At 49.7% G+C, this 64855-nt stretch overlaps 7 protein-coding genes across 8 annotated transcripts in view; 4 read left to right on the top strand and 3 right to left on the bottom strand.

Annotated features, from left to right (window-relative positions):
- Positions 1-871, bottom strand: part of LOC124465860 (tetratricopeptide repeat protein 39B) — an 11509-nt gene extending 10638 nt beyond the window's left edge. The window contains exon 1 of the mRNA XM_047017489.1: positions 511-871. Coding sequence (XP_046873445.1) covers positions 511-549 — 39 coding nt within the window. The 5' untranslated portion in view covers positions 550-871. The remainder of the gene's footprint in view (positions 1-510) is intronic.
- A 3376-nt stretch (positions 872-4247) lies between these two features.
- On the bottom strand, positions 4248-8676 carry LOC124465841 (PC4 and SFRS1-interacting protein-like; the record flags this gene model as incomplete). The annotated part of the gene is made up of 11 exons (XM_047017469.1): positions 8567-8676; positions 7922-8015; positions 7771-7835; positions 7528-7663; positions 7408-7452; positions 7234-7320; positions 6996-7114; positions 4936-6048; positions 4752-4854; positions 4564-4665; positions 4248-4433 (listed from the first exon to the last, which is right to left on the bottom strand). Coding segments are annotated over exons 2-11 (2040 nt in total), but the record flags the coding sequence as incomplete, so codon positions are not given.
- A 246-nt stretch (positions 8677-8922) lies between these two features.
- On the top strand, positions 8923-22019 carry LOC124465840 (coiled-coil domain-containing protein 171-like). The gene is made up of 26 exons (XM_047017468.1): positions 8923-9010; positions 9438-9651; positions 9785-9902; positions 10255-10438; positions 10562-10752; positions 11240-11410; positions 11516-11608; positions 11680-11798; positions 12297-12465; positions 12671-12875; positions 13114-13217; positions 13314-13382; positions 13465-13728; positions 14245-14412; positions 15895-16071; positions 17551-17699; positions 17805-17880; positions 17915-18035; positions 18168-18349; positions 18442-18594; positions 19296-19391; positions 19666-19790; positions 20007-20061; positions 20819-20950; positions 21071-21217; positions 21812-22019. Exons 2-26 carry the CDS (start codon positions 9491-9493, stop codon positions 21953-21955), a joined length of 3573 nt encoding a protein of 1190 aa, XP_046873424.1. The 5' UTR covers positions 8923-9010; positions 9438-9490; the 3' UTR covers positions 21956-22019.
- Positions 22020-26706: 4687 nt separating this feature from the next.
- LOC124465875 (zinc finger protein basonuclin-2) lies at positions 26707-34168 on the top strand. The gene is made up of 6 exons (XM_047017511.1): positions 26707-26831; positions 26969-27025; positions 27934-28030; positions 28263-28495; positions 30374-31061; positions 33371-34168. The coding sequence occupies exons 1-6, from the start codon at positions 26781-26783 to the stop codon at positions 33394-33396; spliced, it is 1152 nt and encodes a 383-aa protein (XP_046873467.1). The 5' UTR covers positions 26707-26780; the 3' UTR covers positions 33397-34168.
- A 2209-nt stretch (positions 34169-36377) lies between these two features.
- Positions 36378-38466, bottom strand: LOC124465839 (butyrophilin subfamily 1 member A1-like). The gene is made up of 3 exons (XM_047017467.1): positions 38094-38466; positions 37702-38018; positions 36378-36431 (listed from the first exon to the last, which is right to left on the bottom strand). The coding sequence occupies exons 1-3, from the start codon at positions 38464-38466 to the stop codon at positions 36378-36380; spliced, it is 744 nt and encodes a 247-aa protein (XP_046873423.1).
- Positions 38467-48117: 9651 nt separating this feature from the next.
- Positions 48118-52998, top strand: LOC124465935 (arfaptin-1-like). 2 transcript variants are annotated; one of them, XM_047017605.1, is made up of 8 exons: positions 48118-48258; positions 48754-48879; positions 50335-50416; positions 50598-50710; positions 51000-51221; positions 51314-51471; positions 51721-51895; positions 52668-52998. In XM_047017605.1, exons 2-8 carry the CDS (start codon positions 48778-48780, stop codon positions 52809-52811), a joined length of 996 nt encoding a protein of 331 aa, XP_046873561.1. In that variant the 5' UTR covers positions 48118-48258; positions 48754-48777; the 3' UTR covers positions 52812-52998. The 2 variants fall into 2 exon arrangements, with proteins under 2 accessions (XP_046873561.1, XP_046873562.1); XM_047017606.1 differs by having other exon boundaries at positions 48726-48879.
- A 1305-nt stretch (positions 52999-54303) lies between these two features.
- The window catches only part of LOC124465838 (FH2 domain-containing protein 1-like), a 12110-nt gene continuing 1558 nt past the window's right edge, over positions 54304-64855 (top strand). Inside the window, exons 1-14 of the mRNA XM_047017466.1 lie at positions 54304-54885; positions 58630-59040; positions 59156-59323; positions 59451-59512; positions 60188-60290; positions 60390-60475; positions 60559-60659; positions 61237-61307; positions 61401-61508; positions 61590-61660; positions 61883-62000; positions 62465-62629; positions 62911-64152; positions 64579-64855. The exon at positions 64579-64855 is cut by the window's right edge and continues 1558 nt beyond it. Coding sequence (XP_046873422.1) covers positions 58789-59040; positions 59156-59323; positions 59451-59512; positions 60188-60290; positions 60390-60475; positions 60559-60659; positions 61237-61307; positions 61401-61508; positions 61590-61660; positions 61883-62000; positions 62465-62629; positions 62911-64152; positions 64579-64855 — 2824 coding nt within the window. The 5' untranslated portion in view covers positions 54304-54885; positions 58630-58788. The remainder of the gene's footprint in view (positions 54886-58629; positions 59041-59155; positions 59324-59450; positions 59513-60187; positions 60291-60389; positions 60476-60558; positions 60660-61236; positions 61308-61400; positions 61509-61589; positions 61661-61882; positions 62001-62464; positions 62630-62910; positions 64153-64578) is intronic.

Genomic DNA, 64855 nt, shown 5'->3' with positions numbered 1-64855 from the left:
AGCTACATAATGCTGCCTGTCTCCCTGTCTGCCTGCTTGTCTATCTGTCTGCCTGCCTGTCTATCTGCCTATAGCTGAAACTCTGTCAGCCCAGCGCCACGTCACAGAGGGTCTGGAGATCCAAGAGGCTCGAGCTGCTAGACCTCCTTCCTCTGACTCTCTCGGAAGTCGTGACCTATTAACACCACCGGCTGAGCGCGTTCACAAAGTGACTGTCTGTCTGGCACACCCGGAAACAGACGTGGGAACGGTAGAAATGAAACGATGGGTTTTATCTCCCTTGATACGCTGATATTATCCCACATATGTTGTCCACGCGACCGTACAGAAGGCTACTCCTGGGAGTACTATGTCCGTCATAAGACACCACAATCTTGGCTTCACACCTCGATTCACACGGTCTCACTTCACGCTCACCCGGTCTGCGATAACGATCCCCATCTGCGTCTACCTTCATCATAGAACCTCCATTCATCGTCCCCATGCCCTTCCCCGGTAACGACGACTCACCTCATCTTCGTTACCGGCTCCGTTACCGACGTGTGCCATGTCTGTCTGTCTCCTCAGCAGAGTGGACACTCGGACAATTGAGATAAAAATACAAACGTTTTTTTACAGTAAGAAGAGACGGCTACTCCATGTCGCGAGCGTCAAAAATGCAGTGGCCAGGTAGCGCGCTTGTGCGTGCTAAACTGTATAGTCTCAGTCACGTAGAGCCCTTAATTCTTCTCAGTTGTTGCTCAGACGGGTGTTGCGAGCTGCAGCTGTGAATTTGGTGACTTTCCCTGGTCGATGAACGCACCTCCGGAAAGCACAAACCGTGGAGCAGGGGCAGGGCCACCCCCGGTAACGACGCCACACCCACATTTCCACTCTTGCTCACGGAAGTTGAGAGAGAGAGACATAGAGAGAAAGAGAGAGATAGAAAGAGAGAGAAGGCGGGCGGGGCGGTGTAGGTTGGTGACACGTCACTGTCGCATAACCGAGCGAGACACGGAGTCTTAATAATCGCTTTATGATCTCGTGCGCTTTCAGCTTTCCATCTGTTCGTATTTGAGATTTGTAATCCAGATCATTGTTTTCATTCACGGCTCTGTGCGTGCCCACCACGTCCCCCACCCCCGTTTGTGACACAGATGTGTAGGTTTATCGATCAGTAGCAGAGAGAGTGTTTACAGTTGTAGGTTACAGACCAAGCGCATGTGGCTACCTAGTAATTTATAGCAAGAGTAAGAGCAACAAACCCACTGGAACGATCCTGGCCCCAGGCCGATGTAAACCGCGGACGAGAGGCGGGTTTTATCCATGGGCGGAAATCCCGGGGGGGACAGGGGGGACACGAACCCCCCAATCCTGGGAAGAATATGATTGGTCCCCCCCAATAAATCACTGCAAACATAACTATGTAATTTCAATAACATGAATAATGTGCAATGAAAGCGCTTTGCTGATTATGGACACAATGGCGCTTTTTAAAGTTTAAAATGATTGCGAACTGCCCTTGGTCCCACAATGGTTTGATCCACAGCCCCAGCACTCAGCAGTGATGCAGGTGCGCGTGTGAAAATCGGACAGTATCTGTTTGTGTAGTTGGTGGCTGGTGTCCAGTAAGTAGTTGTAAGAAAGGATTGGTTTGACAATTTATTTCTAGCACTCGATACAATAAAACATTCATATCTGTCACAATTGTCCCTGCATCGATCACTATGTTAGCTAGCCAGCTAAGTAACATCACCAGCTTTTTGAATTAAAGTCAGTGACCGACAGAAGCTAGCAATGCAGTGGCACAGTACTGTCTAGTCACCTCAGTGTTGGCACAGAACCATATCAGCCACACCCACAATGTATAGAACCGCAGACTCTTGCCAACGAAGTGTTGACACTTCTAGAGAAATGGTTTCGCAATTTTCCCCGACTTTATGGTTTCATTTAGATTATTTTAGATGAGACTGCACCACGCCCATTGTACTTACATATACTGCACCCATACAGTGTAGAGTACATACTGGCCTTTCTTGGTATCGCTGGTTGTAAATACTGTACACCTGCATTCATACTTGAAACTGGTGACTGAACCAACCTTAGTTAATAAGGGTTGTATCAACTTGTTCAAATGTAGTTATAAGTAGTGTTTCTTATCAGTCAAGTATGAATGCAGGTGTACAGTATTTACAACCAGCGATACAAAGAAAGGCCAGTATGTACTGTACACTGTATGGGTGCAGTATATGTAAGTACAATGGGCGCGGTGCAGTCTCACATAAAATAATCTAAATGGAACCATCATAAAGTCGGGGAAAATTGCGAAACCATTTCTCTAGAAGTGTCAACACTTCGTTGGCAAGAGTCTGCGGTTCTATACATTGTGGGTGTGGCTGATATGGTTCTGTGGAACCACTGAGGTGACTAGACAGTACTGTGCCACTGCATTGCTAGCTTCTCTCGGTCACTGACTTTAATTCAAAAAGCTGGTGATGTTACTTAGCTGGCTAGCTAACATAGTGATCAATGCAGGGACAATTGTGACAGATATGAATGTTTTATTGTATTGAGTGCTACAAATAAATTGTCAAACCAATCCTTTCTTACAACTACTTACTGGACACCAGCCACCAACTACACAAACAGATACTGTCCGATTTTCACATATGCACCTGCATCACTGCTGAGGGCTGGGGCTGTGGATCAAACCATTGTGGGACCAAGGGCGGGGTTCGCAATCATTTTAAACTTTAAAAAGCGCCATTGTGTCCATAATCAGCAAAGAGGTTTCATTGCATATTATTAATGTCATTGAAATTACATGGTTATGTTTGCAGTGATTTATTGGGGGGGACAAGTCATATTCTTCCCAGGATTGGGGGGTCTGTGTCCCCCCTGGGATGTCCTCCCATGGTTTACTGTGACGTGTCCCTGCGTTAGAGAATAGGTACGTACGTTCGACTTCATGTAGCGCCGGCGTTGCCGGCAGCCACCTGCAGCCCGGCTGACGTGAAGCAGCCGATGGCATTCTCAGCTTCAAGGCAGCCGGCTGTCGGCGCCATAGATATATACCTATGGTCGGCGCCGCCGGTGCTGCATGAAGTTGAATCTACCTAATGATCGGGATATTCATTGTGACGGTGGTCTTTGCAGGATGAAAAAGTTCTGGTGTTGGGTCTCATCACATCTCTGTCCATCCTGTCACAGTATGGACCGTGTCCTCTCTCCCACCCTGCACTTCTGGAAAAGCCCTGTAGGGGGCGGTCACCAGCCCACACACATCATACACCACACACACAAAATACCACAAAACATACCAAACGTGAGGCACCAGGCTGCTGTCTGTCCACAGGTCTTGTTTATTCCACAGCAGCTGCATCAGTACATAGTTTACACTAACACACTACTCTCAATATAAAAACACCACAAGTATAAAAAATATTTAAATGATATCTGCTTGCTTGTCCAAAGAAGATACACTACGTAAAAACCAAAGTATATCACAGTAACTCTGTGTGTGTGTGTGTAACAGAAACATAACTCTCCAGTCTAGACAACAGCTAAAAGCAATTATGGCAACATGAATGCTAACCGTAGCATTTAGCTAGCTGAGACATCAACATGAATGCTAACCGTAGCATTTAGCTAGCTGAGACATCAACATGAATGCTAACTGTAGTTTAGCTAGTAATTATAGCAACATTAATGTTAACTGTAACCCTAAGCTAACAGTAATTATCGTAAACATTAATGCTAACTGTATCTTTTAACTTGCTTTACCTATAGCAACATTAACGCTAACTGTAGTTTAGCTAGCTGTAACAATAGCAACCTTAATGTTAACAGTAGAGCCAGACCTTAGGCCTGTTCCATAAAGAGAGTTGACCAAATTCTGAATAATGGAAAAGGCCCCAGGCCTCCCACAGCAACAGTAACACTGATCACGCCAGAAACCACACGGGTTAAAACAATAACAGAAAGGTTTCCACTAGGGAGCTAGCTATGGAGCTAGCTATATCTCCCAGGTTGCTATACACAGAAGCACCCATCTGGGTTACCCCCCCCTCCTCTCCACCCTCCTCCCCCTTGCGTCTCTCTTACTGCTCCTCTTCTCCCCCTGCCTTCTCCCCCTCTCCTCTGTTCTCCCCCTCTCCTCTTTTCCTTTCCTCCACCTGACTCATCCTCCTTCGAACCTCCTGCAACAGCTCCCCTCTCCTTCTCTCCCTCTCCTCCCCTTTCTCCTTTCCCTCCTCCCCCATCTCCTTTCCCTCCTCCCCTTTCTCTTTCCTCTCCTCTCTCTCCCTCTCTCTCTCCCTCTCCAGCCGCAGGGAGGACAGAAGGGCTGTGGGCAGAGGTTCGTCTTTCTCCCCCAGCAGGAACTCGTTTTTGAAGCGATGGTAGAGCATCGACGACTTGTCCATCACGGCCTGGCTGCCACGGAAACGACGCATCTGACACACAGACACACACACACAGTGAGTGTTAGATGACCAGTGTGAGAGAAGAGCACCTTACTGTGAATGGGATAGTTAATTGTGGGTGCTTAAAGACGTGTTAGGTGATTGAGCGTGTGGGTGCTACCTTGCGTAGCGTGGAGATGAGTTCACTGTGTCTCTGGACGTGCTGGGAGGTGACGTACAGCATGCTGAGCTGGTTCAGAGCCAGAACACACCTCCTGATGTCCTGGGGGAGGACACATCAGGCCTTTACACATGGGTGTGTGTAAGTGTGTGTGCAAGTGTGTGTGTAAGTGTGTGTGTGAGACCAACAGGGTTGTCTGTCTTCAGAGAGATCCTGATGTCTCCATGCAGTCGGTGCAGAGTGGAGTCTACAGCTGTCAGTCTGGGTGGAGCCTGCACACACACACTGGGCCTGACACACACACACACGTTAAAACACATCACGGGTAGGGTCATTATGGACATGTGCACCCTCACACACACACACACTCACCGAGGTGACTGTGAGTCCTTGATTGCCCTCTTCTCGGACAGCCTTTCCTCCTCTCTCCTCCTCCCCTCTTCTGCCTGGTTGGGTTCTCTCTCTTCCATCTTGTCTGCTCTCCCATCCTCCAACCTCTCCTCCTCTATGGGTTTACCGGTTGTTTTCTTACTGGCTGCTGAAGTCTCCTTACTATCCGTTTTCTTACTGGCTGCTGCAGTCTCCTTGCTATCCGTTTTCTTACTGGCTGCTGCAGTCTCCTTGTTATCCTTTTTCTTACTGGCTGCTGCAGTCTCCTTGCTATCTGTTTTCTTACTGGCTGCTGCAGTCTCCTTGTTATCCGTTTTCTTAGTGGCTGCTGCAGTCTCCTTGTTATCCGTTTTATTACTGGCTGCTGAAGTCTCCTTGCTATCCGATTTCTTATTGGCTGCTGCAGTCTCCTCATTATCCGTTTTCTTACTGGCTACTGAAGTCTCCTTGCTATCTGTTTTCTTACTTTCTGCTGCAGTCTCTTTGCTATCTGTTTTCTTACTGGCTGCTGCAGCATCCTTATTATCCGTTTTCTTACTGGCTACTGCAGTCTCCTTGCTATCTGTTTTCTTACTGTCTGCTGCAGTCTCCTTGCTATCTGTTTTCTTACTGGCTGCTGCAGTCTCCTTGTTATCTGTTTTCTTACTGGCTGATGCAGTCTCCTTATTATCCGTTTTCTTACTGGCTGCTGCAGTCTCCTTGTTATCCGTTTTCTTAGTGGCTGCTGCAGTCTCCTTGTTATCCGTTTTCTTACTGGCTGCTGCAGTCTCCTTGCTATCCGTTTTCTTACTGGCTGCTGCAGTCTCCTTGATATCTGTTTTCTTATTGGCTGCTGCAGTGTCCTTGCCTTTCACCTCCTTTCTGCCTGCTTTTAGAATAGTTTTTTTACTGTCCATTTCTGTTTTCTTGCTGACTGTTTCAGTCTTAGCATTTGTTTTCTTACTGACAGCTTTTTTCAAATCAATTTTTTTGTCAACTGGTTTCTTAACATTCAGCTTCCTGCTGTCTGTTTTCTTGCTGTCTGGTTCCTGAACAGCAAGCTTTTTTCTGCCTGGTTTGTTGACTGTTGCGTTCCTCCCAGCTGGGCTGTTCCTCCTGGAAGAGAAACAGATTTCAGCTGTATTCTTACTACTCAGTGAGTACTCACACACATAGACTGAGAGCTGGTCTTCAGGGCTGTGTGTGTGCGTGTGAGCGAGTGTGTGTGTGTATACGTGTGTGTGTGTACTCACTGAGAGCTGTTCTGGACTGTGTGTGTGTGTGTACTCACTGAGAGCTGGTCTGGACTGTGTGTGTATGTGTGTGTGTGTACTCACTGAGAGCTGGTCTGGACTGTGTGTGTGTGTGTGTGTACTCACTGAGAGCTGGTCTGGACTGTGTGTGTGTGTGTGTACTCACTGAGAGCTGGTCTGGACTGTGTGTGTGTGTGTGTACTCACTGAGAGCTGGTCTGGACTGTGTGTGTGTGTGTGTACTCACTGAGAGCTGGTCTGGACTGTGTGTGTGTGTGTGTACTCACTGAGAGCTGGTCTGGACTGTGTGTGTATGTGTGTGTGTGTACTCACTGAGAGCTGGTCTGGACTGTGTGTGTGTGTGTGTGTACTCACTGAGAGCTGGTCTGGACTGTGTGTGTGTGTGTGTGTACTCACTGAGAGCTGGTCTGGACTGTGTGTGTGTGTGTGTACTCACTGAGAGCTGGTCTGGACTGTGTGTGTGTGTGTGTGTGTACTCACTGAGAGCTGGTCTGGACTGTGTGTGTGTGTGTGTACTCACTGAGAGCTGTTCTGGACTGTGTGTGTGCGTGTACTCACTGAGAGCTGGTCTGGACTGTGTGTGTGCGTGTACTCACTGAGAGCTGGTCTGGACTGTGTGTGTGTACTCACTGAGAGCTGGTCTGGACTGTGTGTGTGTGTGTGTGTGTACTCACTGAGAGCTGGTCTGGACTGTGTGTGTGTGTGTGTACTCACTGAGAGCTGGTCTGGACTGTGTGTGTGTGTGTACTCACTGAGAGCTGGTCTGGACTGTGTGTGTGTGTGTACTCACTGAGAGCTGGTCTGGACTTTGTGTGTTCTAGAGTCCCTCCTGGAGGTCTTGCCAGCAGTCAGGAGACCCTGAAGAGATCTCAACACACTCTTCCTCCTCTCTGCTAGACGCTGCTTCCTCTACACACACACACACATCCCCCACACACACACCACACACACACGCACCACAGGCACCGTTAATGCTGTAGAAAGGAAGGAAGGAGAGAGGAAGAGGGAAGGAGAGATGGTGTCCTAACCTCCTCATCCACCAAGCTGCTCCTCCTCTTCTCTTCCTCTCCTCCTCCCTTCTCCAATGAGCAGGCCTGTTTCTCTCCTGTCCTCCCCTCCTCCAATGAGCAGGCCTGTTTCTCTCCTGTCCTCCCCTCCTCCGGGTCACGCTGCTCTTCCTTCTTCTTCTTCTTCTTGTCCTTCTCCTCCTCCCCTCTCTTCCTCTTCACCCCTCCGGCTGCTGGACCCTAAAGGAACATCTTACAGTTACACATTGTGTGTGTGTGAGAGTGTGTATGTGCGGGCGTGTGTGTGTGTTGTACCTTGGTCTTGCTGCCTACTCCAGGCTTGTGCTCGATCTCCCACATGCCCTCAGTGAAGCCCCGGATCCTGCCCCCCTGGCCCAGCCTGGCCTTGTTGCCCTGGTAGGGCACGATGTTGACCAGGGGCAGGGCGGCACTGGGACACACACACAGGATACCAGATAAAACCTCGGCAGTTCAAACTACATGGGTCATGTTTTGCTTTGGTGTTTGGTGTATAGGGTCAGGGGTCAGGATGCTCACGTCTGGTGGGTTCCAAAGAAAAACACAGGAATCTTCTTTTTGGGCCCTTCTTGAGCCTTGCATATCTGAGGCACACACATGAACACATTACAGTTCACAAACAGTTCTGTTCTGTGTGTGTGTGTGTGTGTGTGTGTGTGTGTGCACTCACCCTGGCTGGCCAGTAAGGGAAGCCTCTCATCTTGGCGAAGACAAGATCTCCAGGCTTGAACGGGTCAGCAGCTTTAGCAGGCATCCTGCTCAGACTGGTGGAGGGGGTGGAGATGAGGGGAGAGGAGGGGAGAGGGTGGAGATGAGGAGAGGGTGGAGATGAGGGGAGAGGAGAGATGAGGGGAGATGAGGGGGTGGAGATGAGGAGAGGGGAGGAGAGAGAGAAGAGATGAGGAGATGAGGGGAGAGGAAAGGGTGGAGATGAGGAGAGGGGAGGAAAGAGAGGAGAGATGAGGGGGAGATGAGAGATGGGGGTGGAGAGGAGAGGGGAGGAGGGGCGTGGGGGTTGAGTGAACGGAGGCATCAAGCTGAAGGATTGCAGCTTGCGTTTTGCAATATAACTATAATGCAAATATTCACGACAAAGCTTCATGGCATATCGTACTATCATAAAAAAGACTTGAGCTTTATAGCTGGCTGGGCACCACTGATACGACCACGGTGCACTGTGGCCAGGCAACGTTAACTTGGCTAACGTTAGCGCGCTGACATTTAAAGCAAGACCGCACAGAAACAAAACTATTAATGTTGCATGTTTTTTTTATATCGTAAAGCCAGTACGCTAGGCTGCATATGAGTCGCTTACCTGAAAGACAGTTAGTAAATAACGAGACAGATGTTGCGAGGAATCTAAGTACGGGCAGTTTTTACTAAAAACCTTGTTTCTTGTTGCCTGACAGCAATTCGTGCACATAGGGTTGCCAGTTTCTAGGATTTTATCCCCCTAATGAGATAATCCTGGCAACCCAGGATGCATCAACCGGTCAGCTAAAACACAAACATTAGCTGGGCTAAATCCACTGAACCCTAATGTCATTTTCCAACTAAAACATTATTTTTGGCAAATGAGACAAATTATAAAAAGGAAAACATTAATAAATATACGAGCTTGAGTTTGTCAGTTTACCAAACTGACTAGATGTTCGACCAACCCCAAGCCTCCGCTAGGAAAGAGGAAATGCGTAGACAAACAGTCACTAGGAAGCTTAACATGGCGTCAGATTTAAACGGTTCAAGAAGTATTTAGCAAGTAAGTACAATTTCAATGTTTATAAATTGAAGTTATTGGTATTTAAACACTTGATCGCTTTCGGGTTTTAGACATTTAACACATATTGGACAGCTTGTTCATTTTAACTGCGTTTTTATTGTTTAAAAATCCGTTGTTGACATTTGCCCGGCTTTAGCCAGACGACTGTACAGTAGAGAGTTGGCTGGCAAAGCAACGTAGCAGCCAAGCAACATAAGATCCCAAGGCGTCTTTCTCTCTCGTTTGTGAAAACGGGATAATTTAATCCCAGAGGAGTTAAAACGAGGAAAATAGAATAAATTCGGTAGATCACGAGCGTCATTAACACACACAGACCGAAATACAACATATTTAACGTCTAAAGTTAGTCTAAATCACCAAGCGGCTTGGTTTCCAAGGTAACCTGGGGTATATAACCCGAATTCAGTTTGCCGCTTGCAGGGGCAGAATCAGACAGCCTGATACAGTTAAATATCAACTATGCCGACTGAGGAACCCGTCAGTTCTGATCGTCGCCGAACACACAACCGGGACCAGCCTAGGCGCAAGCACAGCGGACGGCCCAAGTCTCCGTCGCTGCGGGCGACACATCCGCGAGCCGTGGTGAGCTCCGCCACGACCGCGGATGACGAGATCAACAGGTACGATTAGTTAGCAGCGAGAGACACCGGCGTTTAACGTCACTATCATAGCTAACGGTCACATCAACCACCGTAGATACCCGCTACCGTGAAGACCGATGTTTGATGCGGGGGCACGCGCTGTCATTCCCAGGGTGAAGGAGGTGGTGCCTCCGTGCGAGGAATGCGAGGCGGGTACGGAGGCGCTGAGATGGCGGGTGGCGAAGCTGGAGCTGGAGAAGCTGGATATGGTCTCCACACACAACCAGGAGGTACCCTCACTGTTCTAACACACAACCACGAGGTACCTCACTGTTCTAACACACAACCAGGAGGTACCCTCACTGTTCTAACACACAACCAGGAGGTACCTCACTGCTCTACTAGACCCTGCTGCTGTCTGGGCTTTGTCTACTGAGATGGACTTTCCTATCGTGTATTCTACTACACTGTAGTCTACTGAACTCCACCAAACCATTTAATTCTACTACACTCTAGTTAATTCTTCTGAACTCTTCTGAACTCTAGTTAATTCTTCTGAACTCTACTGAACTATAGTTAATTCTTCTGAACGGTACTGCACTAAACGCTACTGTCCTGTACCATGCTGTCCTGTGGGGGCAGGTGTCGGGGCTGCAGGCGGGGCAGGCCAGGCTGAGGGCGGAGCTGGAGCGAGGGGAGGAACAGCTGCAGGAGCTGCAGTACCAGCTGACCCTCACCAGGAGAGAAGCTGCATCATCACACCACCACACCTCCACCCTCACTGCCACCCTCACCTCCCTCACCACCCAGAAGCAGCTGCTGCAGGGTGAGGAGGGGGGGGGGGGAGGAGGAGGAGGATGGAGATGTGCTTGTTGTGAAGAATAGCTTTAATTGTGTGTGTGTGTGTGTGTGTGTGTGTGTGTGTGTGTGTGTGTGTGTGTGTGTGCAGAGCGTGCTGCGGAGCTGCAGCAGAGTGTGTGTAACCTGCAGAAGGCTCTGGAGATCTCCCGCCAGGCGCGGCAGGAGGACCAGCATGCCTTGCAGCAGGACCTGGAGGAGAGGGACCAGCTGGTGCTGAACGCCAGCGCAGAGAACACACACCTCACCGCCGAGAACACACGCCTACACACACTGCTGCAGGTGACACACACACACCTGCACACACACCTGCACACACCTGCACAGTGCTGCAGGTGACACACACACACCTGCACACTGCTGCAGGTGACAAACACACACCTGCACACACACACCTGCACACTGCTGCAGGTGATACACACACACCATACACACACACCTGCACACTGCTGCAGGTGATACACACACACCATACACACACACCTGCACACTGCTGCAGGTGATACACACACACCATACACACACACCTGCACACTGCTGCAGGTGATACACACACACCATACACACACACCTGCACACTGCTGCAGGTGATACACACACACCATACACACACACCTGCACACTGCTGCAGGTGATACACACACACCATACACACACACCTGCACACTGCTGCAGGTGATACACACACACCATACACACACACCTGCACACTGCTGCAGGTGATACACACACACCATACACACAGATGTAACTTTCAGTTCCCCTCTAGGAGCAGGAGGCTGTGCTCGGAGAACTGAAGAAGAGGCTGGAGGAGGGAGAGAGGGAGAGAGAGAGAGAGAGGGAGAGGGAGAAAGAGAGGGAGAGGGAGAGAGCTCGGAGGATAAGCAGTGATCTGGAGCTGATCACCGCCCGCGAGGAGAAGATCAGGAGAGACCTGGAGGTGAGGAGAGCCTCTCTCTCTCTCACACAAACACACACACCCACCATAAACACACACACACACACCATACACCCAGTCCCCTGTAAGCAGCTGTGTGTGTTGCAGGGGGCCCAGCAGAGAGTGAGGAGTCTGGAGGACAGCATAGAGACAGAGAGAGCTGCTCACCTGGAGACCAAGTTCAACTCTGAGATCATCCAGGTACACACACACACACACACATTTGTCTGGCACGTGTAGTTTTCAAACTTGACACTGGTGTGTGTGTGTAGCTGCGTCTCAGGGACCTGGAAGCAGCAGTGCAGGCGGAGCGTGTCGGCCAGCAGGAGGCGCTGTCCAGCTTACAGCAGCTCAGAGACACACATACACCCCTCACCCTGGAGAGAGACAGGTATACACAAGCCCGACTGAATTATCGGCAGGCCGATATTATCGGTCGATATTAGGCTTCTTCCAAACTATCGGTATCGGCATTTAAATGTAGGATAAATGAATATAAAAATTTAAAAAACAAACAGACGGACAAAACGCCCTTCAACCATGTTATGAGTGTTGGCGTTGCACAGTTTGTCCACCAGAGGGCACTCTACAACGTCCCTGTTGGCAACACTTGTTTTTAGAACACCATAAACCCTACAACCATCTGATCCAGCCAGATTTCAACAGAGTCTTAGGGAAATCTGTTTATGTTTTGTTATGCGTTTCTGGATAATAAAAAATAATTAAAATAATATATATCGGCCGATATATCTGAATTTGTATCGATATCGGCCTTAAAAATCCATTATCTGTCGGGCTCTAGTACACACACGCATCCCGCACTCTGGAGGGAGACAGACTGGCCCGTTACAACTCACACAACTGTGTGTGTGTGTGCGTGTGTGTGCAGGCTGCAGAAGGAGCTCCACAGCTCCCAGGCTGAGCTGCTGGAGGAGCAGAGACTACACACACAGCTCCTGGGTTCAGTGGAGAAGGAGAGGAGAGACGCAGCACAGCTGAGAGACCAGATCCTGGAGGAGCAGAGACTACACACACACACACGCACACAGCTGGACATGGTAACACACACACACGCACACAGTTGGACATGGTAACACACACACACACACACAGCTGGACATGGTAACACACACACACCTACACAGCTGGACATGGTAACACACACACGCACACAGCTGGACATGGTAACACACACACACAGGATGGTAACACACATTGTATAGCAAGTGTAAGTAATTGCAGTTGTGTGTGTGTGTGTGTCAGGTAGCCCGGAGGCAGCAGGAGGTGCAAGAGCTGTATGAGAGCAGCATCAGAGACACACAGCTGCTGCTGCAACAGCACACCTCAGACCAGCACACCTCACACCAGCACAACTCAGACCAGCACAACTCAGACCAGCACAACTCAGACCAGCACAACTCAGACCAGCACAACTCAGACCAGCACAACTCAGCATCACTCTCCTCAGGTCTGGCTGCCTGCCTGCCTTCCTGCTTGCGTGCCTGTCTGTCTGTCTGTGTGTCTGTCTGCCTGTCTGTCTGTGTGTCTGTCTGCCTGTCTGCCTGTCTGTCTGTCTGTCTGTCTGCCTGTCTGTTTGGCCGCTGCTCATACAGATGTAGAGGTGTGTGTGTGTGTGCCTGCTCTGCCTATGTGTATGAGTTACAGGTGTGTGTGTGTAACAGGTGTGCATGTTGTGTGTGTAACAGGTGTGTCATCCGTAGAGACAGGAGGAAAGCCATCTGAACTGATGGACCTGCTGAAGACCACTCTGACTACCTACCAGCACACCCTGCAGCAGACTAGAGCACAGGTTCACACACACACACACACACACACACACTCACACACACTCACGCACACATATTCTGTATTAGATGATTGAAATTAAATGTGTGTGTGTGTGTAGGTCCAGGATCTGCTCCAGCAGAAGGAGTATAGCCAGCAGCTGATCTCAGAACACCACAGGAGGATAGAGGTACTGTCACACACACACACACACACACACACTGCACCTACCAACAGACTGCTCCACTGACCTTTCCCTCCCTCCCTCTCAGGACTGTGGAACGATGCTGACTGGCTGTCAAGAAGAGGTGGGACGTTTGGAATCTGAGTGTTCTGATTGGATGAGCCAGAGCCAGAAGGCCCAATCAGAACTCCAGGTGGCCCTGCAGACCCTGGAGGAGGAGAGAGAGAGGAGAAGGGAGAAAGAGAGGGAGGAGAGGGAGAGAGAGGAGGAGAGAAAGAGGGAGAAAGAGAGTGCTGCAGGCGCACTGACCGAAGTTCAGAACATCACAGAACTCTACGAGAAAGACTCCCAGGTACACACAGACACACACACACGCTGGGAGTGTCCTGTGTGTATCATTTCATTAAGAAGGAGTGATTTAATGATCTCATCTGCTCTCACTGTGATCACATCTCCAGTACAATCACAGGTAACACAAGTTTGTTTGTGTGTGTGGTATGATGTGTGTATGGTATGGTGTGTGTGTGGTATGGTGTGTGTGTGGTATGGTGTGTGTGTGGTATGCTGTGTGTGTGGTATGGTGTGTGTGTGGTATGCTGTGTGTGTGGTATGGTGTGTGTGTGGTATGCTGTGTGTGTGGTATGGTGTGTGTGTGGTATGCTGTGTGTGTGGTATGGTGTGTGTGTGGTATGGTGTGTGTGTGGTATGCTGTGTGTGTGGTATGGTGTGTGTGTGGTATGCTGTGTGTGTGGTATGGTGTGTGTGTGGTATGGTGTGTGTGTGGTATGGTGTTTGTGTGGTATGGTGTGTGTGTGGTATGCTGTGTGTGTGGTATGGTGTGTGTGTGGTATGGTGTGTGTGTGAGCAGGGGAAGCTGGCCTTCCTCCTCTCTCTCTACCAGCGTCTCCTGGCCGGCTGTGTTCTCCTTCCTCACACGCACAGCATGCTGGGAAGCTTCTCCTGGGCGGAGCTCTGTGATGTCATACAGGAACATGTCGACACCCTGACCTCCGACCTCTCCCACGCCCACGACAGGGTCAGTGCGTGTGTGTGTATGGTTTAGAGCAGGGGTGTCAAACTCATTTCGCATCGTGGGCCACATACGGCCTAGGGAGATGTCAAGTGGGCCGGACCATTAAAATTATACCATACTCTGCTATAAATAACCAAAATATCATGTCTTTCTTCTGTGTTATCTAGTTTAATTGATATAAAGACCATATCGTATAAAGTCCGTCCAACCGCTTTAACAAGTAATGATCTCTTCGGTGGTGTAGTTGGTTAAAGCGTTGTACGACTACATATTGTTAATGCGAATCTGGGATCCCAAGTTCGCGCCCCAGTCCAGTGAATCTCGTACGATATTCTTTAACTTTTACTGTGAGAAAATGACATAATTCTAAAGGCCTACGGATGTATCACAACATTTTAATGTGTGAGCACTAATATCAGATCAAAATGAACACATGTAGCCTTAATTAAATATTGAATAACGTAGGGTAGTCTACCGTCGGAGACAACCACTACACCTCATTCAGCCAGTTTAAACGGCTGCTAGATGACGCTGTTCATTTTCAAAGCGCCGATAGTTCGGCTCTTTGGGCCGGCACAATCCGGAAGAAACCACCAAAGCTTTACAAGGCATCGTTCGCCCATCCCTAGTAGAGACCAAGGTATTAATTGATACCGTCTGCTGTTTTCAGTCTGTCTCAGTGATGCGGCTTGTCTTCTACTCTGATGGAAAGAGTGCGCCCCTTAGCGGATAATCCATGAATTGCAGCGAATTAAAAATATTAATTCCATGTCTTTTATGCATTTTTTCCACTTTCAAATTATCCTGCGGGCCTGATCGAACCTCCTTGGGGGCCGGTTCCGGCCCGCGGGCCGTATGTTTGACACCCCTGGTTTAGAGCTTGACCGATAAAGGATTTTTAAGGTCGATACCAATGCGAATATTTGGTGATCAGAAAAATCCAATATTCCGATATATAGGCCGATATATAATTAGTATTTATTTATTTTATCCAGAAACGCGTAACAAAACAAACTGATTTCCCTATAATTAGTTATTTGTAGTTTAAATTTAGTAAGGCAAGTAGGGTGAAGTGACTTGCACAAGGACACACAGACGGGAATCGAACCGGCACCCTTCTGATTAATAGCCCGATTTCCTAACCGCTCAGACATCTGACTCCTGTTATAATATACGAGTCATCACTAAAATAATATGATAATGCAGTTTAAAAATAAACTTGTTTGTTTTATTGTACAGAATAGAGGAACATCAAACATCATTAAAGTTCTGATTAATAAAATGTATAAAAATACAAACTTAAGATATGAAACTTCAAGTCTTGAACACAAACACAATTAAAAAAAAAATCATTTTGTCCATTATAAATGCAGATACCGATAGTTTGGAAAATGCCTAATATCGGCCAATAATATCGGGCTCTAGTATGGTTATTCTTTATATTCACAATATAAACAATCAGACATCTCTCTCCCTCTCCCCCAGGTCAGTCTGCTGGAGGGGGTGTGTGACAGGAGGAGTGAGTGTGTGCGTGAGTTGGAGCAGAGACACAGGAGTGTGTTGGAGACCATGAAACAGAGAGAGGACACCTGGAACACACACACACACCTGCTGGAACAGAAACACCTCACACACACCGCCCAGATGCAGGACAAGATCCAGGTAACACACACACACACCACCCAGATGCAGAACACTATCTAGGTAACACACACACACCACCCAGATGCAGGACAAGATCCAGGTAACACACACACCACCCAGATGTAGAACACTATCTAGGTAACACACACACACACCACCCAGATGCAGAACACTATCTAGGTAACACACACACACACCACCCAGATGCAGAACACTATCTAGGTAACACACACACCACCCAGATGTAGAACACTATCTAGGTAACACACACACCACCCAGATGTAGAACACTATCTAGGTAACACACACACACACACCACCCAGATGCAGAACACTATCTAGGTAACACACACACACACACCACCCAGATGCAGAACACTATCTAGGTAACACACACACACCACCCAGATGCAGGACAAGATCCAGGTAACACACACACCACCCAGATGTAGAACACTATCTAGGTAACACACACACACACCACCCAGATGCAGAACACTATCTAGGTAACACACACACACACACCACCCAGATGCAGGACAAGATCCAGGTAACACACACACCACCCAGATGCAGAACACTATCTAGGTAACACACACACACACACCACCCAGATGCAGGACAAGATCCAGGTAACACACACACCACCCAGATGCAGAACACTATCTAGGTAACACACACACACCACCCAGATGCAGAACACTATCTAGGTAACACACACACACCACCCAGATGCAGAACACTATCTAGGTAACACACACACACACCACCCAGATGCAGAACACTATCTAGGTAACACACACACACACACCACCCAGATGCAGGACAAGATCCAGGTAACACACACACCACCCAGATGCAGAACACTATCTAGGTAACACACACACACACCACCCAGATGCAGGACAAGATCCAGGTAACACACACACCACCCAGATGCAGAACACTATCTAGGTAACACACACACACCACCCAGATGCAGAACACTATCTAGGTAACACACACACACACCACCCAGATGTAGAACACTATCTAGGTAACACACACACACACCACCCAGATGCAGAACACTATCTAGGTAACACACACACCACCCAGATGCAGGACAAGATCCAGGTAACACACACACCACCCAGATGCAGAACACTATCTAGGTAACACACACACACACACCACCCAGATGCAGGACAAGATCCAGGTAACACACACACCACCCAGATGCAGAACACTATCTAGGTAACACACACACACACCACCCAGATGCAGGACAAGATCCAGGTAACACACACACCACCCAGATGCAGAACACTATCTAGGTAACACACACACACACACACACCACCCAGATGCAGAACACTATCTAGGTAACACACACACACACCACCCAGATGCAGAACACTATCTAGGTAACACACACACACACCACCCAGATGTAGAACACTATCTAGGTAACACACACACCCCACCATCATCTCACCCCCTCCCTCTCTCCCCCAGGTGTGTGTCTCCCAGCTTCAGGCCCTGCAGGACAGAGAGCGTTCCCTGGAGTGGGAGCGCTCGGCCCTGCAGGGGTCCTGCCTGCTGCTGGGGGGGGCTCTGGGGCCCCTGCTGGAGCGCTGCCACGCCCTCTCTCTGCTGGGGCGGGGCCTGGGCAGGGGGGCGGGGCTGGAGGGGGAGGTGCGCTCCCTGGTGCGGGCCCTGGGGGAGGAGGAGGGTGCAGGGGGGGGAGGGAGGGGGGTGAGGGTGTGGAGGAGGTGGGTGTGTGTGGTGTTGGCCGTGAACCGTATGCGGGCGCTGGGACGGAGGGCTAGGCTGCTGTTTAGACTGGCCACGCCCCCTGTGTGTGTGAGGGGGGGGGGAGGAGGGGGAGATGGGGGAGGGGGGGAGGGCAGGGGTGTGTGTGAGGTGGCTCCGCAGCCAGCATCTGTCCTCAGACATCCTGGAGGCCATGACACCACTGCGGGACGCCCTGGTACACACAGGTAACACACACACATAGATAACACACACACAGGTAACACACACACACACAGACAAGTAACACACACACTGTCAAGTTTGACATTTTAATTCAAGTTTAACTTCTTGTTCATTCTTCCTCCCCCCCCCCCCAGACTCTTCCCCCCCAGACGTTCTGTCTGCGGCCCGCAGCAGTATGTCCCGCCTCCTGGACCTCCTTCTCCACCAATCAGATGCCAGCTCCAGCCTCCCTTCCTGTGGAGGAGACAAGTGTTCCCTAGCTACCAGACTGGGCCGAGGCCTAGACCAGCTCAACACCAGAGAACACAGCAGCCAGGTGTGCGGGTGTTACCTGAGTGTGTGTGTGTGTCACCATTCAACTTCACAAAGTGCATCATTCTTAACCCAGTCTATCCCATCATGCATCAGTCCTTAGTGGCCACACTGCAACAGCACTTCCTGGTTTTCACCCAACGGCTGCACTCGGCTGAGGTGGAGAGGCGGGGCCTGCGGCTGGAGGTGGCTTGTCTGAGGCAGGCGGGGCAGAGCTCTGCCCCCTGCTGTCAGGACCCCAAAGACCAGGTGAGCTGTCCTCCCTGCTGCCTGACTACAGGACATCAAAATACATATTAAATGTAACCTTTCAAAGTAAAGTATTTTAGTAAGTAAAAATACTTTTTAGGTCAAAAAAAAAGTTTGTGTGCAAATTATGGACATTATTTTTCAACCTTTCAATAATTTATTTTGAAACCTTTTTGCAAATATATATTTTGGTTCAATCTAACCTTTTGTTTGGCAAATTATGGTGGAAAATATTTTTCTACCTTTCTATACTTTATTTTATTTAAACCTTTGAAAAAATAATAATATTGTAATTATGTATTGTATGTATATGTAAATGTATTACTTTTTTTTTTTTTTTTTTTAATTTTTCTTAAATTGTTGCCTACTGCTTTGCTCCATGATAGCCTTGTAGACTAGCTTACATGGGTTGTGCGTGAAGGAGGAGGAGGAGCGCCAGGAAATGAAAAAAGGCATGCAATGACAACAAATGTATTGATCAAAGCAACAAGCCTGGCTTTAAAATGTACAGATAGGTGTGAAAGTAAAACATAAATCTATTAAGTTCAGTAACAAAGTATTTGTACTACCCATCTCTGCTCATGAGCGAAACATAAAACATCATTTTACTGGACCCCATGACTTCCCATGCTTTACGATAGAAAACCCTGTGTGTGTGTGTGTGTGTGTGTGTATATGTGTGTGTGTGTGTGTGTGTGCAGGGGCAGGCAGAGCGTTTCCAGAGTGTGTGTTTGGAGTTGAGGAAGGCTCTGGACAGAGAGCACACAGCCCAGAAACTGCTGCAGGAGCAGGGCCAGGTACACACACACACACACACACATACACACACACCTCCCAGACTGTCCAGGTACACACACACACACCTCCCAGACTGTCCAGGTACACACACACACACACACCTCCCAGATTGTCCAGGTACACACACACACACACACACACCTCCCAGATTGTCCAGGTACACACACACACACACACACACCTCCCAGATTGTCCAGGTACACACACACTCTCTCTACCTCTCTCTGTCTGTCTCTCTCATATCTCTGTCTGCCCCCCTCCCACTGTCTCCAGAGTCTAGCGGAAGCGAAGCGGGAGGTCCGTCGTAAGGAGCAGTCGTTGAGGATTCTGGGTAAGCACCTGTCAGCGCTGCAGCAGGAGAGGAGGAGTCTGGAGGATGCCTTACACACTGCTACCAGGTACACACCTACACTACACACTGCTACCAGGTACACACCTACACTACACACTGCTACCAGGTACACACACACTGCTAGTAGGTACACACCTACACTACACACTACTACCAGGTACATACCTACACACCATACACACACTTCATCAACACACACAAGCACAGACCTCACACACAGACCACTACTGTGTATGATGTGTGTGTGTGTGTGTGCGTGCAGGAGTCAGGACTCCCTGGTCAGCTACATGAGGACAGCAGAGAGCAGGTACAGAGAGGTTGGTCTCCCTGTCTCACCTACCTCCTGTCTGTCTGTCTGTCTGCATGTCTGTCTGGCATGTCTGTCTGTCTGGCATGTCTGTCTGTCTGCATGTCTGTCTGCATGTCTGTCTGTCTGCATGTCTGTCTGTCTGCATGTCTGTCTGTCTGCATGTCTGTCTGCATGTCTGTCTGTCTGCATGTCTGTCTGCATGTATGTCTGTCTGCATGTCTGTCTGCATGTATGTCTGCATGTCTGTCTGTCTGCATGTCTGTCTGTCTGCATGTCTGTCTGTCTGCATGTCTGTCTGCATGTCTGTCTGTCTGCATGTCTGTCTGCATGTCTGTCTGCATGTCTGTCTGCATGTATGTCTGTCTGCATGTCTGTCTGCATGTCTGTCTGCATGTATGTCTGCATGTCTGTCTGCATGTCTGTCTGTCTGCATGTCTGTCTGTCTGCATGTCTGTCTGCATGTCTGTCTGCATGTCTGTCTGCATGTCTGTCTGTATGTCTGTCTGCATGTCTGTCTGCATGTCTGTGGGTCATCATGGAGAATTTCCCTGGAAAAAACACACATTTCTTGTCAACTTTCGTAAGATTGTATGATCTCTTACTTTGTATGTTGGAAGGAGGGTTTGCTATCGTTAGCTTGTCGGGGTTCTGTTGTTCTAGGTGAAGTTACCCCTGGTTAACATCTCATCCTTCATCCAACCATCACGGCTCCTCCTACTTCCTGTCTGTCAGTCTGACTCCTCCTCCTTTCCCCCTCCTGATAGGCCAGGGATAGTATCCTCCAATCACAGGGCTCTTTAGTGAGCAAAGACCGCCCCCTCCTGCTACCCAGGATGCATCTGGAGCCGGCGGGAACAGAGAGGATTATGGGAGGAGAACATGTGGTGGCATGCCAGGTACGGATGCACCCCACACACACACATATACACACACACACCCCACACACACACACCCCACACACACATACACACGTACCCTCCCTCACTCCTAACCCCGCCCCCTCTCTCTGTTCTCAGAGCCTATCGGCTACCTTCTCTGAGCTGTGGCAGGCAGCCTGCTCCAGGATTGGTGCGTTGGAACAGGAAGTGTCCGCCCAGAAGCAGCATGTGTCCGCCCTCAGGGCGGAGCTTAAGGACGCCTGCCTCAGAGAAAGCCTGGCCCTCGTAAGATTACATCATCACCACGCGCCTTCACACTCCAGCAGCATGTGAAGGACACCGTGTGTCACCAGCTCTGACACACACACCCCTCAAACACACACACACACTCACACTCCTCTACAGGGATGGTAGAGATGAGAGCAGATCACTGTGACAGAGAGCATCTGTTCTGAACTGATACATTTCTCATCAACAAGCAAACACACTTATTCATCTTACTACTACTGTAGCCTTCCACACACACACACACATTCAGCTACTGCAGGCTTAGAAGCCTTAAAGGGATGTCAGTCGTGGTCAGGTCTAATTTGGACACTCTAAACAGGACCTTGAAAACATGGAGACACCTATTGAAATCATCCCTTTATCCCTACTCCTGTCCTCTCTAAGCTCTGCTCAGGCCTGGATAGTGGCCTGTCTCCCCTCTTCCTCCCTTGCATGGTGGTTTAGGAACAGACTGATCATGCTAAAGAAGTGAAGGATGGAGGAATAATGTGTTGGCATGTTTCTTGTGTCTGTATGTGTGAACATGTGTGTGTCTTCATGTGTGTGTGATCATGTGTGTGCGTTCCTGCTCTGACCTCTCTCCTGTGTCAGGTGGCCGAGCCCCCCTCTCCTGACCCTGCCTCTGTCCTGCTGAGGGGGCCCCCCTCCTCCCTGCCCCCCAGGGCAGCTAAGGGCCCAAAGAAGCCCCCCAAGAAGAGTCGGACTGGGGCCATCAGGTCTCTGAGCAGGAGTTAGAGACCCAGCCCCCCCCCTGGAGGACCAGCCCCCCCCTGGAGGGCCAGCCCCCCCCTGGAGGACCAGCCCCCCCCTGGAGGGCCGGCCCCCCCTGGAGGGCCAGCCCCCCCTGGAGGAACAGCCCCCCCCCCCCTGGAGGACCAGCCCCCCCCCCCCCCCCTGGAGGACAAGCCCCCCCCCTGGAGGACCAGCCCCCCCCCTGGAGGACCAGACCCCCCCTGGAGGACCAGCCCCCCCCTGGAGGACCAGACCCCCCCTGGAGGACCAGCCCCCCCCTGGAGGACCAGACCCCCCCTGGAGGACCAGCCCCCCCCCTGGAGGACCAGCCCCCCCCTGCTGCAGCAGTGGACCAGGCTGCCTGTCAGACTGTTACTCACTCTGACAATAAAGTTAGTGAACCTTGTCGATGTGTCAGATATCCCTGTGTATACGTACCGCATCACTCACCCACACACAAACACACACTCAGGCTCCAGCCTGTCAGCATGGCTCTGCTCGGGGGCGTGTGACAGCACAGGTGTTCCTGTGTCACCTGTCCTACAGCAACCTGCCTCTGTCACCTGCCGATGACATCACCATCTGGCACCGCAAACGCTCATGACATCATTCCCACCTTCTTACCACACCTGCGTGCCTCTCAACCTGCTTGGAGAAAGACTTCTGGAATGTTCAAGAGCTCTAGAATGTTCAAGAGTTCTAGAATGTTCAAGAGCTCTAGAATGTTCAAGATTTCTAGAATGTTGAAGTTCTAGAATGTTTTGCTGAGCAGACAGACAGGGACACCCTTGAGAACCATGATAGTTCTCCCCTAAAGAGGGGGGGTGGAGGAGAGACTGGAAGAGAAGAGGGATGATGAACATGGTGGCAGAGATGCCAGCAGCTGTGCTGTTTGTGTGTGTGAGAGTGTCTGTGTGTGTGTGTGTGTGAGAGTGTCTGTGTGTGTGTGTGAGAGTGTGTGTGTGTGTGTGTGTGTGAGAGTGTGTGTGTGTGTGAGAGTGTGTATGTGTGTGTTTTGCTTCATCAGCAGATAGAAAGTAGTGATCCTCTGGAGTTCCAGTCAGAAAAGACATCCTGGTACCTAGAGACCACACACACACTCATACCTAGAGACCACACACACTTATCCCCTCAAGTCAGTAGGCTGATCAATACCTCCTTACACTTCTACATTCATCCTTTTCATCTCCGGTCCTCCCTCCATCCCTCTCCGGTAACGCTGTAATGCTCAACATAGCACCCCTCCCTTTCTCCTTCCCTCCTCCCCTCTACCCCTTCCCTCTCCTCTTCTGTGCTGCATGTATGATGACAGGGTGTTCATGAGACCAAGAAACCTTCAGCCAGTCTTACTGTCGACACACACTGACACACACAGACACACTAACACTCTCACACACACACACATGCTCAGATATGACAGACCCCTGTCGTAAATAATTATTCCAGTTCCCGTGTATAGTGAAAATAAATCAGAGTGTCGAAGTGAGGAAAATCCTAAGTCCGTACAAGTCAAAAATAAACTAAGTCCAAAGGTTGAAAATTATTCCAAGTGTAGACAAGTGAAAAATAAACTAAGTCCAAACGATGAAAATTATTCTAAGTGTTGACCCGTCAAAAATCAGGCTAAGTCCCAACAGATGCACTGAAACTCAGAGTATTGATGCAAAGGTTTATTCCAACACAGGGTAAAAAAAGGTATCCAAGTGAGTAAGCTCCCAAGAGCAGACTGTCCGTTTCTCTCCGGACAGTCCCTTTTATACTGTATTTTCTGCCTATTATTTGTGTCATTTTTTGCTATTGGTACAATACAGTTGGTCACAGATACATTATGCATCCTCACATTATTGGTACCTTTCTGTTGATGACCATTTCTACGCTTTGTCACCCAATTGGCCCCTATACTAGGGTTTCTGATTACAGAAGCTGGGTCACGTTGACATCTCTGTCCTTGCATAAATCTGACCATGTCCAGGCTCGTGTTGGGTGCACACTTATCTTGGTTTGGAGGAGTTTTCCTGCAGCTTGGCCTTATGTGTACGTTCTAATTTACGGCTAGGCCTCTGCATTCCTTAGAGTGGTACTCCCCTATCTTCCTTTGCTAAAACCAATGTTTCACACCTCTATTGTTTTTACTCAGTCAGAGCTTAGCATCACATTTCCCATAATACAACTTAGAGTATAATATAAGGAATAATTGAGACATTCACTTTTCAATTAGATAGTTCCATAAATGTAACCCATCTCCATCATTTTCAGCAGGGTGACGTAATTCTCTTCATCACCCCCTCCTCTCTGTGGTCAGTCCCAGATGAGCTAATCCAGACTAATCCACCTCTAGAGACAGGATCTGTTGAGCCTGGGATTCAGCAGAACAGATCTGGGTTCAACACTGACAGGATTAGTGTGAGTGTGTGTTCTGATCTCAGCTGGATGTATAGTTTAGAAATGACACAATCTGTGGTTCCACATTCTCTTGTTTAGTGCTTAGTGTAAACACACACTCTCATACCCACTCTAAGACACTCTCACACACACACACACTCTCCCCATGACATGGACAGTGTCTGAAGGATTAGAACGCTGTGTTTGATGTCACTGACCCCTAGAAACATCTACACTAAACATTTTTCTTTAGAAATCAGGTCTCAGCCTCTCCCTTTTTTCCTTCCACTTTCCCTCCCTCCCTCCTTCCCCTGCAGGACTCCGCCCCTTGTATCAGTTAGAACTCCAGCGCACCTGACGACGACAGAGAAGAGAGGAGGGGTGGAGAGGAGGGGTGGAGAGGGACTAAGAGAGGGACAGATGCTGCTAAATGTTGTCACTTATTCAACAATGGGACACCTTGTAGCGATTGTAAGTGACAGAAAGATGCAGGAGGGAGGGGGAAGGGGGAGACTAATGAAGGTAACATGCAAAGTTCCACTTTGATGAAATGAGCTCAGAGGAGGTGAAGAGAGAACAGCCAGACGAACAGTGAGGAGCCAGGATCAGATATGAACACAACGTTACTGATCTGTCCTGGTTATACACACTCATACACACGCTCTCACACAGTCACTCACACACACACACACACGCTCTCACAGACACACACACACAGTCACTCACACACACTCACACACACACACACACTCATACACACGCTCTCACACAGTCACTCACACACACTCAGGATAGTTAACTTTTTCAACCCACCCCAAAAGAGTTCAGTAGAAGTATGTCAGTTTACCGTAGATATCCAAACACACACACCAATCATCTGATATTTTAATTAACATGACATCAAAACCATGTTGTCCCAGATGACACAGATCCTGTCCAACATATCCTATCTTCATGTGTGTGTGTGAGGAGATTTAGGCAAGCAAACAATAAAGTGATCCAGGTCCCCCTTCCTCCTCTCTTCTCCATGTTCTATCTCATCATGTGTTCAGTGTGTGTGTGTGTGTGTGTGTGTGTGTGTGTGTGTGTGTCAGGGCATCAGGCCAAAAGCCCCACCGTCCCCCAGGTGAGATTGTGCCGTGTGTCTGGGGGGTCAGGGTTGTGTCCTGGGGGGTCAGGGTTGTGTCCTGGGGGTCAGGGTTGTGTCCTGGGGGGTCAGGGTTGTGACCTGGGGGGTCAGGGTTGTGTCTGGGGGGTCAGGGTTGTGTCCTGGGGGTCAGGGTTGTGTCCTGGGGGGTCAGGGTTGTGTCCTGGGGGGTCAGGGTTGTGTCCTGGGGGGTTAGGGTTGTGTCCTGGGGGGTCAGGGTTCTGGGGGGTCAGGGTTGTGTCCTGGGAGGAACCATATTACTGGGGCTGGTTTCCCTGGGGGTTGGACACATGAAGGACAGGAAGCAGGAAACAGCATGCAGATCTTCCCTTTTATATCACAATGATCTGTAAACTCTCTCTCCTCTCTGTGTCTCTGTCTCTCCTCTCTCTTTTTATCCGTGACTCCATCCTGTCCCACGAGAGAGATGTAGGGGTGAAGAGAGCGATGTAATGACAGACTGGATAGAGGGATTATCAGCTGGACAGGAGGATGAAAGAAGGAGAGAGGAGGATGAGGGGAGGAGAGGAGGATGAGGGGAGGAGAAAACTGTCATCCTTTAACTCCCTTTGTCTCCTCCCTCTCTAGAGGGTCAACTTTTTACTTTGATATTTTGAAGAGAAAAGGAACAGAAGATGATATGTCGCTGGTTGTCCTCTTCTTCCCCCCCTCCTCTCCCCCCTCCCTCCCTCCCTCCCTCTCTTCAAAGTGATGTCATACCTGTGTCTTACTGACAGTACGCTGATCCAGCATATTCCAGGGTACCACAGGGTGGTCTCAAACATGCCTGGGGGATCTGTGTGTGTGTGTATGTGGGTGTGTGTGTGTGTTTGTGTGTGTGTGTGATATTTATAATGTATCTGCCTCTCCTGGTGGGACACACCTGTCGCCCTGTGACACCAACCCATCACACACTCACACACACATACACACACACACTCTCCAATCACACCTCATTAAGGGTCACATCCAATCAGATTCCCTTACATTATTCAGTGGGAGGAGCCAAAGATGGAGTGAGACTTGAAGAAAGAGAGAGAGCAGAGAAAGCCAGAGTGAAAGAAGGAGAGAGAGAGAGAAGCTGTTCACTCTGGAAGACTCCCTCTACACCCAGCACACCAGGAGGAGCGAGGAGGAGAGAGAGGGTGACGAAGAGAGAGAGAAGAGAGAGGGGAGAGAGAGAAGAGAGGGGAGAGAGAGAAGAGAGAGGGGAGTGAGAGAAGAGAGAGAAGAGAGAGGGGAGAGAGAGAAGAGAAGAGAGTGACAAGAAAAAGAAGAGAAGAGAGAGAAGAAGTCTTCATGGGTTCTTGGAAACCCAACCCTGACCTCCTCTTTCTCCACGGAACACAGGTGAGAGACACACACACACACACATAATATCTACCTACCTACCTGTCTGTCTGTCTGTCTGTCTGTCTGTCTGTCTGTCTGTCTGTCTGTCTGTCTGTCTGTCTGTCTGTGTCTCTAATGGAAAGTCTAACCGACAGCATGGCACCAGACCAGACATGAAGACTGATGTGACGACGACTCGGAGCTCAGATGAGGTGAGTGTGTGTCAGAGACTGTGCATGAGACTGTGTGTGTGTGTGTGTGTGTGTGGTGTGTGTGGAGTGTGTGTGGAGTGTGTGTGTGTCCACTACCCAGAGGTGGACGTGACCCTACAGGAATGTGGCAGCTGCTTTTGGGACATGATGTGTCACACACAACACACACACCCCATACACACACACACACCCCACACACACACCCCATACACACACACTGTGACCGTTAATGGTTTTCTCAGGAGTAGAGAATGCCAAGTGTTCAATTAGCCCCTCCCCCGGGTGGGTCCTAGGATCAACATCAATAGAGACGGGACACATGATTGGCCCAGACACCCTGAGGTGACAGACGATTGGCCCAGGGGACTGGTGCTGTATGTGACCCCTACTCTCCAGAGGGACAGGAAGTAACTATGTGACGATGACAAGGATAGATCGCTCACATATGGTGTGTGTGGTGTGTGTGTGGTGTGTGTGTGGTGTGTGTGTGTGTGTGTGTGTGGTGTCTGGGGTGTGTGTGTGTATGGTGTGTGTGGTGTGTGTGTGTGTGTGTGTGGTGTGTGTGGTGTGTGTGTGTGGTGTGTGGTGTGTGTATGGTGTGTGGTGTGTGTGTGTATGGTGTGTGTGGTGTGTGTGTGTGTGTGTGTGGTGTCTGGGGTGTGTGTGTGTATGGTGTGTGTGGTGTGTGTGTGTGTGTGTGTGGTGTGTGTGTGTGTATGGTGTGTGTGGTGTGTGTGTGTGGTGTGTGGTGTGTGTGTGTGTGTGGTGTGTGTGTGTATGGTGTGTGTGTATGGTGTGTGTGTGGTGTGTGTGTGTGGTGTGTGTGTATGGTGTGTGTGGTGTGTGTGTGTGTGTGGTGTGTGTGTATGTGGTGTGTGTGTGTGTGTGGTGTGTGTGGTGTGTGTCAGACTCTAAGGTGTACCCAGGGTAGCTGTAGCTGTCAGAGTTACCAGCCTGGACAGCTAAGGACCTGCCTGGACTGTAGACATGGATGGGTGTTCCACGGTGAGACACATACACACCATACACGCACCATACACACACCACGCACACACCATACACACACTATACACACTGTCTGTATATGTATACACACACACACACATATGGAGAAGCAGGTGGTCTTACTGCACTGCTGACTCAACCTGCACTCCTCCCCTCCCTCCCCCTCCTCCTCTCCCCCCCCCCCTCCTCCTCTCTCCCCCCCCCCCCCCTCCTCTCCCCTCCTCCTCCCCAGCCTTGGACAAGCTCCAGGCCCCTGTGTGTGGTGGTGCCCAGGCGGAGGTGGTGGTCCCTGGGGTGGTGTTTGACCTGAGCTCCCTGGTCCTGTTTGGGGCCCAGGCTGTTCCTGTGAGGATGAAGATCCTTCTGGACCGGCTCCTGAGCGTGCTGCCCCAGCATCAGGTCCTCCACACCCTGCTGCCGCTGGGCTGGAGCCTGAGGGACTACATCAGAGGATACATGCTGCAGGTGACGACACACACACACAACACGCACTACACACACACGCTACACTACACACACACGCTACACACACACACGCTACACACACACACGCTACACACACACCCTGCTGCCGCTGGGCTGGAGCCTGAGGGACTACATCAGAGGATACATGCTGCAGGTGACGACACACACACACAACACGCACTACACACACACGCTACACTACACACACACGCTACACACACACACGCTACACACACACACGCTACACACACACCCTGCTGCCGCTGGGCTGGAGCCTGAGGGACTACATCAGAGGATACATGCTGCAGGTGACGACACACACACACAACACGCACTACACACACACGCTACACTACACACACACGCTACACACACACACGCTACACACACACCCTGCTGCCGCTGGGCTGGAGCCTCAGGGACTACATCAGAGGATACATGCTGCAGGTGACGACACACACACACAACACGCACTACACACACACGCTACACTACACACACACGCTACACACACACACGCTACACACACACACGCTACACACACACCCTGCTGCCGCTGGGCTGGAGCCTGAGGGACTACATCAGAGGATACATGCTGCAGGTGACGACACACACACACAACACGCACTACACACACACGCTACACTACACACACACGCTACACACACACACGCTACACACACACACGCTACACACACACCCTGCTGCCGCTGGGCTGGAGCCTGAGGGACTACATCAGAGGATACATGCTGCAGGTGACGACACACACACACAACACGCACTACACACACACGCTACACTACACACACACGCTACACACACACACGCTACACACACACCCTGCTGCCGCTGGGCTGGAGCCTGAGGGACTACATCAGAGGATACATGCTGCAGGTGACGACACACACACACAACACGCACTACACACACACGCTACACTACACACACACGCTACACACACACACGCTACACACACACACGCTACACACACACCCTGCTGCCGCTGGGCTGGAGCCTCAGGGACTACATCAGAGGATACATGCTGCAGGTGACGACACACACACACAACACGCACTACACACACACGCTACACTACACACACACGCTACACACACACACGCTACACACACACACGCTACACACACACCCTGCTGCCGCTGGGCTGGAGCCTCAGGGACTACATCAGAGGATACATGCTGCAGGTGACGACACACACACACAACACGCACTACACACACACACACTAACACACATACTACAAATGCTAGGGCTGGGCGATATGTCAAATATGAGCGATCAGATCAAAATGACTAAATGTAAATATCACAATAATTTTGATGATGGTGTAAAATGTGAAAATATCGTGACTATCAAATATCGAATATCAAATTTCAAAAATACCAAATATTGAATATCATTTGAGGTTTTTTTGCTGGTCACTCTCTTCTGCTCTCTTATTGTCCTGTCACATAAGGACCTCTGCATGAATTGTTCAATGTGAGGTCCATTTAGTCAAGTTACAAGTACCATGTTATGGCAACTGCTTAAATTTTTTTATATATCAACAGCCCTACGCTACGCACACTACACACCCAGTCACACATACCTGTTATATTTACACTTACATGACATTTATGCATTTGGCAGACTCTTTTATCCAAAGTGACTTCCAAGAGAGAGTTTTATAAAAGTGCATAGGTCACTGATCATAACAACGAGATAGCCCCAAACATCCAAACATTGCAAACATGTAGCATACATTGTGAAACCAAATAAGTCCCTAAGGGAAAAACAATAAGAGCATGAAGTTAGACAAGTTACAATTTAACAGCAATGTCATGATGGTAACCCCCCCCCCCCCCCCCCCCCCCCCCTCAGGACTCTACAGGAAGGGTATTAGATCGTTGGCTCATGCTCTCCCAGGAAGAGGAAGCTGTCATCTTACCTCACTTCCTGCGATTCGGAGAGACGCGCCCCATTGTTGAGCTGATGATGCAGCAGGACTCCCAGGCCAATCACGTCGCTCCCTCTGGTGTAAGGCCCGCCCCCCAGACCCAGTCCAACCTGCAAGCGTTCATAGAGAACTCCCTCCGGAACCCTCCTCCTAGCTCCAGAACCCCTGGAACACTCTCCCAGCTCCAGAACTCTGGAGGAGGTTCCACCAGTCTGCACCCCTTAAAGAGCCTGACCTCCGACCTGTCCTGGCTCCTCCAGCTCCCGAGCCCCTCCCTCTTGCTGGATCTGACACCGCCCACCAGACCAGGACGGGTAATAAGACTTGGAGGAGACCAGAACAAGGGGGTGGGAGAAGGTCCTGGTACTGGTCTTGGTTCTGGTTCTAGTTCTGGATCCCGCCCCGTCTCCCTGACCCAGAACAACTCCAGAACCAGCTCCTTTCAAGACCCACGCACGCCCTCTCTCTCCTCCCTCTCCACCTCTCCCCCCTCCACACTCCCCCCTCTCCTCTCCTCTTTCCCCCCCTCCCTCTCCTCCTCTCTTCTCTCCCTTGGAGTGCGTAAGGGCAGGGTCAGCTGTACTGCGTGCGGGAAGAGCTTCTACGACAAAGGTAAGCCCCTCCCCTTCCCCTGTAAGCCCCTCCCCCTGTAAGCCATCCCACTGCAACACATAGGCTGTGTCTACTACCGCGCACTTGTGCACTTCGAGCACTGACTTTCAGTGCTTATGGGAGTTAGATGGCTGAGTGGTGAAGGAGTCGTGCTAGTAATCAGAAAGTTGCCGGATCGATTCCCCGCCGTGCCAAATGAAGTTGTGTCCTTGGGCAAGGCACTTCACCTTACTTGCCTCGGGGGGAATTTCCCTAGTGGGTGTTGTGAGTGAGGCTGGGGTGGATTGTCACTTCCGCCAAGTGGTTAACGTAAGTGTTCCATTTCAGACAGCACTTATCAGCGACGGAGTGCACTGTTTTGCAGTGCACTGTATTGCAGTGTACTTCGTAAAGTGTTCTGTAATAGACCAATTATTTGTTTGTAAACAATCGGGATGCGCGCGCACTGTGGCTGCAGAAAACTGGGAAAGGATAGCATTTTAAATGGAAAAAGGACCACACGGATAATACAAATAGTTAGATTTAAAAAGACCAAAAGCGTCGAGGAGGACATGCCTATAGGAGAGAAAGTGATTACCCAATAATCTGTCGCATCAGAATTTTGATTTGGGTCACGAAAGTCTTGAAATTTGAGTGAGAATGTCGCCCGGTACAGACTGCATAGTCGAGCGGCAACCATGTCTTCACGTCATGTCACAAAGTGCATCATTTTACACTTTTACAGTCAATTCTACATTTAAAAAGTCGAGCAGGGCAGCTTTCAAGAGATATGAGAATTCTGCTTTTAGTCAGCTGGTCCGATTATTTTTCTGATTTGTTTAAACTGGCAATCTGAGTGAGACTACATCCCAGTTACACTGTTTTGACGTTAGCCTCAGTCAGACTCGCTCACTGGCAGTGTGCACAATGTTGTATTTCACTCCATTCTACACCAGAAACGTCAGGGAGGACTGCCTAATGTAAATACGAGTCTGGTGAAGATAGCCAGTATCTCGGATTTCTTTAACCTGTCTGTTTCATTCGTCATTAGCCTGAGAAAGCAACCTCCGTTAGCCAGGCTAGTTTTGCCCGATCACTTGGACAGGCTATTTATTTAAGGGTATCGGGGTCAAGTGACTTTTGTGCATAGACAAGTGAACGTAAATGTATTTGTCCAAAGGCCAAGAGCCTCAAAAAGTTAATATCAAGCCCTGCAATCCAGTGGCCAGAGATATATGATGACCTGATCGACACTCCAAGTGTAATAGAACGGGGAGAAGTTCGTCTTTTGCAACCCACATGCGCAGTTGAGCCTGCTTGACAGTTGTGTGACGTAGGGTGATAATTGGTCTATAGACACAGCCATAGACCTCTCTGTGGTGTTATGCTAAGCCAACATGTCTATGTTAACGGTGGGGTAATGTTAAGCTAACATGTCCATGCTACTGGTGGGGTAATGCTAAGCTTACGTGTCCCCAGGGACTCTGAAGATCCATGTAAGCGCGGTGCACCTGCAGGTGAAGCATGGCTGCACAGTCCCAGGATGCAGCATGCTGTTCAGCTCCCTACGCAGCCGCAACAGACACAGCGCCAACCCCAACCCCCGCCTGCACACACACTCACACACACCTCGCCTGCACACACACACAGCCAGGGACTCACACAGGGACACACACTCATCCTCTAACACACACAGGGGGACACACATGTATACGCACTCACCCCCACTCACACACACGGATACAAACACACTACAAGACAAAGTTACATACATACACTCAAATAACACTGGTGACCCAACACCAGACACAGAAGGTAACAATTCACACACACTGCAACAACACACACAGCTTGCTCCTCTGCTCCCCCTCTCCACCTCCAGGCCTGACCCCCCCAGCCCTCCTCTCCTCCCCAGGTCAGAGCACCTCTCTCTGGGCCAGCTTGCTCCTCTGCTCCCCCTCTCCACCTCCAGGCCTGACCCCCCCAGCCCTCCTCTCCTCCCCAGGTCAGAGCACCTCTCTCTGGGCCAGCTTGCTCCTCTGCTCCCCCTCTCCACCTCCAGGCCTGACCCCCCCAGCCCTCCTCTCCTCCCCAGGTCAGAGCACCTCTCTCTGGGCCAGCTTGCTCCTCTGCTCCCCCTCTCCACCTCCAGGCCTGACCCCCCCAGCCCTCCTCTCCTCCCCAGGTCAGAGCACCTCTCTCTGGGCCAGCTTGCTCCTCTGCTCCCCCTCTCCTCCTCCAGGCTAGAGTTCCCTCCCTGTGACGGTATTAGACAACCCCCCCACAGCAACCCACCCCCTCTCCTTGCCCCTACTCCCTCTGTCTCAAAGGCAACCAGCGGCAGCCAATCCCATAGATCCTTTGGCTCGGAGGGAGGGGCTGGTGCCTCCCAGCTGGCCTATCAGAAAGGCAGGTGTGTGTCAGGTGACCCTGCATCCAAGAAGAAACCCAGGAAGTCCAGCACACCTGTGAAGATCGCCGTGACGACGGGGGAGGGAATAGACACCTAAAACTGGTTCTCTTTTATTTCAACAAGTAGATCACTCTTCTTCTTTAAAACAACAGGTGTTTATTTAACATGTATAACAGGAATATATATATAACTGAAGACCCGCCTTGACGAGTTACTGACAGATTGCTCTTCCATTTGAATTTTGCACCAAAAAGAGCGTGGTGAGCAGTAATGTAATAGACTGGGGGTGATGTCTCACTGACATTTGAATAGAGTACAAAACAACATTGGCAACATGAAATGCAGTGTATTAGGCTTTTGTTCAACATTTGATTCAAAACGATTCAAAATGAAATGAGGATTGCATGGTCATTTAGACATTCTATTGCCATTTAAAAAATGTCATTTGAATAAAGAGTTTAATAAACTTCGATAAAGGCACGGAGTAGCAAAGCCACAATATAATAACATGCTATTGTCACAACAACCACTGGAGGGCGCATGATTCTGCAGCAGAACAACATCATAGCTTCAGTGCAACACAACTACACTTCCATTATCATGAGACATGAACAAGATACTGATGGTTTTTCTGCATAAAAGATTCATACACACTCACACACCACACACACACACACACCTTATACACACACACCTTATACACACACAGCATACACGCATACCAATAGACACACCATACTAACACAGTCCATACATACACATGCACAAGCTGTATTTGAGGGAAGCCCCAAAGTGCATCATTCTTTAGCAGATGGTTCTTCAGCATCATCATCAGATGGTTCTTCAGCATCATCATCAGATGTGCTTTAAGGTGAATTCAGGAGACTCTGCTGGGGGGGGAAGGTCTCCTTGACGTGTGCTGTCATCTTTCGGCCCTAATGATGAAAAGTGTCTGTATTAGTCTGATAGCAACAACTACAACAGCAACACTACTAATAATGACATATTTGAAGTAGTAGGTGTTGTGAGTGAGGCTGGGGTGGATAGTGGGTGTTGTGAGTGAGGCTGGGGTGGATAGTGGGTGTTGTGAGTGAGGCTGGGTGGATAGTGGGTGTTGTGAGTGAGGCTGGGGTGGATAGTGGGTGTTGTGAGTGAGGCTGGGGTGAATAGTGGGTGTTGTGAGTGAGGCTGGGGTGGATAGTGGGTGTTGTGAGTGAGGCTGGGGTGGATAGTGGGTGTTGTGAGTGAGGCTGGGGTGGATAGTGAGTGTTGTGAGTGAGGCTGGGTGGATAGTGGGTGTAGTGAGTGAGGCTGGGTGGATAGTGGGTGTTGTGAGTGAGGCTGGGGTGGATAGTGGGTGTTGTGAGTGAGGCTGGGGTGAATAGTGGGTGTTGTGAGTGAGGCTGGGGTGGATAGTGGGTGTTGTGAGTGAGGCTGGGGTGGATAGTGGGTGTTGTGAGTGAGGCTGGGGTGGATAGTGGGTGTTGTGAGTGAGGCTGGGGTGGATAGTCGGTGTTGTGAGTGAGGCTGGGGTGGATAGTGGGTGTTGTGAGTGAGGCTGGGGTGAATAGTGGGTGTTGTGAGTGAGGCTGGGGTGGATAGTGGGTGTTGTGAGTGAGGCTGGGGTGGATAGTGGGTGTTGTGAGTGAGGCTGGGGTGGATAGTGAGTGTTGTGAGTGAGGCTGGGTGGATAGTGGGTGTAGTGAGTGAGGCTGGGTGGATAGTGGGTGTTGTGAGTGAGGCTGGGGTGGATAGTGGGTGTTGTGAGTGAGGCTGGGGTGGATAGTGGGTGTTGTGAGGCTGGGGTGAATAGTGGGTGTTGTGAGTGAGGCTGGGGTGGATAGTGGGTGTTGTGAGTGAGGCTGGGGTGGATAGTGGGTGTTGTGAGTGAGGCTAGGGTCGATAGTTGGGTGTTGTGAGTGAGGCTGGGGTGGATAGTGGGTGTTGTGAGTGAGGCTGGGGTGGATAGTGGGTGTTGTGAGGCTGGGGTGGATAGTGGGTGTTGTGAGTGAGGCTGGGGTGGATAGTAGGTGTTGTGAGTGAGGCCGGGGTGGATAGTGGGTGTTGTGAGTGAGGCTGGGGTGGATAGTGGGTGTTGTGAGTAAGGCTGGGGTGGATAGTGGGTGTTGTGAGTGAGGCTGGGGTGGATAGTGGGTGTTGTGAGGCTGGGGTGAATAGTGGGTGTTGTGAGTGAGGCTGGGGTGAATAGTGGGTGTTGTGAGTGAGGCTGGGGTGGATAGTGGGTGTTGTGAGTGAGGCTAGGGTCGATAGTGGGTGTTGTGAGTGAGGCTGGGGTGGATAGTGGGTGTTGTGAGTGAGGCTGGGGTGGATAGTGGGTGTTGTGAGTGAGGCTGGGGTGGATAGTGGGTGTTGTGAGGCTGGGGTGGATAGTGGGTGTTGTGAGTGAGGCTGGGGTGGATAGTAGGTGTTGTGAGTGAGGCTGGGGTGGATAGTGGGTGTTGTGAGTGAGGCTGGGGTGGATAGTGGGTGTTGTGAGTGAGGCTGGGGTGGATAGTGGGTGTTGTGAGTGAGGCTGGGGTGGATAGTGGGTGTTGTGAGTTAGGCTGGGGTGGATAGTGGGTGTTGTGAGTGAGGCTGGGGTGGATAGTGGGTGTTGTGAGTGAGGCTGGGGTGAATAGTGGGTGTTGTGAGTGAGGCTGGGGTGGATAGTTGGTGTTGTGAGGCTGGGGTGAATAGTGGGTGTTGTGAGTGAAGCTGGGGTGGATAGTGGGTGTTGTGAGTGAGGCTGGGGTGAATAGTGGGTGTTGTGAGTGAGGCTGGGGTGGAAAGTCATAAACATCTGTTAGACATACAGGAGGAAATACCATGTCTGCCTTATGACATCTCTACACACATGACTGTCTTACCTTTACTTCCTGCTTTCTTCAAAAAGAATACTGCTACTGATCCTGCTACTCCTACTACTACTCCACCCAAGAAGGACAAGACAATATGTCCAGGGTTAGAGGGTGGAGGATCTGAAAGACACAGAAGAGATCCTCATGAGACAGTTTCCTGACAGAAAGAGATGAAGCACTAATGAAGAATAAGAAATGTCTCCATAGATCCATAAATCTTGATTAATAAATTAATAGACAGCATCTTGAATTTTGGTTTCAGTTTTTATTTTGACGCATCACAAACCAATAACTGGGGTGGATGACCCTAACCCAATAACTGGGGTGGATGACCCTAACCCAATAACTGGGGTGGATGACCCTAACCCAATAACTGGGGTGGATGACCCTAACCCAATAACTGGGGTGGATGACCCTAACCCAATAACTGGGGTGGATGACCCTAACCTAACCCAATAACTGGGGTGGATGACCCTAACCCAATAACTGGGGTGGATGACCCTAACCCAATAACTGGGGTGGATGACCCTAACCCAATAACTAGGGTGTGCTTGCTTGCGTCGGTTGCAGATGGGTCCGTCCCCTTAAGTTTTTCCTTTCTAGTGATACTTTCAAGCATTTAGCTTATTCATAAAGCATAATTCATTAAGAACCCTGTTTAAAACAAGCAAACCCCCTTTGAAACAAGCTACTGTAAAAACGTTGTCACTGGTAGTATTTCAGATGGAATCGTGATTCAAACAGTATCCTCTGTTTACTGAAAATATGCCCCCAAAAACGTAAATAAGCTTGACATCTACTTAGGGGGAAATGGCTAATTCAAAAGAAGTTTGCTACAAGCAAGCTAGTTGCTGTGGCTAGCCAAACTTCACTGAGTGAGGGGATTGTTTGAAAGCGCCGGAAATGAGAATGTTTCTTTCAACATAAAGTTTAGCCTGTGGCATTGAAGCCAGCGCATCACACAAGCTTGAGTTTACATACATTCTTTAATGTGACATTACTTACTGTACATGCAAGTCTTGATTTGCTTAAATGTATGATGCTGCTAGTACACCACGGCATGATACAATACTCGCTGTGCAACCGCACATCTATGCACGTTGTATCCATGCGTCGTTGCTAATGTGTGCTGACGTGACGTTTGCATTGTGTTCCCTTCGTTGACACAAGGCACTTTTTGCCACAAAAACTAAAGTTCAGCCTAAACCGTGCAATGAAACGTAAATAAAATACAAGCAACTCAATCGCTACCAAGACGAAACTTTTGACACCTAGGTTGTCTATGTAGTCCAAATATTGACTGAGTTTTAGGGGGGCAAAAAGAAATAATATTAAGTTTAATATATATGAGAGAGAACAATGGTTGTGCCTGCCTAAGGCGTGAGCACACCCAATAATAACACAGAACCTCACCAGGAACATGGATCTCTTTCTCTCTGAGCTGGTTGCGTCTCTGCAGATGAACCCTGCAGGTGAATCTGTTGGTGTCTGTCTTCTGTACAGTCACTCTGCTTGTCACAGTGTAGCGTTGGTGAGGGCCGGGGTCAGGGAGTCTGTCTGTCTGTGTGACATCAGCAGGGAGGAGGCGTCCCTCACTGTCCCTCCACTCCAGCTCAGGTTCAGCAGGCCAGCCTCCAGACACACACTGGAGAACCACCTTACCATCTTTGGCTTCCAGGATGGAGACATCTGGTTTAGAGACCGCCACTAAAGAGACAGACTGATTTAACCATCAGAACAATTATTAACAATCTTAAACATCTTGTATCTAATGTAACTTACCAACACTGAGCTGGATGACAGTCTTCTGGACCTGCCCGTCCTTAATATTACAGGTGTAGCTCCCCTCATCCTCCAGCTTCACTCTGAAGAGTTTCAGGGAGCCGTTGCCCATGACCAGTTCATCTTCAAACAGCATGGTCCTGTATTTGTAAGATGGATTCTGGTCTGCATTTTTGTTACAGCCATCACTGTATAAATATGCAGTAGGTTTCAGGCCAGGTCTGGTCCATGCAACTACCAGGAACTCTGCATTGATGGAAGGTTCCAGGGAACACGGCAGGATGACATCATCACCCTCTACAGCAACAATGCGGTCAGATGAACCAATCAGCTGAGTCTCTCCTGGAAGAACAGACACAAAGACAGAATCCATCTGGGACTATTAAGATGGTGTTTAATACAAGTCTTGTACATGTGTAACAGAATGTCTTAGAAAACAAGTTTTTCATTATGGAAGAATAAGCCGATTTATTCTATTTATTGTTTTGGTCAAAGCAGAGTATCTCAGGGGGGTGTTCCATCAACGTCGATTAAGAAAAAGCGAGACTTATTTAGCCAAGTCTCACTTACTTTAGCGAGAGTTCCGTTCCATTAAGGTGGATTATTCTAGTTCTACCTACGTAACCAAGGTTCGGAACTAGCCTGATCCGTGTCAGGCTAAAAGTCAAGCCAAACTAAAATGTATTGCAAAAAAATTCAAACAGCGGAAACAGAATCTCAAGACAGTTCTGTTGAGTAAATTTCTGTGCGCAAAGCACTTTAGTCCGTGTTCGGGAACGTAAATTCAGACTTTTGAAGTGCAGACATGAATGATTCACGTGTTTAGGCCTACTTCATCTCCAAAAAATATATTAATTTAAATTAACAAGTGAAGAAATAATGTCACTTTATCCGTTTTCAAAAGCCATTGGTTAATTTACATAAAATAAGGCCTTAGAAACTAAGCAGAGCGTCAAGTCAAGTTACAATCAATTATGGCGTATTCATTCTTTGACAAGCCTGTGGTGGATGAAGGTGCTCAGATTATACAAAGAGTGTTTTCCCACCAGCCCCAAGGGTCTTCAGAGACAGAAGTAATGCTTCCCTGACCAGTAACTGTGGAAGAAGTATAGGTTCAGCAGGCCCAGCATAGTTCATCTAGATAGATTTAATTGTCATTCTTAAAAAAAAAAAAAAAACATAAATAATATGTATGTATATATATATATAGAGTAGAGAGAGTAGACTATTATAGTAGAAAGGAGGGTGTGTGTCAGGTTCAGCAGGAGCCAGTGGTGACGTGACCTACTCTGACATCAACCTCAGACACCACACACCACAGAAGAAGAGAGGTGGGTGGGGCTTACAGACCAGGGGCATTGTGGGAATTAGGAGGAAGATTTCTGATCAACTGGAGGTGTAGATACATGTATGCCAGGTGGTTTATCTGGATGTGTGTGTGTGTGTGAGTATATGTATGTATGTGTGTGTGTGTCAGAGGAGGCCTCAGTAGAGCCAGTCTACTCTGCTGTGAAGACAGAGAGACCTTCAGGTAACCTAGGCTCTGTTCGAAATGTCTTAAAATGCCTCCTTCCTTCCTATTAAGAGACCAAGGACTGTTCGAAATGTCTTAAACCTTCTCTTCTGCTCTAATAAGATACCTTGAAATACGTCACATAACGGTCATTTTTCAAGAGAGCATATGAGCTGCCTTGTTGTCTTAATGGCGTCAGGTATTACCCATAACTCTGTGCGCGGGGTTACCGTGAGCAACATGTTAAACAGAATCCTCTGACCGCCATTGCTCAAGTTTTTACAATTCATATTTCAGCTAAACGGTACTTGTAAATCAGCATCTGAATAAAAATGTATCAAGAAGTGGGCAGTGTAGTTGCTGAAAATGTACTTATTTTATTGATGACACTCCTAATTTGTAAATTTGCTCCGACTTTTCGATAACGTAGCTAGCATCGCAGTGCAGTGCAGACACTAGCTAGTTGTTGCGTTTTATCATAATCCTATCAAATGAGTGAAATACAAACACAAATGTTACGAGCTATTTAGCCTATATTTAACACAAGTTTAAATACAGCTTAACTTGACTTAGTGTGACAATAAACTCAAAGCAATTGACTGCCGTCTGACAAAGCGCGCTAGTGCGAGCACACAAGTACACGCAGCGCGATGACGTACATCTTGTCTTAATAGACTGTTCGAAATCAATGGTTTTGGAGATACCTTCCCTCGAAAGGACCTGTCTAGTTAGACACCTGTCTAGTAAGAGATCAAGGATTAAGACACAGCCCATGATTCGTGATCATGACAGGCAGCCATAGTGAGTGCTCCAGCTCAGGAGTGTAGAAGATGTGTGTGTGTGTGTGTGTATGATGTGTGTGTGTGATGTGTGTGTGTTTGATGCTGCAGGCTCTGCTGCAGCTGGACCCAAGGATGTGACCTACGGTCAGGTGGTCATCAGACCACAGAAGAAGAAAGGTACGTGTGATGTCTTGACTATGTTGTACCCGCACCACTAGTTGGCGCTGTGCCGCCCATGATACAATGACTTGTGCGTTGCTCACGCTCTTAACTAAAGCTTCAGTAAAACGATTACAGTTCAAGCCATAAAGACATGTCCGTTTTGTACTTCACATTAACCAGGTACTCTAAAGTGGAAACCACAAATACATAACAGTACTCAACCCTCCACACTCTCATCCTCTCATCCTCCACTATCATCCTTTATCCTCCTCTCATCCTCTCCTCTTCTCCTCAACTATCAACTTCTCCTCCTCTCATTATGCTTCTGTGTGTGTATATGTGTCTATGTGTGTGTTACAGAAAAGCCCCTCCCCCTAGAACCTGATGTCACCTACTCCTCAGTGAGACCAGGCTGACCAGACCCCCCCACTCTGGACCAGTCAACCATCAATCAAGCATCTGTTAATACACACTCAAACTCAATCGTTCACACACACACTTACACACACAGGTCTCAGGACATGATTCCAAAGATAATCTGCTTCTCTGCCTCTCTGTCTACATGCCCCCCTCTGCCCCCCCTTCACACCTCTAAGGGCATCTTCTTGAGAACAGAGGATGTACTGATCAGAAGCAGGGTTATTTGTAGATGAGGAACAATGTGCTGTTTTAGCTGTGGTAGACCGCTCTCACTGTCCTAGCGCTCTGCTGGCATGCAAACTGCTCTTTACCGCAAGATAGAGGTTGGAACTGAAGTACAAAGTTGTTGATCGAAACTCAGCCGTTTGACCACACGCTGGAACAAACACTTCGTAGCTGTCAGTTTGACCACACGCTGGAACAAACTCTTCGTAGCTGTCCGTTTGAGGTGTGAAGCGCTGTGTTTCTGCTGATCAGAACTGTGGGATAGATTATTTCTACTTGTCAACTCACAGACACGCCAGCCAGTGAGATTACATCCAACAGCCAATACAAGGATGCATAGCCGCGGGAACATATTTTATCTAGTAAACATGTCACTAATGAAGAGGCCTGTTGGAGACTGTACCTGTAATAACTTTAACCTGTCTTGTTGTTGATTTAGTATCAGCTTATTTTGCCTGGTCGTGTTTTCCTGCTTGTTTGCTTGCTGTAGCATCACCTGTAGCATCACCTGTAGAGTGGTGACCTAATAAAAGGTCTTGCTGTGAAGAAGCATGTGTGTAGTTCCTGTTTCAGACACTAGGTGGCAGCTGCCTGTTGTCATAGAGACCAACTGATAACTCACTAAAACATTTTATAACAACAAGCATAAACCCCTGGTGAGGTGTTGGCCTGTGTGAGTCCAGTCATGTTCTCTGACCAGGTAGATACAGGACCTGACCCAGGTAGATGCAGGACCTGACCCAGGTAGATACTGGATCTGACCCAGGTAGATACAGGATCTGACCCAGGTAGATACAGGATCTGACCAGGTAGATACAGGATCTGACCAGGTAGATACAGGATCTATATGGAGTTAGATTAGTTTCATAATTCAAACAAACAAATGCAACACGATTCAAACAAACTTAACACGATCCAAACAAACGTAACACGATTCATACAAACATAACACGATTCAAACAAACAAACGTAACACGATTCAAACAAACGTAACACGATTCACAAATGTATTTCGTGATTCTCAAATGTAACGCGATTCACAAATAAATGACCCTATTACATTCGTTTGCAACCTGACAAACACAACTTACAAATCCCTGCATTCGTTGGTGTGAATCCCTGCATTCGTTGGTGTGAATCCCTGCATTCGTTCGTGTGGATTTTTGGAACTTTCCTGACGCGCTTAGATTCACAAATGCATTTTTTCTAAAAGATATCCTCTGCAGCCTATCAGATCGTCTCTTCCAATTTTAGCCAATCACATTAACGTGTCTATGTGGTCTTCAACAACCTGCCATAATGACGGACATCGTCTCCTTCACATCACGAGTAATGTCGTCTGGTAGCATGTAGGTGAAATGTTGCTTGTTAATCTTATTAAACCGATGATTATACGTGATTGAATATGGTTGAGAATGGCTGGATTCATGTTTAGTCATTTTCCGTGTTTCCTAGGCTAACGCAGAGCCCGTCCACCCATATTAGACATTCTCCGGTGATTGGCTAAAATTGGAGACATCTGATAGGCTGCAGAGGATATCATTTAGAAAAAAGGCATTTGTGAATCTAAGCGCGTCAGGAAAGTTCCAAAAATCCACACGAACGAATGCAGGGATTCACACGAACGAATGCAGGGATTCACACCAACGAATGCAGGGATTTGTAACTTGTGTTTGTCAGGTTGCAAACGAATGTAATAGGGTCATTTATTTGTGAATCGCGTTACATTTGAGAATCACGAAATACATTTGTGAATCGTGTTACGTTTGTTTGAATCGTGTTACGTTTGTTTGTTTGAATCGTGTTATATTTGTTTGGATCGTGTTAAGTTTGTTTGAATCGTGTTGCGTTTGTTTGTTTGAATTATGAAACTAATCTAACTCCATAGATCTGACCCAGGTAGATACAGGACCTAACCCAGGTAGATACAGGACCTGACCCAGGTAGATACAGGATCTGACCCAGGTACATACAGGATCTGACCCAGGTAGATACAGGACCTGACCCAGATAGATACAGGATCTGACCCAGGTAGATAAAGGATCTGACCAGGTAGATACAGGACCTGACCCAGGTAGATACAGGATCTGACCCAGGTACATACAGGATCTGACCCAGGTAGATACAGGACCTGACCCAGATAGATACAGGATCTGACCAGGTAGATACAGGATCTGACCAGGTAGATTCAAGACCTGACCAGGTAGATACAGGACCTGACCCAGGTAGATGCAGGACCTGACCCAGGTAGATACAGGACCTGACCAGGTAGATACAGGACCTGACCCAGGTAGATACAGGACCTGACCCAGGTACATACAGGATCTGACCCAGGTAGATACAGGACCTGACCCAGATAGATACAGGATCTGACCAGGGGTGCGTTTCCCGAAAGCATCCTAAGCCTAAGTTGATCGTAGAGTCCATCGTACGATGGATCTTAGGTGTACGGGCCGTTTCCCGAAACCATCGTAGCTAAAGAGGCACTTGAAAATCGTCGTAGATTAACGAGAGCTCCAGACCAGTCGTAGATCGCTAAGTGCATCGTAGCACAGAGACTCAGTGGAGACACGCGTAGGCCGACCATGAAAACTACATTAAACTCATGCTGAAAGTTAATTCCGATGGAAAATAAGATTTTTTTGGTCCTCTTTTTACACCAGTTACGCTGGAACTGGGATATTTCTTAGTGAACCATACAAGTTTAACTGATGAAAAAATAGATTCACCCTCTACAACATCCGGAAGATCAGGAGATACCTGTCTGAGCACTCCACCCAGCTGCTAGTCCAAGCACTGGTCCTCTCCAAGTTGGACTACTGCAACTCGCTGCTTGCTGGTCTCCCAGCATGTGCAACCCGCCCTCTTCAGAGGATTCAGAACTCGGCAGCCCGCCTGGTCTACAATCTACCCAGACGCTGCCACGTTACCCCGCTCCTCATCTCCCTCCACTGGCTTCCTATCACGGCCCGCATCAGATTCACTTGTTTGTTTTTTCACAATGTATGCTTCATGTTTTGGCTACCCGCAATGTTTTGGGGCTATCTCGTTGTTATGATCAGTGACCTATGCACTTTTGTAAATTTCTCTCTTGGAAGTCGCTTTGGATAAAAGCGTCTGCTAAATGAATAAATGTAAATGTAAATGTAATCATGATATCTGCCCCCTGCTGGTTATACAGTGTGTGTGTGTGTGTGTGTGTGTGTATCATGATAGACAGTGTGTGTGTGTGTATCATGGTATCCACCCCCTGCTGGTTAGTCAGTCAGTCAGCAGCCAGACAGGATGGAGTTCACACCACTCTGCTTTATGCTCTGTGAGTAGGCCTGCTGTGTGTGTGTGTGTGTTACAGAATGTATGGTGAAAGTTCCCTTTATTGTAACTTCTATAACAAGTGAATCCATCTTTCTCTATCCACCTCTCCCTCCCCTTCTCTCTCTCTCCTAACTCTCTCTTAATTTCTCTCTCCCTTCTAACTCTCTCTCCCCCTCTCTCTCCTTCTAACTCTCTCTCCCCCTCTCTCTCCCCCTCTCTCTCCTTCTAACTCTCTCTCCCCCTCTCTCTCCTTCTAACTCTCTCTCCCCCTCTCTCTCCTTCTCTCCAGTGTTGGTGACTTTGATTCAGTCTGAAGATGTTTTAAGAGAAGGTTACTGCATATCGACATTTAATCTGAACAACTATTCATCTTTATACCTAATGGTTTGATGCTGTTTAGGAGGGGTGCTCGGTTAGTTTGTGTTTCTTCCTCTTTCTCTCTTCATGTCTCCCTCTGATCTTTGATGTAGCCTAACATCTCTGTCTCTCTCTCTCTTTCTCTGTCTCCTGCAGTCTCTCTGTCTCCTGCAGTCTCTCTGAAAATCAGTCCCAACAGATCTCAGTTCTTCAGGTTTGAGTCTGTCTCCCACCACTCTGATCTCAAATGTTTCCCTTTTTCTTTTCTACTTCTCCTCTATTTTCTCTCTGCTACTCTGCTACTGTTCTACTGTTCTACCTTTCTACTGTTCTAGCAACTGTTCTACTTGTTCTACTGTTCTATCGTGATTCAAAGTCAAAGTCAAAGTAGCTTTATTGTCAATTTCCTGCATGTCAGACATACAAGGAATCGATAAAAACGTTTCCCACTCTCCCACGGTGAAACCTATTAAGTGCACGGGCAGAACAACAGATAAGACAAGACATTTAGATACATATAAATAAATATGCATATAGATATAGAAAACATACAAATACATGTACAGCAGCAGCAGCATAAGTTTTTCTTTAAAGTGAGGTTATGGTAGTGCAAAAAAGGCAATTTAGTAATGGGCTGGGGGGAGTGAGGGGAGAGAATTAACACGTTGTTAAACTTGCTCTCTGTTGACTGTATTTGTAATCCGATGCATACAGACGAGACGAACACGACAAACTTTCGGACAAACACTTATTAAATAAACAAAACACTGCATTTACGGAAGCGTGAGTGGCCGCTGCGTCTACACGCGCCGCCATCAGTGTGCTCTCTGACTCTGATCACCAGCCCTCCTAGTGATCACTAGTGATTCTACTATTCTATACTTGTTCTACTATATTATCCTTGTTTTACTGTTCCATACTTGTTCTACTGTTCTATCCTGGTTCTACAGTTCTATCCTGAGTAGTGTAGTGGAAGAATTCTGAAGACACTGTATACTCAAATAGTCAGGATGTCGGATTAATACAAATAGGGGGTGGGGGGGAGGGGCATAGACACAGAAAGAGTCGTAATAACAGGTCAGATTAAACACACTCCATTATGCAGGATTTGTTTTATTTACAGATATGCTGTGTGTACATTATGACAATAGCAGAGAGTCTATTATACATACACGCTATTTTGAAAATCAGGTTTTGAAAATACACATCTAAATTTGGGGTTTATATTCAATTTTACACCTGCAAAACTTTTTGACCCCAATTTACAGATTACTCCGGGTATTCCATAAAACAATTCCACAACTTCCGGTAGCTAGCAGTTACATTTGTTCTCTCACACAATGCTGTTTTGCACAAGGTCAAGTGTCAATCTACACGACTCCCGGTCGTGTAGATTCACCCTCTACAACATCCGGAAGATCAGGAGATACCTGTCTGAGCACTCCACCCAGCTGCTTGTCCAAGCACTTGTCCTCTCCAAGTTGGACTACTGCAACTCGCTGCTCGCCGGTCTCCCATCATGCGCAACCCGCCCTCTTCAGAGAATTCAGAACGCAGCGGCCCGTCTGGTCTACAATCTACCCAGACGCTCCCACGTTACCCCGCTCCTCATCTCCCTCCACTGGCTACCCATAACGGCCCGCATCAGATTCAAGACCCTGGTACTGACCTTCCGAGCAGTGAATGGAACTGCGCCCGACTACATCAAGTCTCTCCTGCAGCCTTACACCCCCACCCGCCACCTACGGTCTTCTTCAGACAACCGCCTGGTGGTCCCACCTCTCAAGACCGCCCGGTCCCAGCACAAGCTCTTCTCCTGCCTGGCACCCCAGTGGTGGAATCAACTCCCCACCTCCATCAGAGACACGGACTGTCTCTCCACCTTCAAGAGAAGGCTCAAGACGCACTTGTTCCGGGAGTACAATGGTACTTAGGAATGGTTTGCTGAATCCAACGCTAGTTTCCTCAAGGTTCACAATGACTCTTGCTTAGACTGTTGCTCTTGTTGGTTAGTGGTAGCTGATTTAAACTGTTGTATTCTTTTTTTAGTTAATCCTATTTTTATTGCTTTCCTACAGGTACACCTGCACTTAGAGATCAATGTTGTGTAATTTTAACTTGTTTAACTACATGCTCTTATGGTTTCTTCCCTTTAGCACTATTTTTTGGTTGTCCACAATATGTACTTCTTGTTTTTGACTACCCGCAATGCTGTGGGGCTATCTTGTTGTTATTATCAGTGACCTATGCACTTTGTGTAGCTCTCTCTTGGAAGTCGCTTTGGACAAAAGCGTCTGCTAAATGAATAAATGTAAATGTAAATGTAAGTGATCTTCCCAAAATTACAATTCACGATGTAGGCCTACACAGGATTATATGTTGCTGCCCATCAAGGAAGAGGGAAAAGGGGTTCAAATTGTAGCTACGTTTTCAAGCTACATTTGACGATTACGAAGGTAAGGTTTATTAAACAATGTGCAATCGACATGGGTGCCGAACCAATAGGAAAAAATCCTAAAAAATCTTGTTGAGCTGTTAAACACGGCAACCGGAAGAGTCAGTTTTAGCGGAGGAGTGTTTTCCCAGTCTAATCACCAATTTAAGGAAAAAGGAAACATTCTCTCTAGCAATAGACTCGTCCTGTGACAAAACCGACATGGAACAGCTGTCTTTTGTGTTTGCTGACCGTTTGCACAGAATATTCTCCAGGGGCATTTCATAATGAAATCGTTGTTTTTAGACTAATTTTGTTTCAAGAGTAAAACATTGTCTTGTATGACTCCCAACACCTCTACTAATAGTGATACATTTATAAAATATTTCTAAAATCATAATAGACGTAACATCTGTGCATATAACTGACACAAAAAAAAAAACATGTTGGCCCTTGGCTTGGCATGCCTGACCAAATTTGTCAGTTTTGGAAATCTAATTGGGGAACCCTGTTATAGGAGATTATTATTTGCTCTCATTATAAGAGAGCAATAGCAAAGGGTTAACATAACCTGTTCTGTTTATTAAAAGTCACGTTAACTTCGCCAGAAGTTATACACCTGCCCCCCCCCCCCCCCCCCTCCTGAAAAACGGAGTGTCGTAGGCTAATTACACATAAAAGATAACTTCAAGATAACTTTAATACTGTTGCTGACAAACTGTTACCGGATCCGTTAACGAATCAGACTCAAGTTGTAGTGTATTTTACGATCCGAACTTGACACCGCTGTCACGTTAACGAATCCGGAAGATAACATTTACACTTCCACTAAAGCAGCGGACTGCACGAGGCGGGGCCACAGGAGTCAACTGTCATGGTCGAAGGTTCGATGTGCTCCAGACTCCTACACCTATCACACCGTTGTCTGGGGGGAAACACTTAACACTTCTCAGTGAGGTAGGTGCCGGCAGCGAACTATTTTGTGAACTTTATTTCGATATATAACTTAAAGTTCGTGTGTGATAGGATGTGAACGTCATTGCAGAGAAGTCAACTTCCTTATGATACACATTAGCATAACTATCTCACTGACGATCGCTGAGGAACAGCTTTCACGGCTGTTAGTTATTGTTATTATTATTATTATTGTATGTTATTTTGTAGTATAGTACAGAACTCGTAGCAGTTAAAAGAAAAGAGAAAAGACAGGAAGAGATGTTCGGTTTATTGTTGTGGTACTCTATTATGGCCACTAGGTGGGGATGTTTGCTTAGAAAGCCGACCAGAGGGCCGCTGATACTTTACTAATGTAAAGTGAATGACAGATTAGCAAACAGAAACGTCAAAAACCGGAAAAATACTGTACTACTCAGACTTATTTATGATAATATGATACTGTAGACCACTGTAATAAAATCATTTAGTTGCCCATGTGTGTTTTTGTCGGTTTAGAGGAGCAGAGAGTAGGGCGGGAAGATGATGACAGCAGAGGAGGATGACCCGCGAGGTGGAGACGAGCAGAGCGCCGCGCCCAGAGAAGGAGGGGGCGGGCGGGGCCGGGCCGGGAGCGTAGAGGGGGTGAGTACCTGCCAAACCTACTGGAACATAAGGTGCACTTGTTTTACATCTCCTGATCTGACGGTGCTTCATGAGTCACGGGTGCCGACCTTGCCCAGAGAGGCTGGCAGTTGTTCAAGTCCACCTGTAGTGCCATTGGTTACCATGCCAACAGGGAGTGACTGTCTGGCAGGTTACGTTGTGATTTACAAGTCGATCTAGGAAGTTAGGAAGCAGGGCCGGTGTTTGCTGTAGGTGAACTAGGCAGCCCCATAGGGCGCCATGAAGAGGGGGGCGCCAAATACCGAAGAGCCTCCATAAATTAACCGCCCCGCACCACCAGCAGAGGGCGCCGAGGAGGGGTGGGGGGGGCGTCTGATTTGTGCGGGGAGGGGGGGGGGGTGGTTTAAACATTTTGCCTAGGGCGGCGAAGGTACTCGCGCCGGCCCTGGTAGGAAGTGTGTGTTTTCAGGTGTGTGTGCATATTATTGTATGTGTGTGTTCTTGTATGTTCGTGTGTATGTGTTTGCAGATGTGTGTGTGTGTGATTTGACCTTTATTGTTTCAGCTCACAGAGTATGATTTTAAGGGTGTGGTAACAATGATGTCATCATCAACTGACTCACCTTGGACTCTGGTCTCTCTACCTCTCCCTCTCTCCCTCTCCCTCTCTCTCCCTCCCTCCCTCCCTCCCTCCCTCCCTCCCTCCCTCCTCTCTCTCTCTCTCTCTCTCTCTCTCTCTCTCTCTCTCTCTCTCTCTCTCTCTCTCTCTCTCCTCTCTCTCTCTCTCTCTCTCTCTCCCTCTCCCTCCCTCTCTCTCTCTCCCTCCCTCTTTCTAACTTCATCTTTCTTTCTCTTTACTCTCCCCCACCTCTCTGTTTTTCTCTTGATTGTGACTTTGAGCTGGATTGCTCCTAACTACCCTCCCTGCACCCCCATCCTGGTGTGTTTGGATCGCCCCAGCAGGGTCGTGATGCAGGTCCGGTCAGGGAGGGAGAGTCCAAGTGTTTCATAGGAAGGGGATGTCCACTGGGGGGGAAGGAAGGGTCAGTGAGAAGATTGGAAACATGAAAGACTGGCTTAGACTGTGTGTTTGTGTGTGTGTCTCTGGTGTGTGTGTGTGTGTGTGATTTTACAGTGTGTGAAGTCATTAGGTCTCATCTAGGTCTGTCTCATCAACACCATGACCTCTGACCTCTACCTAGTGCCTGTGGGAAGGGGGTGGGATTATCACACGCTGTCACTCACGGCAGAACCTCTCGTCTCCATGACGACCCCCTCTGACCTCTTGATGTTAAACAGCAGTAGCCTGATGGCTGAGCGTTCCGCTCTCTGCTCAGAGCAGACGACAGGCTGTGATTGGTCGAGGGTGACCAATGGGATGAGGAGTCGTCCCGTCCCTTGGTGATTCACCCCCGGAAGCAACTTCCTGTTGATGCAGAAAGCATCGTAATACTGTATGTTTTGGACTTGCAGGTATCGCTCACGGAAAATGATGTCACTTCCTGTCCTGAGGAGCCAGTTACCGACGGCAACAAAGTGACTGCTCATGAAGAGGGTAAACCATCAACCAATCAGTCTCTCCTATCTATCCACCAACAGACCAGATCAGTTTCCTGCCATCTGCTGTGCTGCTGTGTGTGTGTGTTTGTTTTCCGTATGTGAGTGTGTGTTGTGCATGTGTATGAGTGTGTGTATCTAGGCTGTGTGCTGGTGTATGACCTCTGACCTGTTGCTAGGCGCTGGGGGAATTCCCTTGCCCAGTGGTTGCCAGGTGGTTGTCACGGACAACCAGAGATCAGCCAAGGAGAGATTTCAGAGAGCCTGTCTGTGGAGCATCACCAAGTACAAGGTGAGGAGAGAGGAGAGAGGGGGAGAGACCGTCTCTCTCTCTCTCCATGCATGTCTCTCACTCTCTCTCTCTCTCTCTCTCTCTCTCTCTCTCTCTCTCTCTCTCTCTCCATGTCTCTCACTCTCTCTCCATGTCTCTCACTCTCTCTCCATGTCTCTCTCTCTCCATGTCTCTCTCTCTCACTCTCTCTCCATGTCTCTCCCTCTCTCTCCATGTCTCTCACTCTCTCTCCATGTCTCTCTCTCTCTCTCTCACTCTCTCTCCATGTCTCTCTCTCTCTCTCTCCCAGAGCACCAGGCAGGTGTTGAAGGAGCGTATGGGCCGGGCCTCTCGCACTGTGGACCAGGAGCTCCAGAACCACATCCTGGTTCTCCATGACGACCGGCAGCGCTACGATCATGTGACCCGCCTGGCCCAGACCCTTGCCCACCAGCTCAGCCAGCTCACAGTCACGCAAAGCATGCTGGGAGACGCCTTCGCTGAGCTCAGTGTCCGCTCCCCAGAGCTACACGTGAGTGTGTGTGGTGTGTGTGTGTGTGGTGTGTGTGTGGTGTGTGTAAGCACTCGCACCAAACTGTGTGTGTGGTGTGTGTGTGTCCTCAGGTGGAGTTCAGTGTGAATGCAGACACCCAGAGGTTCCTCAGTAAGGGTGGAGATGGTCTGGTGGGCTCCATCACCTCCTTCAGCACTGAGATGACCACGCTGGTCAACAAGACCATAGAGGACACACTGGTCAACGTCAAGCAGTACGAAGCCGCCAGGTCAGCACACACACAGTCTCCCTCAGGGTGGAGTTAGCCTGTTAGCCTGTCTCCCTCAGGGTGGAGTTAGCCTGTTAGCCTGTCTCCCTCAGGGTGGAGTTAGCCTGTGTCCCTCAGGGTGGAGTTAGCATGTTAGCCTGTGTCCCTCAGGGTGGAGTTAGCATGTTAGCCTGTGTCCCTCAGGGTGGAGTTAGCATGTTAGCCTGTCTCCCTCAGGGTGGAGTTAGCATGTTAGCCTGTCTCCCTCAGGGTGGAGTATGATGCATATCGGTGCGATGTGGAGCAGGAAGCCCTGGCCCCCCAGATGCCCCGGGGCCAGGCCAGGCTGGAGCAGGCCAGGAAGGCCCTCCAGAACCACCAGGACCAGTACCACCAGGCCAGAGATGACCTGCAGGTCAAACTGCAGCTGCTGCAGGAGAACAAGGTGGGGAGAGGGGAGAGGAGGGGAGAGGGTCACGTTGTTCTATACAGTACTGTCCATCCAGCTTTTCACCTCAACACACCTGTCTCTTTCTGTTTATATACATCTATCGCACCCTGTTTCCCATTGACACTGTATGACTATGTTTAGCTTGTGTTCTGCTCCTCTCTCCTACCAACTGTCTCTGGCTCTGGAGGAGGGGATCCCTCTCTGAATTGCTCCTCTCAAGGTTTCTTCCATTATTTGTCCCGTTGGGAGTTTTTCCTTGTCTTCCTTGAGGGTTTAGGTTGGTTGAGGGGCAGTTCTATGGGCGTATGTGAAGCCCTCTGTGACATGCTTGCGTGTAAAAAGGGCTATACAAATACATTTGATTTGATTTCCCCCCACCCTGTTTCCCCACCCTGTCTCCCCCCTCCCTGTCTCCCCCCACCCTGTCTCCCCCCACCCTGTCTCCCCCCCACCCTCTATCCCCCCACCCTCTATCCCCCCACCCTGTCTCCCCCCTCCCTGTCTCCCCCCACCCTGTCTCCCCCCCCTCCCTGTCTCCCCCTCCCTGTCTCCCCCCACCCTGTCTCCCCCCCCTCCCTGTCTCCCCCTCCCTGTCTCCCCAACCCTGTCTCCCCCCACACTGTCTCCCCCCTCCCTGTCTCCCCCCACCCTGTCTCCCCCCAACACTGTCTCCCCCCACACTGTCTCCCCCCCACCCTGTCTCCCCCCTCCCTCTTTCCCCACCCTGTCTCCCCCCTCCCTGTCTCCCCCTCCCTGTCTCCCCCAGGTGAAGGTGCTTCACAACCAGCTGGTGTTGCTCTACAGTGCCGTAGCCTCCTGTAACTCCTCCAGCCTCCTCCACCTCCAGCAGGGCAGCGCCCGCCTCTCCCTGCCCAGCCAGGTGGCTCCTTCCTGGCTAGAGCACAGTTGACAGCCCCCCTCCCCTCCTTTACCTTCACCATCATCACAGCCATCATCACCACTGTCACCACCACACCCTCCAGCTCACACTCCTGCTGGTTCACTTCTCACTGCAGCAGAAACTCTCTCCTTCTCTCACACTCCTTCTTTGCCTCTCACACTTTCTCTCTCCCTCTCTCTCCTTCCCACACTCCCTCTCTACCTCCCTCTCCCTCTCTCACACTCCTTTACCTCTCACACTTTCTCTCTCCCTCTCTCTCCCTCCCACACTCCCTCTCTACCTCTCTCTCCCTCCCACACTCCCTCTCTCCCTCTGACACTCCCTCGCTCCTAAACTCCTTCTCTCTCCCCCCCCCCCACTCCCTCTCTCTCCATCCACACTCTTCTCTCTCCCTCCCACTCTCTCCCTTTCTCTCTCCACCTCCCACACTGTCCCTCCTCCCCCCTCATCTTATTCTCTTAAATATCAACACTACACATTCTAGGGGTCAGAGTTCTCTACTCCTGGACCAGGCTGTGTGTGTGTCTGTGTGTGGGTGTGTGTCTAATTTTGTCCATAAAATGTTTTAAAGAATTGTAGCACTATTCTCTCCTGTCAACTTTCTGTCCCGAAACCAGAATCTTCCGATCACTTCTATGTCTTCAGTTCCTCGGTAGTTGAGGTAACATGGATGGACCGGTATTCCACTCATCATCAGTTTAGCGAAACAGTTCTACACAAACTCCACACAGTGTTGTATGGACACAGTCTACACCCAAGCTCTGCACAGAAGACACGCAACAAACAAGCTAAGGTCTACGTCTAGGGGACAATCCATATGAACACTTCCTGTTTGTTTTGTAGTTCTAGACTGTCAGTGTGCTAACCTATATGCTAGCTTGTATGCAAACCTGTGTGTTAGCATGTATGTTCCCCTAGTCCATGTGATATCCTGTATGCTAACCTACATGCTAACCTACATGCCAACCTACATGCTAACCTACACGCTAACGTAGCCTGTTCGCTGTGTATGCCAGCCTGTTCTATCTAGGAATGTCTATGAGCTGGCTAACGTCGGCAGTTATGTTGATGCAACTGGAGTTACTGAAAGTTGATTGTTTCAAACTAGTATAAGGAATGTCCATGTTCTACATGGTGTGTGTCCCTGTGTGTGTTTGTGAGTGTCCCTGTGTGTGTTTGTGAGTGTCCCTGTGTGTGTGTGTGTCCCTGTGTGTGTGTGTGTGTGTGTGTGTGTATCCAGGGTCATTTTCATCAACATTGTGGTGAGAAGCAACAGGATAGTGACTCACACACACATGATGCTGATGGGTTCTATTGTCTTACACACACACACACACACACACACACATGATGCTGATGGGTTCTATTGTCTTACACACACACACACACACACACATGATGCTGATGGGTTCTATTGTCTTACACACACACACACAAACACACATACATGATGCTGATGGGTTCTATTGTCTTACACACACACACAAACACACTCTTACAGAAGCATAAACACACACAGACAAACTGAGAAACACAGTGTGTGTTAGTGTGTGTGTGTTAGTGTGTGCATTGTACTGCCATGTTGCCTTCCCTGCAAAAGCAAACTACTGTGCCAAGGGAGGGACAAGTACAAGCTGTTATCTACTGTAAACACACACACGTAGGACGCACACATGCACACACACTTACAAACTCAGGACGCACACATACACACGCTCGCTCAGGACGGATTGACCTCACAGAGCTGTAGCAGGTTCCGTGAAAGAGCACTCCCAGGGTTTGGCAGGCAAACCGTGTCCATGTAATATTTATCACCGTCAAACTGCAGCGGGCGGAGAGGCCGCGTGCATGTCACCAGGGGTGGGCGGGGACCGGACGCGCTCTTCATCCTTCCACCTGAGCGGTTGGCACCGCGTGCACGCATGCGTCGAGCGATCCAGTCCACCGTTCACACAACCGGTGGCGGTTAGAAGGCTTGGTTTGTGCGCGGGGTGCTTGGAGTCCGACGGGAGAGGGATTCCGTTTCTACATTATACGAGTTATTTTTTACAGAACGTTTCCACGGTAGTAGCCAGTGTTAACGGTAAGTTTCAAAACATTATTTTTTGCGTGCGTGTGTATGAGCGTGTGTTTTAACGTTTAAACAGTCGTGTGGGTCGCACATTCCCTATCATATACCAAGCCTACTGGACCGGAACCGTCAACCTAACGAGCTCTGCCCATCGCCACGTCTCCCTGTCCGGGTAGTTCATTAGGCTACATCAACTCTGGTCGATTTTATAGTGACGCTCCGCCGCTGTGTCAAGAAGCAGCGGTACCTGCTCGAGATAAGTTTTGGCAAACCGACCGAGCTCTCTCTCCCTCTCTCTAACGACGATATAGGATACGATACAAATGTCTTATAGCCTATTGTTGGAGGTCAATTTCACAACTGGAGATAAGCCGTCATCCGGCAGTCACGCGCTAAATCGTAGAAATATATTATCCAACAGAAGTGCGTTTCTGCCCGTTAACACGGTACCAGCCTCTCTTCACAGCGGCATAGAAACAGCGTCCCTTCTCGGCGACGCGAGAGATTGTGATGTTGTACGTTTGTCGACGCCCTGAACGTCAATTAAAAACTCAAGCGGTAAACTAGACATTTAAGCGTGATTTATTTTTGCCTCTTGAATGTTCGACGCTTTGTTCTTGATGGACAAACACAGTCCTACCCTAGCCTATATGGCTCTTCACAGCGGTATAGTCGTTGTTGTTGCCCGCGGGGCGTCTCGAGCAAGGCTCCGGTGCTTTCTCAGGGGACTGGGTGGTCCCTGACCTTCCCGTTAACCACGTCAACACCCGCAGGCATCTCTCTTTCTCTCCCTCTCTCTGTGACGCTGAAACATAGTGAAAGTTCTACTTAGCTCAGGTCAAAGGATGGCGCGCGGCCTGCATTGCCATGGAGACAGAGATACAGTGACGTGGATTTCCGCTTTGACTCTACGGGACACCCTGTTAAAACCACTCTTTCTCTCTCCCTCTCTCTCTGAACGTTGCCTGGCGGTTGTTGTTGACATTAGAAAGTGCGTATTTCTTTTACAGTGCTCCGGTCTCAGCCGTAAACCGTTGTGACGGTCGTTAGCGCTGTTTGTCCGCTACAACTCAGTCAGTGACGCCCGGAATGCCTGGAGGGTTTCCACAGTAACCTACCGTGTGTGTGTGTCTGTGTGTGTGTAGTAGAAGTTGTAGATGGGTTTGTGAGTGTTTGTTTTATCACTTTATTCTGCATCAATCCTGGTGCACACACCACACCTTCACACATGTCTGATTTGTGTGTGTTTGTGTGTGTGCGGGCACTTGAGGTGTTCTCTACTGTTCCGAGGGTGTGTGTGTGTGGAGAGGTCAGGTGAATTTGCACTGTAAATATTTGTCTGCTATTCGAACAGGGCTGTGTGTGTGTGTGGGGGCGCACTGTCATCAATGACTCTCTCTCTTTCTCTGTCAGAAAATGCAGGTTGTCACTTCAGCTGTCTGTCCCACTAATGATTAGACCTACTTACCCTCTCTCTCTTTCCCTCTCCCTCTCTTCCCCTCTCTCTTTCTCACCCTTTATTCCTCACTCTCCCCTTCCCCCCCCCCTTTCTCTCTCTCCCTACATGTCCCTCCCTTTCACCCCCCCCTCTCTCTGTCTCAACTCTTCTCTCCTAGTGTGAGAGTGAGTAACTGTGTGCGTGTTTCTGAATGAATGTGTGCAGGACAGACACTGTGTGTGTGTGTGTGAGTATTTAGGTCAGGACCCACGATGTGAGCCTCTAGAGAGAGAGAAAGAGATAAACAGAGTGGTGGAGTGAGAGGGGAAGGAGAGAGAGAGAGAGGGGGGGGGAGGAGAGAGAGAGAGGGGAGGGAGAGAGGTGGAGAGTCATAATTGGGTCGGCTGACAAAAGTAAACTGTGTGTGATCAGTTCAGTGTCGTCATCACTCAACAATGTCTAACAAACACACGCATGCGCACACAGACCCACAGACTGTCCATCTTAATGATACTGAGGGAAAACAACATTTCAGTCACTATATTGAAAGTGTGTGTTTGAGAGGACAGAGTGTGTGTCAGTCTGAGGTGTGTGTGTGTGTTGTGGGGTCACCGGGGAAACCGGGTTATTTTCGGGTGCGAGTCACGTGATTGGATGATGTCACTCTGGGCCAGGGTTCTTTGTTGTTTTTACGGGGCAGCAGTTGATGAGGGGGGGGGAGGGGGGCGAGGTGTGGAGAGGGTAACAGGGTCTCTGTATCCATCGTAAAGAGATGTAGGAGAGAGAGATGGAGGAGAGAGAAAGGGGGATGGAGAGAGAGAAAGATGGAGGAGAGAGAGAGGGAGGGATGGATGGATGGAGAAGAGAGAGGGAGAAGAGCGAGAGAGGGAGGGATGGAGGAGGAGAGAGAGGGAGTGATGGAGGAGGAGAGAGAGAGGGAGTGATGGAGGGATGAGAGAGAGGGAGGAGAGAGAGGGAGATGGATGAGAGAGAGGGAGGATAGAGAGAGGGAGAAGGAGACGTGTGGTTGTTGTCTGCCAGATAAACAACAAGGAAATAAACAGTTTGTCAGTTTGTGGTGACACAGCCTGTCTCCACGGTGATTGCTGCTATGAGTGTTACCATGGTACATTTAGTCATTTAGCACATGGGAAGCACTGGGACAGGCACACCCCCAACTCCACAGGATCAGATTGTGGAGTCTTTCTATAAGACTCTCCTCTCTCTCACTTTCTCTCTCGCTTTCCGTGTCTCTCTCTCCCTCCTCTCTTTCTGAGGAGGAAATATCTACAGTTGTAGTCAGGAAGTCCTCTTCTGAACAGGGAAACTACAACTCCCAAGGTTCCCTCCACATAGTCTTACCTCAATGTTTAAGATCCGGTTTAAACTCTAGTTACCCAGGTCTGTCACACATACACACACACACACTCTCGCTGTCACACACACGCCTGAGACATGGTGGGTTGTTAGAGCGATTAGGTTTGAGTCTTTGAGTATCAAGGTTTCACACTGAGCTGTTACATAATACCACACACATACACACACTGGCTTCCTGATAGTTAATAAGAAATGAGTGTTTGTGAGTGTGAGAGTATATGTCTGAGAAAGCGTGTGTGTGAGTGTGTGTGTGCTAGTGTGTGGTGTGAGAGTGTGTGCTAGTGTGTGGTTTACCTAATTGAGTGTAAGCAGGAATTTCTAGTGATGGCTGGTGAATTAGTCAGGAGCACAGGGATAGTCTCTCTCCATCTCCCTCTCTCTCTCTCTCTCTCTCCATCTCCCTCTCTCTCTCTCTCTCTCTCTCTCTCTCTCTCTCTCTCTCTCTCTCTCTCTCTCTCTCTCTCTCTCCATCTACTCCTCTCTCTCTCCCTCTCTCTCTCTCTCTCTCTCTCTCTCTCCCTCTCTCTCTCTCTCTCCCCCCTCTCTCTCTCTCTCTCTCTCTCTCTCTCTCTCTCTCTCTCTCTCTCTCTCTCTCTCTCTCTCTCTCTCTCTCTCTCTCTCCCTCTCCCTCCCAGGGTGTGGTGGAGATTCAGCATTGGAGGCTTGTGTCCCAGTAAAGCTCCCTGTATTGTGGAGTCATATTGTACAAACAAGCTTTGAATAAGACAAGCAGAACAAACAGTGACATACACACACAGCTGTACACACACCTGTACACACGCACACACCTGTACCAGTTTTGTGTGCATGTGTTTGTACGTGTGTGTGTGTGTGTGTAAGGGGGAGAGATTTTCCCACTTAGTCAACCAAAAAATACAATACCAACAATGCACCTCAGCTGTTTGTTGTTATTTATCACATTCTGTTTGTTTGTGCCCCAGAGCTCCGCCTCCAGACTCCTCTGGTATTTGAAGTAACCATGGGGATGTCGCGTCATCATCGTCCCCGCCAAAGCCTCTCTCGTAACCGTAGTAACCTTTCAGACTGTCCGGAGTCCCTCTGAAACGCCCCCGGCGAGTCCTCGGCCAATCCCTGCTGGGATGCATGTGATGAGCAGCATCTCGGCGGCCAATGAGAAAGAGAGCTTCCAGGAAGAGGGTGCGGTCGCCGTGGTGATGTCTTTGCCCCCATCCAGCAGAATTTCTGTAACCGACGGCAACCTGGCCAAGGCCCCACCCCCTCCCCCTCCTCCCCCCCCACCCCCTCCTCCACCTCCTCCCCCTGGACAGGCAGTGATAAAGAAGAAGAGGAGAGTAAGAAGTTTCTTTTGGAAGACCATTCCTGAGGACAAGGTACACACACACACAGGTTTTACTACCCTAGTGAGGACTCTCCCATTCCAAATTGTCCCTTCTCTGCAAACACTAATTCACACTCATCTACACACACGCTCTGAATGTGACGCAGGTTCGAGGGCGGGACAATGTGTGGACTCAGGAACCAATCAGGCAGCAGTACCAGATAGACGTGCACACCATCGAGGAGCTGTTTGGACAGGCCGACTGTCAATCACCTGGGGTTACCACGACAACCAGGGGCAGCAAGACGCATGCATCCTTCAGGGAGACCAAGGAGGTGTGTAGCTGTGTGTGTAGCTGTGTGTGTAGGTGTAACTTTCCAATAGTTTATAGTTGTTAACCTCTCTCTCTCCCAACCTCTCTCTCTCCCTACCTTTCTCTCTCTCTCTCTCTCTCTCCCCCAGATCAGTATTCTGGACTCTAAGAGAGGGATGAATGTTGGGATTTTCCTAAAGCAGTTCAAAAAGTAAGTAAGCTTGTCCTTGTGACTCTGACGTGAGCTCTTTACACACACACACACATACACACACACACAGATGCTGGTATTAGGTCTAATCCTGGAGACGGATTTAGAGGCTCCAGTATGCAAAGGTGGAACCCCCCCCCACACACAAACACACAAACTGCTTTCCTTGAAGAACAGTAGATGTATTTTTCTGTCACAAGCCCGACTGTGTGTGTGAGTGTGTGTGTGTGTCGTGGTGACGTCTTCAAAATTGTTCTGACCCCTCATGGTAAGGTGTTGTGGGTAAATTGTGTTGATGATGCTGGCGTGTGGCAGTTTAAGTCAAATTGTGTGTGTGTGTGTTTGTGTATGTGTGTGAGTGTGCGTGCTAGAGACAGAGGTCTATAGTTCCAGCTCCTCCTCTCCAGCTCTCTGGCCCCTCTCTGGCCCCTCTCTGGCCCCTCTCTGGCCCCTCACTGGCCCCTCACTGTCTACAGCACTACATATAACCCCACTAACACACACCTCTCATGTTGACCCTGTCAATACCCAGTCTACCTGTTCACTTTGCTGCCAAAACACACACACACACTCACGCATACAGCTGTTATGTGGGTTCTAGAACGTGACGTTCCAGGAGGTTCTAGAACGTCATCCAAATGGGGCTGAGAAACATTCTTCTATGCACCTCTACAGGTCAAACCAGGCCATAATAGAAGATATTTGCCATGGCAACAGTGAGTTCTATGGAGCAGAGCCTCTTAAAGAGCTGTTTAAACTCTTACCTGAGTCAGAGGAGGTGAGTCACTGACACACACTACACACACACCACACACACATACACACCACACACACACACACACACACAGGCAGGTGAGGGCTGGTCTCTCTCATGCAGGTGGAGAAGCTGAAGGACTTCAGAGGAGACGTCTCTAAACTCTCGCTGGTCGACTCCTTCATGTTCCTGCTCAGCCAGGTGCCTAGGTGAGCGGCTGTGACATCATCTGACCCCTGACCTCCACACTCACCAGGTCACACACCCTAACAGTGTGTGTGTGTGTGTGTAGTTTTGAAGTGAGGATCGAGGCCATGGTGTTGAAGGAGGAGTTTCCCAGAGCCTGTGAATCCATGATCAGAGACATCGTCATTCTACGGACGGCTGTGAAAGGTACACACTACATTACCCACAATGCACCTCTATGCTACACTACAAAACCCACAATGCACCCTTTAATTTTTTTACTGCTACGCATCTCTCCATCTCTCCTCCTCCATCTCTCCTCATCAGAGTACTGCTGTCTCTAACCCTCTCCTGTATCATGCTGAGTACAGCAGCACTCTGCCTGGAGGGCTCACCCTCTCTCTCTCTCTCCTCTCTCCTTTCTCTCTCCTCTCTCTGTGTCACACCCTTCCTCCCACATCACTCCTCTCCTTCTCTCTTTCTCTGTCTGTCTCACACTCGATCAATATCTCTCGCCCCTTCCATCTCTCTGACACGTTCAGTCTATGTTTAGTGGTGTGAGGAACAGGATCTTAACTGCTGCTGGTTATGGCAGCTAACACACACACTGAAGTACTCTCCCTCTCTTTACTCGCCTCCCCTCCCCTCCCTCCTTCCTTCCCTCCCTCCCTCCCTCCCTCCCTCCCTCCCTCCCTCCCTCCCTCCCTCCCTCCCTCCCTCCCTCCCTCCCTCCCTCCCTCCCTCCCTCCCTCCCTCCCTCCCTCCCTCCCTCCCCTCCCTCCAGAGCTGCAGGAATGTGAGCAGCTTCATGCTGTTCTGCACCTGGTCCTCCAGGCTGGAAACATCCTCAACCAGGTAGGAGAGGATAGGAGGGGAGCTACTTAGATCACCATCAGTTTAAAGTAGTTCTGATGCTAACCTGTAGCTATACCTGTGTGTGTGTTCCAGGGAGGGCATGCTGGGAATGCTGTGGGCTTCAAGCTCTCCTCCCTGCTCTCTCTGGCCGACACCAAAGCTAACAGGCCCGGCATGAACCTGCTGCACTTTGTGGCCCTGGTGAGTGAGGGAGAGGTGTGTGGGTTTCTGAGTGTGAGAGAGGTGTGTGTGTGGAGGATTAAGCCAGTGTCTGATCTCCAGGAAGCCCAGAAGAAGGATGAAGATCTGCTGGAGTTCCCATTCAAGCTGCCTCACGTCCAGAGAGCCACAAGGTAACAGCTTCAGACTGAACTGAATCACCTTGTTCAGATTCAGACTGAACCGAATCACTTTGTTCAGGTCAACACTGGGTTTAGTTAGGAGTTGGATGGGGGTCACAAGGTTCATGAGTCTTATGGAGTTAAATGTGGATAGGAGTCTTACATACATGATTGGGAGTCATATGGAGGTGATTGGGAGTCATATGGAATGAACATGAATGTGACTCCCTGTAGGATCTCCATAGCCGTCCTGGACTCTGATGTCCAGTTCCTCACATCCCGCACGCGCTCAGTAGAGGAACAGATTCAACATGAGACAGAGCTGCTCCAGCAGCTAAACACCATCCTCCAGGTACACACACACACACACACACCATCCTCCAGGTACACACACACACACACACACACACACACACACACACCATCCTCCAGGTACACACACACACACCATCCTCCAGGTACACACACACACACCATCCTCCAGGTACACACACACCTGTAATTTCAGATCGTTCATCCTTCACCTCCAGTGAGAGTGACGATCGTAACGTGTGTGTGTGTGTCAGGGCTCCAGAGCAGCGCTGTGTGAGGTGACTATGGTAACGTGTGTGAGGTGACTATGGTACCGTGTGTGAGGTGACTACGGTAACGTGTGTGAGGTGACTATGGTAACGTGTGTGAGGTGACTATGGTAACATGTGTGTGTGTGTGTCAGGGCTCCAGAGCAGCGCTGAGTGAGGTGACTATGGTAACGTGTGTGAGGTGACTATGGTAACGTGTGTGAGGTGACTATGGTAACGTGTGTGTGTGTGTCAGGGCTCCAGAGCAGCGCTGAGTGAGGTGAGGAGCAGTAGGCAGCAGCTGCAGCAGGAGGGGAACGCTCTGGTGGACTTCTTCTGTGAAGACAGAGACACCCTCCCCCTGGACGAGTGCTTCAAGATCTTCCACGAGTTCTGCCTCAAGTTCAGATGTGCTGTCAAGGTACGCAGACAGCACCCAAGAGTGGTCTCCTGGGTGACGGGAGAGAAACGTCAAGCCAGTTCTGGTAGACTCTGCTGCTCTCTAGTGTCCAGAAGCAAGTACTGCAGCTGGTTACCACTCATGTCTCTACCTCTCTACCTCTCTACCTCTCTCTACCTTTCTCTCTACCTCTCTACCCCTCTCTACCTCTCTTTACCCCTCTCTACCTCTCTCTACCTCTCTCTACCTCTCTCTCTCTACCTCTCTCTACCTCTCTCTACCTCCCCCCTCCCCTCCTCCAGGAGAACCAGGAGCGTGAGCTCCGAGAGGCGGCGCGTTGCCGTCAGTTACGGGAGCTGGAGGAGAAACGCCACTCGTGGGCGGGCGGCGAGGAGGTGGGCGGAGCCTACGGCCTTCGCTGCAGCAGCGAGGCCGACATGGGGGTGGCGCTCACCCGGGACGAGGGGCTTATCCAGCTGCTCAGCCCCGCCCCTCGATCCCCGCTCAGCTCCCACAATGCCCTGGGGCGTTCCGGAAGCCTGCGGCGTTCCCGCCACTCTGCATCCTCCATCGCTGAACGTCAGCTCACCAGCCTCCTGACCTCTGACCTGCTGACCTCTAACCTCCTGGCCGGCCGGTCACCAGGTGCTCAGAGGAGGTCGACCCCCTACTCCTTTCCAGAGGTCAGGAGGCCTCAAAGCCAGGGGCTGGTGGTACTCAGCCAAGCCCAGAGCCTGCAGCCTGGGCCGGGGCAGCCAGCAGGGAGCGCCCCTTCCTCTCCAGGGGACAAGGGAGGCTTCAGACACAGCAGCACTGAAGGAGGAGTTGAACGCAACCACAACCTCTCTACATCCTCAAACACTGACCACCACCAGACCTCAGAGAATGACCACAAACCCAACCTTACAAACCCGGCACTCAAAAGCGACCTTAACCCTACCTCTGAACCCGACTCCGCCCACAGGCGAAGCGTAGAGACCACGACCGCCCCCAGATCAGACTGTGACCCCGTTCTGAAACCTGACCCCAACTCCGCATTCAACCCCGACCCCGACTATAACCACGGCAACAGCGTCATCGCCACGACAACTCCCCTGAGCGTGGCGGTGGACAGACGCACCCTGACCCCTGGGCCCAGAACCTTCCACCCCGCCCCCAACCCTCGCCGCCCCAGCGACCGTCTCCACGGCGACCAGGCGGAGGCTCCCAGAGGGTCTGTCGTCATGGACACACAGCTGATTTCTGAGGGGGAGGAGGGGGAGGTGGGGGATGACCTTACTTCCTGCATTATCACAGACTCCCCAGCCAATCACAGGCCTTTACAGTCTCAACCCACCAATGAGCAATCGGTGCCTACACTCACCAGTGACCAACCAGTGCCTGTTTCCTCCAAGGAGTCTTCACTTCCTGCCTCCTCGACCAATGAGCTGCCAGGAGACTCGACCTCCACCAATCACATGCCTGCTCCAGTGACTGGAGCTGCCTCTAAACATGAGGGGAGAGAGATGGAGACCAGGGGAGCCTCTGAAGCCCCCCAGAAGTCCCTCTCCAAGACCAAGACCAGCCCTCCCCCCGAGTCCCCCTCCAAGACCAGCCCTCTCCCCGAGCCCCCCTCCAAGACCAGCCCTCCCCCCGGGCCCCTCTCCAAGACCAGCCCTCCCCCAGAGCCCCTCTCCAAGACCAGCCCTCCCCCAGAGCCCCCCTCCAAGACCAGCCCTCCCCCCGGGCCCCTCTCCAAGACCAGCCCTCTCCCCGAGCCCCCCTCCAAGACCAGCCCTCCCCCCGGGCCCCTCTCCAAGACCAGCCCTCTCCCCGAGCCCCCCTCCAAGACCAGCCCTCCCCCCGGGCCCCTCTCCAAGACCAGCCCTCCCCCAGAGCCCCTCTCCAAGACCAGCCTTCCCCCAGAGCCCCCCTCCAAGACCAGCCAGCCCCCAGAGCCCCCCTCCAAGACCAGCCCTCACCCCGAGCCCCCCTCCAAGACCAGCCCTCACCCCGAGCCCCCCTCCAAGACCAGCCCTCTCCCCGAGCCCCCCTCCAAGACCAGCCCTCTCCCCGAGCCCCTCTCCAAGACCAGCCCTCCCCCAGAGTCCCTCTCCAAGACCAGCCAGCCCCCCGAGCCCCCCTCCAAGACCAGCCCTCCCCCCGAGCCCCCCTCCAAGACCAGCCAGCCCCCCGGGCCCCCACAGCCCAGCCACCGTCCCGTCCGCACCCTGACCGATTCAGAGAACCAGGGGATGAGGCGGGTGG

Source organism: Hypomesus transpacificus, unplaced genomic scaffold (genome assembly GCF_021917145.1).
Source record: "Hypomesus transpacificus isolate Combined female unplaced genomic scaffold, fHypTra1 scaffold_61, whole genome shotgun sequence".
In the NCBI taxonomy this organism is placed as follows: Eukaryota; Metazoa; Chordata; class Actinopteri; order Osmeriformes; family Osmeridae; genus Hypomesus; species Hypomesus transpacificus.
The sequence above is the reverse complement of the archived record's forward strand: the minus strand, read 5'-3'. Positions and strand labels throughout refer to the sequence as shown.

Coding starts and splice junctions, on each gene's coding strand:
- LOC124465839 (XM_047017467.1), bottom strand. CDS start 38,466: ATGGATTCTGTCTTTGTGTCTGTTCTTCCAGGAGAGACTCAGCTGATT. Junction 38,019..38,093: donor TGTCATCCAGCTCAGTGTTG/GTAAGTTACATT, acceptor CTGTCTCTTTAG/TGGCGGTCTCTAAACCAGAT. Junction 36,432..37,701: donor AGGTTCTGTGTTATTATTGG/GTGTGCTCACGC, acceptor TGTGTCTTTCAG/ATCCTCCACCCTCTAACCCT.
- LOC124465935 (XM_047017605.1), top strand. CDS start 48,778: ATGATGACAGCAGAGGAGGATGACCCGCGAGGTGGAGACGAGCAGAGC. Junction 48,880..50,334: donor GGGCCGGGAGCGTAGAGGGG/GTGAGTACCTGC, acceptor TTGGACTTGCAG/GTATCGCTCACGGAAAATGA. Junction 51,472..51,720: donor AAGCAGTACGAAGCCGCCAG/GTCAGCACACAC, acceptor TGTCTCCCTCAG/GGTGGAGTATGATGCATATC.
- LOC124465875 (XM_047017511.1), top strand. CDS start 26,781: ATGGGTTCTTGGAAACCCAACCCTGACCTCCTCTTTCTCCACGGAACA. Junction 27,026..27,933: donor CGACTCGGAGCTCAGATGAG/GTGAGTGTGTGT, acceptor GGTGTGTGTCAG/ACTCTAAGGTGTACCCAGGG. Junction 28,031..28,262: donor ACATGGATGGGTGTTCCACG/GTGAGACACATA, acceptor CCTCCTCCCCAG/CCTTGGACAAGCTCCAGGCC.
- LOC124465840 (XM_047017468.1), top strand. CDS start 9,491: ATGCCGACTGAGGAACCCGTCAGTTCTGATCGTCGCCGAACACACAAC. Junction 9,903..10,254: donor TCTCCACACACAACCAGGAG/GTACCCTCACTG, acceptor CTGTGGGGGCAG/GTGTCGGGGCTGCAGGCGGG. Junction 21,218..21,811: donor TCAGAGAAAGCCTGGCCCTC/GTAAGATTACAT, acceptor CTCCTGTGTCAG/GTGGCCGAGCCCCCCTCTCC.